The following is a 72089-nucleotide window of genomic DNA, read 5'->3' on the forward strand; positions in this document are numbered from 1 at the left end:
ACAAAATTCTTAAATAGAAAAATTTTCTCTTAATATTTATAAACAAAGAAAAACAACTTTAGCTTGTATTAAGTGAATTAAGAAGGATAAAATAGATAATCAAGACTATTGATTAGGGGTACTTTTTAAGGGAGAAGAATCCCTGTATAAAAATTCAAATATGATAAATCTCTAGAATTCTTGATGGGATTAACGACCAACCCTTAACAAGAATTATGAACGAAAGATTGTACTCAAAGACTTATGATAACCAAGAAAAATGATCAAAAAGAGGTTAAGAGAAAGGAAAGAGAGAAAATTAAAGTCAAATGGAAATTGGAAAAAACCTAAGAGTTAGAAGAGAATCAAGTTGAAAAGGATTGTCTCCAAGTTAAAACCTGGCTCAATTGCCTCTTTTGTTAAGAAATCACTTGAAAGAAATTGCTTGTGTTTGTAGCAATGCATACGAGTTTGACTCAATGCATTTAGGAAATTGATTGAATAATGGAAAAAGCCTACAATAAGTCTACAATAGGATAGAAAGAAAGCACACTAGACCTCCCCCAAGGCTAGTTGTAGGTCCCTTCCCAAGGGAGAAACAAATTGCCACCTAAGAGAGTTTTTGGACTGACCCCGATGGTGAGAGATCACTCCATAGGAAGTCCTTGGGCAAGAGGAGTTGATGATGCAAGGGGGGCTCTAGCCGATAAACTCTTAGACCCCTAAGACCAAATTTCTATATGACACGGGATGGGTTTCCTAAGGCCTTGATACTAGTTAGGGGAAAAAATCTTAAGTAAATAATGGGCTTTGTGACGTTCTTCCATATGGGTGGAAGGTGAAGACTTGTATAAGGAATTTTATTAAATAAAGAATCTATCTTTCAAAGAGTTATTTTTTATTGTTTTTATGTTGTGATTTTAAATAGCGTAAACGAACACTATGATTTAAAGGACTAAATAAGGAAGCTGATTTTTGTGTATAACTTAGGTAAGTAGATAACTAAAACTACCCAACCAAGGAAAGCATGAGGGCATGATCACTTACGCATCCGCCCTAAGGTAGGGTGGTCTCAATAAGCCAAGAGTTTCTCATAAATTTGTTGCATTAGAGTGTAGGAGACATTGACCCCTTAATTCAACTAGGACCCTTGACTCCATATCATTTTAGGGGAGCAGAGTAAGACTTTACCTTATGGATAGAGGGGTTGGCATTTTCATACTCCCCTACATTTCTCACTTTCCTTGAACCAAGTTCAATATGGGTCGGCTATAGCTCGAGTAAACTAGCACAAGCAGCTGCTCTAAAGACTCTAATGCTAGTTAATTCCAAATAGGACTTTAATTTACGTTAAAAAAATGAAAATTCAAGTTGATTCTTGTGGGAATAGCCAAGGCCTTACGTTGCAAAGTGGATTGAGAGAGTCTAGATTGCAAACCTCATGTTTTTTAAAAAGAGTATTGAGTGGCACTGCCTAGGAAAAATCATCTTAAAGGACCACTAAATCATACCACCAACAAGGGATGCCTCAAGTGGGCATGTCACAAGAGCATAAGAGGATATCATGAGGCCATCAAACTTTCCTTTTTTAAAGTGGGATACTACAAGAAGGATGAGTCTTGGTGAGTCCACGTTATCATAGGTTTCAAAGGAGAGAGAATAGATGGTCTAGAGTCTAGAGTTGGAATGCAAGCCAAATATCTAAGAGATAGCTTGACACAAAAGAAGGAAAGCTCTTGAATAAATAAGAGTCTGCCATCCAAAGTCCTTCCATTGTGCATAAGCCAATAGAAGTCTTGTTTGTTTGAATTGACGCAAGTTTGGTGTTGTCTCTTTTTTTCTTTGGGAATGCTTGCAAGATTGTAGCTCTTATGAAATATAGCAAAGGTAATATATTTCTATATTGTAGAAAACCTCAATGAATATATTTAATTATGACCTAAAAGCCCTTTGTCTTTTCATATGTAAGCTATAAGTTTTTGACAATATATCTTTGGTTATCATGATTATAAAAAACTTTTCCCAACAAATAGTAAGGTTTTATAAACATTATTGGAAAGACATTAAGAAACTATAAGTTTTCCACATGTAACAAACGAGAGATACTAGATACTAGGTGTTAGAAATTACAAGGAACATTTATGATATGACAAGGTACTAGATATTCACAAGCTACAACAAACTCATTTCAAAGCATCCTATCAAGTGACATGTGTGATTACACCTAAAAGAGAAATAGGTGAAAGCTACTTTCTCATACTTCAATATCAACACAACATACATCTTTCATGATAGCACCTATATATCACTCGCTTAGCTTTAAAATAAATTAGCATTATGTGTTGTGTATAGATGATAACATAAGGTCTCTTGTTGTTGCTTCTTTGTGCCTTTTCCTTCCTCTTCTCTTAGATCTTCCATCTACATTTTCTTCCTCATCTTCATGGTTGCAAGATGCCATCTTCAATCTTCCACCTCCGCTCCTCCAAGTTCTTTTTGTAGGTATGAGCCACCACTCCTTTTTCTTCTTGCTATAGGAGGGCATGCTTTACTATTGCAAGCTATCAAACATATTCTTCTGTTCTATTATTGCTTGGGCTTTGGAAAACAAAGAACTACTACTATAGGAACAACTACTAATAGGGCTAGACAAATAAGAACCTTCCTCATTCAAAATTCTTCAACAAGAAAACTAGAATTCCCAAGGCAAACTAGTTCTTTAGGCCATCCATCAAACCAGTACAACATTAGATTTCTTCCTTTGCACCGATGTGGTCTCTCTTTAGAGTAGGCAAAAGGTATTGCTTTCTCTTATTCACTACTCTTGCAAGTACCCTTGCACTCTAAAAACTCTTTGTGGATAATCTATTCTCATCTAAGAATGATATCCTCCTACTTCTTCTCCTTCATTTTGTAGTGGTTGTTACTATTGTTGCCTCACCCACAATTCTCTCAATCCTATTGCTTCAAGATTTGTGAAAAATTCGAATATATTCCATGAAACAAGGTCTTTTTTGCTTGAATTTTAGACTAGAGGTTCAAGCTAGCAATGGTAGGATCATCAAAGTGTTATTGCACTTAGTCTATGCAAAATACATAAGAATTGCATTATTGTAGGAAAATTTGCAACCAATGTAGTAATCCACCCTACTATATGAGGAAATGAACGTAGAAATTAAAGATAACATTATGAAACATGAGAAAAGACTGCATAATGTTCATTACGACATTAGAGAGACAAGAAATAGAGAATATTACTGATTCATAGAATAGAGCATGAAACACAGTGCAAACTGTCCAAGACTAGATTTCACCATCAAAATCTCATCATCTCACACAATGTTATTAGCAAAACATAGAATAATCATGTCTCTTCATGCCATGCCTATTCTAATTGTATAAAACTACAAATCTTATGACTTCTAAAGTCCACTTACACAAGAGACTACATGAACTAAGGTAAATGACTAAGGTAAAACATAATACTAATGTCATATGTAAATATGATATCAAAGCCCAGGTTAACATCCCACATGTAGGAAATGAAAGGTGTTGTGTTTGAAGTGTAATATGGTACAAAAATGCTCATTTAAGGTACTTTATGTACAAATCATGTTGTTAAAGAGGAAACTCATTTTAAGTGTTTGAAGGTAGGCCTATGTCATTTCTTGACATCAATTTCTATTGATATTGAGCACAAATTGGTTGTTATCATGGTCAATAAAATAAATATATTAATTATATATCATTTCTATTTCTTTTTACAATTGCTAAAAATTATTCATAGTAAGAAGTGTGAGACTTGTTTTCCTTGTGATGTAGAAAATAATTCTTTGCCAAGAACTACTAGCTCAAGTGGTATAGCAAAATGGTGTAATAAACCCAAGATAATGAATTCCATTCTTATAGGCAATGGTCCTACACCTTGTATGATGTATGGCATAAGAAGTCGATTATAGCTCCACTTGGCTAGTCACCAAGATGGGCGTTGTAATGGGACCACTTGTTGTAAAAATTTGTGGATTAAGGGTTTGGGCTCCCCTTGATTACAAGTATCGATGTAAGCTCTAATATTCAATTAATATAAAAATCATTTCACTTTTCATGACTTGTTCCTTTTGCAACTAGAGAATGTGAGATCCTTATATTCATCTTGTTGTCATAAGTATATGAAATAATTCTTACTAAGTGAATCCATTTTCTAAGACAAATGGATAAAGTTAAAAGTTATGATCAAGTAATATTTCTCAAAAACGAAGTGCATCAATGTTTGATAAGCAAAAGCTTTGCCAAAGTAGAAACATAATCAGCAATGGGGCAGATTGGGGCAGATTGAATAGAACTCAAAGCAATGTCATAAGAAACGAAATTATTGATTTCTTTAATCCAAACTAGCGTTCCGTGCTCGCTTCGCGGGCACGAAACACTAGGCCACTAAGTGAAGTTGCAACTTCTCTCAATAGTTCATTTCTAATCTTTCTCTATTCTCTTTTCCCTCATTGTTTCTAATTTTTTTATTTTCTCTCTCTCTCTCTCTCTCTCTCTCTGTCTCTCTCTCTTTCTTTGCCTTCTATTTTAGTTTTTTTTCTCCTCTCTTGGTTCTCTCTCTCTCTCGCTCTCTCCTTCATTTTTTTCTCCCCCCTCTCTCCTCTCTTTTCCTTCTCTCTCTCTCTCTCTCTCTCCTCTTTTTCCTTTTTTTTCTTCTTCTCTCTCTTCCTCTTCATTCTCTTTTTAAATTTTTTCTTCTCTCTCTTTCCTTTTATTCTCTCTCTCCTCTCTTTTCCTTCTCTCTTTCTCCTCTATTTTTTATTCTCTCTCTCTCTCTCTCTCCTTCTTCTTTTTCTTTCGCTTTCTTTGCCCCCCTTAGTCTTTCTTAAAGTATGTAAATTTTATCTTTTCCTTATATATAATTCTTTCTCTTAATGTTTATATTCTCTCTCTTCTTCTCCTCTCTCTCCTTTTATTCTCTCTCCGCCCCCTTTTCTTCTACTCCCCTTTCTCCTATTTTTTCTTTTTTTCTTCTCTCTTTTTCTTTTAAATTTTATCTTTTCTCTCTCTCTCTCTCTCTATTTCTCTCTCTCTAAAAAATATTTAAATTTAAAAGAGACTTCTCTTTTCTCTTTTTCCCCATATCTCTTCCTCTTTCTTCTTCTTCTTCTTCTTCTTCTTCTTCTTCTCTTTTTTCCTTTTTTTCTTCTTCTCTTTTTATTTTTTTTCTTTTCTCTTTATTTTAAATTTTACATTTCCTTTCTCTTTGTGTTATCTCCTCTCTCTATAATTCTCTCTCTTTGTTCCCCCCTCTCTCTCTCTCCCTCCCTCTCCTCTTCTTTCTTTTTTGCTATTTGTATATTTCTCTTGGTTTCTCTCTCTCTCTCTCTCTCTCTCTCTCTCTCTCTCTCCTTGTTTTTCTTGTCCTCTCTCTTTCTCTTTCAAGGTTTTTTTCTCTTGTTCTTTTTTATCTCTATATATATTTTCTTCTCTGTCTATCTTTCTCTTTTCTCTATTTCCTTTCTCTCCCCCTATTTTCTCTCTTTCAAATTATATATTTCCTCTCTATCTCTCTCTCTAAGTTAAAAATTATATTTAAAAAAGTTTAATTTAAAAAGACTATTTTCTTTTCTCTTTCCCCCTCTCTCCGTCTTTTTCTCTTTCTTTTCCTTTTTTTTAATCCTTTCCCTCCTCCTCTTTCTTTTATCTCCCTCTCAAAGCGTGTGAAAAACTGTCTAAAAACTTTAAATTAAAAAGCCTTTAAAATATTTAATTTAAAATAAATTAAAAAGTTTAATGAGAGAGAGAGAGAACCTAAGCCCTACACATGAGAGAGAAGGGGGGAGGGGGAGAAGAAATATGTTTAATTTAAAAAAGACTATTCTCTTTCCTCTCTTCACCCCTCCTCTCTCCATCTTCTTTTTATCCTTCTTCTTCTTTTTCTTCTTCTCTCTCTCTCTCTCTCTATTTGTGAAAAACTATATTTGAAAAACTTTAAATTAAAAAAGTTTTTAGAAATGTTTAATTAAAAGAAAATTTCAAAGTAAAGATTTTAATCTAATAGAGAGGTTTTTTTAGAAATGTTTAATTAAAAAAAGTTTAATCAGAGAGAGAGAGAGAGAGAGAGAGAGAGAGAGAGAGAGAGAGAGAGAGAGAGAGAGAGAGAGAGAGAGAGAGAACCTAGGCCTTACATATGAGAGAGAGGGGGGGAGGGGAGGGGGTCTTAATTTAAAAAATGAAGGTGAGGGGATTTTAATTTATGAGAGGGTGTGAGAGAGGGGTTTTGATTGAAAAAGGGAGGTTTGGAAAAGGGGGCAGGTTCGGGAAAACCTGTGGAGGTTGGGGGCTTTCTGAACCCACGTCGAAAATAATATAGCAGTAAGAAGTAAAATAAAAAGATTGACTAGAAGTCTTCCTTTATAAGGTGTCCAATGACTTTTTCATTCAAACTAAGGATGTTCCAATTGCACCTAGACTTTGACACTTTCTGGATTTCAAGAAAGAATCAAACATGTGATATGCAAAGTTGGCCTTGTCCTTATTGGAGCTTTTAAATATCATTGTCCCTCATTGTCCTACAAATGAGATGGGGAGAAAAAGTCTTGACTTTTTGACAGACCTCATGGTCTAAAGAGTGTTGCTTGATTGCAACTCGTGACTAGAAGAACAATGTGGCAAGTGCCCTCTTATTATTTTGACTTTTATTTGATTGGAAGTTATTTGGAGGTTTACCCTAGATATATCAATGTCTATATGCACATTAAGTCACCCTTGAAATATACAAGGAGAGCATAAATTAAATAGCATATAGATTGCCATTCACAATCCCCCCAAATTTGTACAAAAATTATCTCTTTTCTACTCAACGTTAAATCATGCTTACATATCCAATTGCATAGCCTTACTATTGTAAAGGCTTGAAAGCATATGCGGCGATTACTCGTACGTCTTTAATTTTGGCAAGAGATAGTCACCATATGCCTATCTATTGTTTAGCCAAAAGTATCAAGGCTAATAAAGTTTAGTCTTCAAATGCTTAGAATAATTCTAAGTTTGTCCCTTTATTAGGGCTATTCAAAGTTTTGGTTGGCATGTTATACTACATTTCCAATCATTTAATACATTGGCTATGATCATTCTTTACTTTGGGGTGTTAGTCACTCTAAAGACTCTATTTTGCTAATATAAACTATTATATATTCTTGATTACTTAACATTAAAGAAGGCTATCATAAGATGCAAAGGCAAATTTGCGGGGTTAGGAGGACCTCATATGTTTTTATTATAAAAAAAAGTGAGTTTTGCTTTAGTTTGATGGCCTTTCTCCCATGTTGCATCCATTATCCACTCCATAGAGATAAACATGAAAGAAGACTATCACATGATGTAAATATAAATTTGAGGGGTTAAAAGGTGCTCATTCGGAGGAGTCCATATGCTTTTTTAAAAGAAAGAAAGCCATATTTATTAAGAATTTGGTGGATCTTTCTTTTGTCCACTTGTTTTGGGTCAAACTTCGCACATTGGCGAAAATTGCTCCTCAACCTGCCTAGCTAGGAATGGAACTTGAGAGCCCATACAACACATGTGGTGATCCCACCAATGGGGTTGTCACTCTAGGGTGAGGGAGCTCACATTATTTAAAGGTTTGCTTGGGTGATTAGAAAACTCAAGAGCCTATGTGGCACAAGAAGAAGGAGAGGTTTGGTATTTAAGAAATAAATACATTTTTTAATAAGGGTGATATAATATTGAAAAGGAAAAATGTGAGTCTTTGAAAAGTTGTCTCTGATGGATTCTTTTCTAATTGAAGATATGACACAATATAGGGGTCTCTTTCTCTCTCTCTCTAGAAAGAGAGATAACTTTCTTTTCTAATTGAAGATATGAGATTATATAGGGGACTTGAGAAAAAAAAGATTGGAGACAGGAGAAAAATGATGAGAGAGAGGGGACACACGCACTTAGGAGATCGCACAAATAGAAACACATATATTAAAGACACATATGCATGCATATATCTACACACACACACATATAAGAGGGAAGAGAAAAATGACAAGCTTATGAGATCAAATAATTGGGCATATGCATGTAAATTACACACAAAAATACTTGGGCATATGAACACGAAAACACATATGCGGTTAGTTTGTTTGTGCTCCATGAAATGTGCATTAAGGCGTGAAGTTGTCTAACGGTTAATTGATAGCAATCCTTCCAACCTCAGCGCAAAGCACAATGCAAAACATTATGAGAATTTAAGTATGGAGTGCCTAGAGTTTCTTCACGAAGCGGATGACAAACAAAAGAAGGCGCGGGGTGGTTGGCAAAGCCCTCGATGACGACGATATGACGTTGATGTTGCTGCTGCATCTCTTGAAAAGAATCATAATATTGTCCTCGTTGTTGTAGCAGAAGCCTCGAAGGGTCAGAGAGCCTGGTCGCCTCTCATTGCCATCATTCCTCGTTCCCACCATTCAATCGGTCTCCGTTCACAGTTGTGTCGTCATTCGTCCATCAGCCCGCCTCTCTCATCATCATCACTCTCATCCAATCCCAGCATCCATTCATTAGCCTTCTTTCATCGCTTCCTCCGTTCTAATTCCATTCTTTCTCTCCTCCCAGCAGGGAAGACATGGAAGGGAATATGGCGTCCCTTTTGACAGGTCGGCAGCGCCTCGAGGCCACCCTCAACTCGCCTGCGCTCACCACCAAAGACAATGTCTACCGCATGGTCTGCGATCAGCTCTATGCTTGTTCAAGTACATCCCTCTACATGCCATCTCGACGCATATGACTTGCTTGATATCGGTTTTGATTCTATCTGCAGTTCGATATCTGATAGATTCTTCCATATGGGGGTTGATGATTCTATCTGCAGTCCGATCACTGATAGATTCTTCAATATACTGATTGATGATTCTATCTGCTGTTCGATATTTGATAGCTTTCCCAATCTACGGATCGATGATTCTTTCTGCAGTCCGATATGTGATAGTTTTTTTGTATGGATTTGATGATTCTATCTGCAGTTCAATATCCGATAGATTGTTCAATATGCAGATTGCTTGATATTGTTTCGGTCATTGATGAATCTATACGAATATTTACTTCTCATACTTGTAAAATTTTTCGATTGCTTCATGTTGGTTTGGTCATTGATAGAATTTTCAATATACGGATTGATGATTCTATGTCTGATAGAATTTTTCAATATATGGATTGCTTGATCATTGAGGACTAAGGATTTGCAGTTCTGACATGTGTATAAATTTTCCAGTCTATACATTGCTTCATATTGGTCCCATCACTTATGGCTCGATATCTGATAGATTTTTCAAAAGTCCGGATTGCTTCATATTGGTCTTCTTATTGATAACTACATATGGATTTGGAGTTCCAATATCTGAACTAGCTAAGGGAATGCAAGAGGTTCTTCTCCCCATGCAATCAAAGGGTGTCTCACTAAATCACAGACCTTATTTGTGAGAACTTATATATATTGATACATTTGTGAGTTTCATGATTAACTGCTTGCTTGCTAGGGGTAAAGGCTCCTTTGCCTAGCCACCTGTATATTACTACATTGACAGTACTCGCACCTACACACTCTCAACTTCGATTTGAATATATACAATACTCATCTCTTTGTTAGCAACTATAGCTACTTTGTTCGAGCTTCCTATCGGTTGCATTCTTCTTGGGCACTCTTTGAGCTTTCCCGAGTAAGTTGAAGTAGCCCGCATAACCCTTACCTTGCTGGCACAGCATCACATTGTGTGGAACATGCCCTTTTTTAAGTAGCAACTCACGTTTTTTATTTCTTACAGCATATCTTCTTCATTGGATAGCCATACAAGCACTTATACACTTGGTTTTAATACTTGACATTGATCCTTCCACTCTTGGCATTCCATTTGAGTGCTAAGCTTTAGTTTTGGACTTTTATAATAGTCCACAAATTGTCACAAAACAGGGCAACACTTTGATGTCTATACTCATTGCCATTGGCTGGATGATGTCCGGTTATGCCCGGTTGATGCTTATATATTCGAGGATGCTATGTCATTGCATGCTCCTTAGATTGTTTGTGTTTGATTGTCACTTGGGACTTTAGTTGGATATTCATTTGCATACTTTGGAGCTCTTGGATGCTTATTTGGATTGTGAGGGATTTGACAGATTGTTATATGATGTATTGGATGTTATATCTTTGAGCTTGGTTACTCAATTGACATTAATATTTTTGTCAGTGGGAGCTTCATGCTATCTCTGGATATTGTAGAGCTTGTGGTTTATGCAGTTGAGCTTCTTGAGTAGATGAGACTGGGATCTCTTACATATCTATGCTCTTAATAGATAATTATTTGCATTGGATGCTTTTGGGCTGATTTGATGTGTCTTCTCTTTGAGTATACACCGACCTTTGTTAGGTATTTGGGTGTTTGGCTCATGGTTCTTAGCTACTACAGTGTTTGTTACATGCCCGTTTTATACAGGATTTGACCTGGCAGTCATACTTGAATTTGGATTACTGTTAGCTCATTGTTTGCTCTCTTTTTCTCATTGCTGTGATTTATTACAGCAAGTTGTTTTATGCGAACTATGATGTATTTACTGATCTTAATTATGTTATTTTGATGTACTTCGGATACTATTTGGTGGACAGCTGGTCATTTTAGTAGTTTCTTTTATTTTCAGTTTGTTTTGGCTTGTTTATTGCTAATTACAGTAGGCTGTTTTCTGCATAGTTTGCCTTTATTTGACTCATTATGGTTGGTCATGTCAAAGATACGGCTTTGTTTAATATTGCCAAGTTGGATGGCACCAACTATGGCTACTGGAAGTCTCAAATATGACAGGTTTTTATGTAAAACTTGTAGATTAATCCACTAAGAAACAAATATATTAAACCCGAGAACATGGATGATGATAACTGGGCTGATTTAGATATACTATGTAAGTTTACTGTCATTTTATCACTTTGTGAAGAGGTCCACAATAATGTTGTTAAAGATGAATATCAGAGTGTATGGAATTTATGGGAAAAGATTAAGGAACTTTATGCAAAGCAGAGCCTTGCTTTGCAGATGTATTGGCTTAAACAGTTGATGGATCTCCGTATGAAGGAGGGCCCATTGTCTGCTCACTTTAGCTAGTTTCATTCTATCGTGAAAAATCTGCTTCAATAGGGTATTGAGTTTTAGGATAATTTGTATCCTTTGTTTTTGCTTGACACTTTATCTGAGTCTTGGGATGTATTTCACATTGCGATTTGTACCGACAAACTTGATGGGCTGAAATTGTAAGATGTAGAGAGTGCTTTTTTGATTGAAGAAGTTAAGAGAAAAAACAATTATACTTCCCATAGTTCACATGCTTTATCTGTTAGATGTGATAGAAATGGTAAGAAAAATAATGATTGTCATGGGAATGACTCTCAGAAGTCTTGGTCTAAGTCACGTGGACGCACAAGTCCCGTGAATGTAAGTCTGATCTTACATGCCATTATTGTGAGAAAGCATGACACATACGGCCACAGTGCCATAAGATGTGCGATTATAAGCGCAAAGAAAAGGGGAAATAAAAAGTGCAGGAGAAATCCAATGATTGCAACATTTTACCTGCAAAGTCCAGTATAAAGATTGAGGAGATAAATGTCATGCAGCCTGAGGAGTTCGATGGTGACTACATCTTAGCAGTCTCTTCATGTGATGCCTCTCAGTTGACTGAGGCTCAGTCTATGCATGCATAGTGTTGGCTCTTGGATTCGGGTGCGTCTTTTCATGTGACCTACGATGAGTGGTTTCATACCTATTGTAGTGTATTTGGTACTGTGCGCTTAGGTGATGATCGATCTCTTGCTATTGCTGGCATTAGTGATGTCACTCTATAGTTTATCTTTGGTAACACTTTTGTTCTACGGAATATACGTCATGTTCCCACCTTGACTAAAAGCCTTATGTTTGCTGGACAGCTTCTTGATGATGCAAGTTATCATATATGCTTTGGTGATTTTGCATGAAAGATAACTCGTGGTAGGCTTGTTCTTGCAAGAGGTGCCAAGTCGAGCAGTCTCTATCCTTTGGTTGTATTTGATACTATTAACCTTGTTTTGTTAGTGGATTCTATCCCACATGTATCTCTCTGGCATATGCTTATCTTGGGCATATGTCGCTTAAGGGAATGAAAATGCTTAGTATGTTGTTGCAGTATCTTTTGCCTTTTGACTACTCGCATTTTGAGTTGTGTGATTATTGTTTATATGGCAAGTAGACTAGGAATTCACATAAAAATTATGGTATTCTATGCATGGGTAAGCCTTTGGCTCTTGTGCATTCATATGTATGTGGATCCATGTCCTATTAATCATTAGGGAGTGGGAAGTTGTTTGTAAGGTTTGGGTTTATTCCATAAAGCAAAAATCTAATGTCTTGGTAATCTTTCAGCATTGTCTTGCTTTAGTAGAGAACCAGTTTGGGCAAAGGTTGAAATGCATAGGGACCGATAGCGGGGGTGAGTACGTCTCACGTGCCTTTGAACAGTTTTGTGACGAGTGGGGTATTAAGCACCAGTTAACTACCCCTTACACCTCTCCCCATAGTGGTATGGTTGAGTGTATAAATAGGACTATCGAGGAGAGGGTCCACGGTATGCTTAGCCAAGTAGGCTTACCACAACATTTTTGGGCTAAGGCAGTCTCTACTGTTGTGCATCTCATTAATGGTCACCTTGCAGTGGTATTGACTTTTAGGTTGTAGAGGAGGTATGGATAGGAAAGCTTTATTCATATGCTCATTTGCGTGGCTTTGGATGTGAGGTCTTCTGCTATGTGCCTAAGGACAAACACAATAAGCTAGATCCTAAAAGTGTGAAATGCAGTTTTCTTGGCTATGGAGATGCTGGTAAGATGGGATATCGTCTTTGGGATCCGCAGGTGCGAAAAGTGATCTGCAGGCATGATGTTGTGTTCCATGAAGACAAAATGCATATGCAGCTTGAGAAAGTTATTGAGATACGTAGGGTTATCTTTTAGGAGGAGCCCTTTGCTTTTGCACAGCCAACTAGATAGCTTGCATCAATAGCAACTGATTTTCATGGTCAGGATGTTAGATAGGATGTAAGACAGGATGTTGGACAGGCAGGACAACCTGCATTGAGGCGTTCTACTAGAGATAGACGACCTCCTGACTATTATGAGCTCTGTATAAATTGTCTTTGTAGCGTAGCGGTCGCACAAGATATGAGAGATCCTTTCATTCGCCACCCAGTCTCGCTTAGGAAGATGCTGGAAGAAACCAAAATATAAAACGTGTCTTTCCCTGCCAGCCGTCAATTTCTAGTAAGTTATACTAATTTAACTCACTTTTTTCCTAAGCTCCCTTGAACACCGTATGGGCGCCCAAGGCCCCCCCGGACGGTCATCTCTCCTGTTGTTTCCCCTAATATTGCATTCATTAATGTAACATTTCCTCCCCCTTAAGAATCGGTTTCGTCCTCGAAAACGATACTTGGAAGGTCTAATTGTAAATTGGGAAGCTTTTTTCTTAAAGTACTTACTCGCTCCCATATTGAGCTTTCTTCTAAACAGTCTTTTGATTTTACCAAACATTCTTGATAAATAATATGCCTTGTTCCTCTATCACCCAGCTTCTTTCTTAGCTTACTTACATGAAAAACTGGATGTGTTTTACTACCAGCAGGTAGTTAGAGCTTGTAAGTTTGTTTCCCCACCCTCTTAAGTATTGTGAAAGGACCACAATACCTGGGTGAAAGCTTTGGACATCGGCCCATTTTCATGGTTTTAGTTTGTCCAGGCACTTTAAGATAGAACAATTGTCCTTCTTCAAAGGAGATGTCTCTTCGGTGAGGATCTGCATAAGATCTAGCTCGGTCTTGAGCTTTCTTAATATTTTCTTGAGCAAATTTTAAAATACTATTCATATCCTCCAAAAAATCCTTTGCTGTCTGAACCTTTTCCTTATGCAGGCCTATTGCATGAGGAGCTTTGGGCTGAAACCCATACATGAGCATAAATGGACTATATCCAGTGGAAAAATGTTTGACACTATTATATGCAAACTCTGCTATCGGTAAATACTCTTTCCAATTAGTTTGTCTTCTACTTACATATGCTCTCAACCTATCTTCAAGGATTTGGTTAACCCTTTCAGTTTGCCCATCAGTTTGCGGGTGCTCTGCCATGCTCATACTAAGTTTAGTATTCAACTTCCTAAATACAGCACACTAAAATTGACTATTAAATTTTCTATCCCAATCAAAAACTATATTTGCCGGAAGGCCATACAATCGGTATATATTCTCTATGAACAATCTAGCCAATTTTGGTGTTTTAACATTAGTTGAAGTTGGAATAAACCTAGCCATTTTAGTTAACCTATCCACAATCACCCATAGAGAGTTGTGCCCCCTCTGCGTTCTGGGTAACGTGACAATAAAGTCCATGGCGATACTCTTCCATTTTCCCGAAGGAATCTCTAATGGGTGGAGAAGTCCTCCCATTTTCAATCTTTCAGCTTTATTAATCTGACACTTATTACATTTGACCACATAGTCAAGGACGTCCTTATTCATTCCAGGCCAATAGAACTGCCTTTTAATAAGACTATAAGTCTTATTAACTCCTGGATGTCCCACACTAGGGGTATCATGACACTCAGAGAATTTGGCGCCTTATGGTAAAATTCTTCCACTTGAATCCCATTTGAGCAACCCTTGATGCTCCATTTTTTTGTTGAGCATCCTCAGATGTTCCTTTCTCAGTGGAGGCTCTTACATTTGGATCACCATTTTCAATTGCTTCCCATATGTTGGAATATGCCGGATCAACCTGGCATTTCCCTTTTAAGGATTCAAGCAAATCGGAAGCACTGAGTAAAACTCAATTCATTTACGATGGGCATTCTGCGGAGCGCATCAGCCACTATATTGTACTTTCCTTTTCTATACCTTATCTCATAGTCGAACTCTTGGAGGAGTTCTGCCCATCTGGCTTTACGCCCTTGTAGATCCGGTTGGTTATTAAGCCACTTAATGCTTTTATGATCCGACAAGATCAAAAGTTTGGCACCGTACAGATAGTGCCTCCATTTCTTCATTGCATGTACTATTGCATACAGCTCCCTCTCATAAACGGAATAATTCCATTTTGCACGGTCTAATTTCTTGCTTTCAAAAGCAACTGGTCGACCCTCTTGTAGTAAGACCGCGCCTATTGCCCTGTCATTGGCATCAACTTCAACCACGAATGGTTTATTGGGATCCACAATTAATAGTACTGGAGCTGTAGCAATAGCTACCTTAAGTTTTTCAAAACTTTCATTTTGGTCCGTTCCCCAATTAAAGCTCTTCCCTTTCCCTTTAAGTTGGTCCGTCATTGGAACAACTATCTTGGCATAATCTTGAACGAATCTACGATAAAATCCAAATAAATCTAGAAAGATTTGCAACTCTTTCAGGTTCCTTGGAGATGGCCATTCAATAATTGTCCTTACTTTTTCTGGATCCGTTCTGGGCATAGGAAATTTATTCTTCATGGTTATCTTATTAAGTGCTCTATAATCAACACAAAGTCTCATAGAACCATCTTTTTTCTTTACCAGTAAAATTGGCAAAGCCCAAGGTAAGTTGCTGGGTTGTATAAACCCCTTATCCAGGTAATCCTTGATTTACCTTTCGACTTCTTGGTGTTGTGTTTCACTTAGCCTGTAAGATAGTTTAGAAACAGGGCGTGTATCTCTATCTATGTCAATTGGGTGATTTACATCACCCCTATCCGGTGGAAGGTCACTAGGTAAGTCAGATGGAAATACATCTTTAAATTCATGTAACAAACCACTTAATTCATTATTTACATTCAACTCACAAGCATAAAAAAATTGCTGCTTTATATTACAAGAAGTAAAAGTGTCGTGTATAGGGAGAGACCATAACATGTATACCTCACAAGCTTCCTTCTTCATCAACTTCTGTACTTCAAGGAAACACATCAAAGGGTTATCAGATACTTCATGTTCACCTTGGATCACAAAAATCTTACCATCCCTTTCAAATTCCAGTGTATTATGATGATAACTATGCTTTAAGGATGGTTTCAATCCCCATAGCCACTCCCTCCCTAGAGCGATATCGGCCCTTCCAATATTCATAATTTGGAAATCAAGCTTACCTTTATATCCTTGGATCTCGATTTCCAAATTGGATACCATTGTATTCCATATTTTGTTATCCTGACCTCGCATCATACGAACAATATATTGATGCTTACTCTTTTGTTGGGGAAGTTTCAACTTTTTGACAAGTGTATAACTTATGAAATTGTGGGTGGCAGAGCCATCAATCATGACTCTAACCCTCTTCCCACCTATCGATCCATGTACTCTAAGTAAATCATGTGGCCCAAAGGTAGGTTGCCACATGGAAGTTGACATATAACACCTGTGTTGTACGTCCTTGTGCAAGACCTCTAAAGATTTATACCTTTCCCAAGGTCTGTACTACATAGATTTGTTTCTCTTTTCCCTTGCCCTTGTTTTTTTCCTTTATCTTCCCCTTTCTTTCTTTGAGGGCAATTCCAAGTAGCATGGTTAGGGGATAGGCAATTGAAACACAACCTTTCTTTTTTGGCCTTATCAAAGTCATCTTGACTTAGCTTCGGTCGTACATATTGTTTCTTTTCAAAGGGTTGTTTCTTACCCTTAAGGAATGGCATTTTCCTTTTGGATTTATCTACAAATTTTAAGGTCTCAAATTCCTTAGTCTTGGGCTCCGTATCTGGACGCGTATTATCTTCATTGATTAATGCAAATTTAATTGCCTCTTCAAGCGTCTTAGGTAAACTTCTTTTTACTTCCTTTTTACAAGCCTTATCGAGTCCCCTAATAAATCCTCGTCTTTTGAAATTTATCTATTCCTTCCAATTTGAGAATTATCTCACGATACTCCTCGAGATATGTTAGCAAAGGTATTCCCTTTTGTCAGACAAAATCCCAATCTTCCCAATTTCTTTCCATTTCATTTTTAGGAAGGAATTCTTTCAAAAAGACCGATTCAAATTGAGCCCAAGTTTCAGGTATTTTATTTGTCTCCTTTAAGAACTCATTTATATGCCTTTGGCCCCAAGGTTAAACTCGCCTCCAGTGCTTGGAGATGTGGTGGAGTATTCTTTAATTTGTGTAAATCCTTCCATTTTTGGAGGAAGTTAAAGATAGTATCTTTGTTTCTATCTTTTTCCTCCCCATGAAACTAAGGGGGTTTCATATCTTTTAACACTGGGCTATCCCTTAGCTTTTGGTGGGTTTCCCTTGGGTCTCGCATAGTCATATTTACATCTTTCGATGAAGATGGAATATCTGATGCCTTTGCTTTACTTTTATCCCTTTCTAGTAATAAGGCTAATTGGGATTTTATTTCGGTGAGTGCTTGCGTTAGCAACTCCATTTGAACCCCCCGTGCTTGCCCACGAATAGTTAAATCATCAAATTGCTCTCGTGTTGCAAAAAATTCTTCCCAGTGTTCTTCTTGCATTTCAATTTCATGGGGATCCACCATAGGGTGGTTCCCGGAACTAGAGCCTTCCGTTATCCCTTCTCTCTCTTTCCCCTCCATCTATACACTAGAATTGGAAAGAAAATGTAAGAAATTTGCAGGCAAAGGTGGGGCACTTCCCTGTATTGGGTCCGCCTGATTCCAATATACAGCACACTGGAAATTCCTGAAATTCGATGTGGTATCCAAGGTTGAAAATTCACCTTCTTTCTAGTTGCAAGATCGCAAACGCTTGCGTTAGACAGCTGCTCCCAACCGGGTGGACGTTATACTCCCGTGATGTGGAGTCTCAGTCGCAATGAGAATATCCCCCTTTTCACTATGTTGAAAAAAAATAACCCTTTCGGGTTTGCAAATCATGGGAAAGTTTACAGGTGGCAGATATCACCAGCCACGTGTACTGAAATGCGGGCCAAGCTCGAACATAGCCCTTAGTATTATGACGCCATAGAGGAAATAGTTGGTTGGGCGAATATCGACAGCTGGGTGGATACCGATGGTTGGGTAGATGTTGACGGCTGTCGTTAACTGGGATGCGAGGCCGTGCCTGGATGCGGCCCTAAATAGTGATCGGGCCAGAACACGGCTCTTAGTAGTGGTGCCCTCCAGGAATCATTACGAGCCAAGTTCGAATGTTTCTCCAGGTCGCAAAATAGCTTTGATACCAGTGTAACGTAGCGGAAGCACAAGATACGAGAGATCCTTTCATTCGCCACCCAGCCTCGCTTAGGAAGATGCCGGAAGAAACCAAAATATAAAACGTATCTTTCCCTGCCAGGTAGTCTTCTGTATGCCATGATAGCCACCCGTCCAGATATTGCATTTGCAGTTGGTGTTGTGGCACATTATATGGCTACACCTGGCAAGAGGCATTGAGATGCCGTAAAGGGTATCATGAGGTACCTAAAGGGCATTGCTGATATGTGCATATGTTATGGTAGCTAGGATACAGGAGTCGTGGGATACACTGACTCTGACTATGTAAGACATGTAGATAGTAGGAAATCCACTTCTGGCTATGTGTTCACTTTTGCTGGAGGTGATGTTTCATGGATATCCAGGGTGCAAAAATGCACGGCCCTTTCTATTACAGAGGTCGACTATGTTGCAGCCAGTGAGGCTTGCAAGAAGGCCATTTGGTTGTTGACCTTGGTATTGCAGATGCTATCCCTATACTGTATTCAGATTCTATGAGTGCTATCCAATTATACAAAAATCGAAACACATTGAGGTGAGGTATCACTTCATTCGTGAGGTTATTGAGGATAGGTCTATTGACCTTATCAAGATCTCAATTGACCAGAATCCTGTAGACTTGCTTATGAAAAGCCTCTCTACAAAGCGTTTTGCCTTCCTTAAGAGGTTGATGGGCATTGGATGAGATGACATCTTTTCTCATCCTGTCGTATCTACTTATATGTTGTACAATCTTTTCTTTTTTTCTTTTCACTCCTCATTGAGGCAAATTTGCCTTTAAGTGGGAGGTTGTTGGGGGTAAATGTGCCTTTGCCTAGCTGCCCGTGTAATACTACACTGACAATAAATGCGCAGTGTGCAGGTGGCGGGCACCCATCACTATCACTTCATTCTTTATTCTTTCACTGATATTTGAATAAAGGGAAGGCCGGTCACACATTGTAACTGTTGGAGTTCTCACATTGTGTGTATCTCCCTCTCTTGCTCTTGCTCCTTCCACCATAGCTCTTGCTCTCACTTGTGCTTCCACTTTAGGGCTCACCTCCCTTCACTGCTCTTTCAGCGATGTGAACTGCTTATATGAAGCACTGAATTGCTGGAACTGGTATAGTTGTGACCATTCAAGGTCAAATTTTCCTTCAAAATACAAAGTGCTAGGAATTTGAACCTGTGACCATTATGCTGGACATGAAAAGTTTCATCAAGTCTTGTTTGTTTGTTGGAGGACTTGACAGAATACTATATTTCTATGATAAGGGGTGGGAACGTGACTATTGAATAATGTCTGACATGAGCTTTCTATTAGTATTGTTGAAGAATGAACCCCTGGATGTCTTTCATAAATGCAAAGAGTCAGGTCCATTTGCAAGAGTGTTTGATTACAGAAAACCAACTGCTCCTCATTTTCTGAAGCAGGAATCCAACGTGGTTCTTTTTAAGAGGCAGATTACAGGGCCTTCTGGTATTTGGCTTCATGAACGTTTGGAAAATCTGTCTAAAGCAACTTGTAGTACACCATTTGTTTAGAGCACCTTGGATTCAACTTGCGATTGTCATGGGGTACAAATCATTTAATGATGCACAGACACTCATTCCAGCACTATGTGCTTAGCAAGCAAAAAAGGTGGAAAATGTGAAGTCTCTGAGCTTTCCTTTTGGTATTGGTGGATAATGGACCTTCCCTTGTATCTGTTTTAAATGCAAAGAGTGATACTGTTTTTTGTTTCTGGGAGCAGCAATATGCAACCCATAATGCATCTCTACTCGAGATTGAGGTGTTAGCATCTGGGTTAGATGATCATCTTCCCTCCAAATGCCATCATCTATAAGAAAGTGCCATAAGATGCAGGGCAACTTTCTTGGTGCTGTCAAATTGGGCAGCTGTACAGTTGGGTTTCCCCTCTGCAGTCTAGTTTTTCTTGGTTCCATCATGTCATCCACGTGACAGATTCATCCGATCTTGAATCCTGGAAGTTATCCACTAGCAATAAAATTAAGAATTGAGTATAAGAATGCACACTTTGCAGGGAAGCACAAGGAATAGAATCTCCATTTGGTTTGGAGCCGCCTGACTGTTAACCAGGTTTGGCGCAGAGCATCTTATGGTGTGATCTAGCTGGTTCTGGTGCATGTGCAATAGAAGAAGACTTGATGAGACCATGACATTTTGAAAATTGGAAGGCCAGAAATGAATGCATGGCCTTTGTGGTGTGGAGCATTATAGGAATTAATGAGTGCAGAAGGATTCTGTTTTTGTCATAGATGTAATATGGACCATCCATTTCTCCTCATGGGAAGTTATGGCAGTTTGTGTCCTCTTTATAACATTTGTGATTTCACGTAAGGAATTTAATACTCGCAGATGCATGCTTTGATTTTTTGGACATACATATGACTGCTACCAGGATCAATCAGGTTATGTTGTTTGTATGTGAATACATAGCTAGGGCTGTTGGACAGGGATAACTGTGCGCTTTTATTTCCCACAATGTGATGTTTTGCAAGTCAGAACATTGTCCATGTTACAGCTATCGACTACTGACGTGAGGTGCTGAATTTGAAGGGGACCTTGCTTACTGCAGAGAAAAATTATGAAAAAGTCTACACGTGATAGGACAGTGCTTAAAAGTATTTTCAGATGTATGCACGAATATTAATGCAGGGCGTCTGTTTACCATAATGCTTAAACTGCACCATTGTCTTGATTTAGATTATGGCTGCTAGGTTTTGGCCCCAGATAGATATTACTTTTGCGTTCAACCATAGTTCTTACTCTCTACCATCCTCATGTTTCAATCGTAACTACATTTCCTCCATTCTTTTTTCACATTGTGTCTGGATTCTTGGTAGGCATAACGTCAATTTGTTTCCCATGACCTGTTTTTCAACTGTGCTTGATAGTGGCCTTTTACTGATACTATGAACTCCAAGGCTTTATGGGACATTTCGTGAATCAGATGTAGCTATGGCTTTGTCTTCAGGATTCTTTCTGTATATTTGTTTGCAACTGCGCTACTCATGAGAAAAGGCATACTTTTATTGTCATTATTTCAGATTGTCTTGGAACATGATGTTTCCTTGCATTGAGGATCTCCTTCTGTGTATATCTTAAAAAAAATGCACATGTCTGGGGATCAGCTCTCCCACCCAGGGTGGGGGTTTGTTGTTTCATGCTGGGTTGGGTCTTGCATTGCCAAGGTATATTGAAGTTTGATATGGTTGATATACCTTGAAAAACCCTCTAACAACATTGGTTTTTGGAACAACCAATCAGGTGACAATAAAAGTATTAGTTGTGCTAGTGATAAAACCACGGCACAATGGCGGTTTACGCAAGTGTGGAATTTACTTGAACTTCTTAGAAGTGTGTCTGGTGAGGAGAATCAAAAATGGGATATCAAAACAGATGAGGCAACTTCTGGTCAAGGGTGGAAGGTGCAGACTTTGCCTTCTTTTGTCGGATGGTTTTTATTTGGAGCTTGATTTATACCTGAATTTTGTACAGATATCTGCCTTTGCATTATTAAACATTCTCAATTATGCAATACAAATGCACAAATTAACACTGACATTTGCATATACTTAGACACTGCTGGGCTTCATCAATTTTTATTGTTTGATAAATTTTCAGAACAGGATGAGTGGATGATGCTTGACTGTGGTTTTGTTATGGGGCAAAATAGAGAATAAGTCATGAAAATCACAGTTAAATTCTTCTGCCAAAGGCTGGAAAACAAACACACATAATGTTCTAGTCCTTAATTGTAGCCTGACTAAACAATCTGCAATATGTCCATTTGAAAAGTCCTCTTGTTGCTATGAGATTAGAGTGAAGTCTACTTCCCTGTTTTATTATCTGCTATTGTTCATGGATTATGTATTTCAAGCTCTTCATGAAATGATTGATTTAAGTTAGCAATTTTGTTGCATAACAACTTTCCTTAAGGGTAAAATCCAAGTAAAATTTGATTGGAAGGAACTACTGCTGTGGAGACTTGAGGAGGTCATAGCATGCTTGGGAGGCCTTTGACAGCTGAGCATCCACTGGATTCTTTAGCAGATTAGAGATTCTGCTTCTGTTGAAGAGAGGATAACCCTTCAACAATTATGTGAGGTTGCAAAAACAAGACACAAGCTAGGACAGAGGTCCATTTTCTTGGGGTTGATTCTCTTTAGGGGTTGTGTTAGCTGATGACTATTGCTGGTACTCTTCATTAATACAGTTATCTATATGGTGCCATAGTAGAGTGAATTCATAGTTTCTAGATTCTGCCTTGATCACCATTTCTCTTTGTACTCAGTTATTGTCCTCTTCCTATGGGCTAGCATTGGAGTCTGCCACCTAGTGGAGGACTTTGGCTGCCTTGTTGGGGTAGTACTTCCAGCTTCATCTGCAGATGTAGTGACCAGTGCAGGCATTTCAAGGGGTGGTAGTTATAGAAATCCAAAGGATTCATGAGGCCATTGAGATCATGGTAGGTGATACTGCAAATTTATAGTAGGTTATTGTGATTAGGCAGGCAAACCAGAGCCTTTGGTGTCATGAACTTGGTCATTAGGCAGCAGATTGCAGTTAGTTGGGTTGGCCTAACAAGAGGCCACCTGACAAGTAGGGTGTATCCCTACATGAAGGATGATGGCTTTACTGGAGTCCAACACTGCCAAAGCAAGGCTAAAGTAATGAGCGAGAGTTAGCAGCACTGACCCACAAGCTGGGGCTGTATGGAGTTCCCCCACTTGCATAGTGACTCTCCTTAGAAACAACTAGATTTTCTTTATCATACAGCCCCTTAAATGTTTCCTCCATTGCTGCCCATCCTTTGCCAATGCCTCTTATGTATACCCCTATATTGCCTTAGGAGTCAACTATAAGGAAATGCTAGTGCGCGCGCGCACACACACACACACACACACACACACACAGTGGACGACACAATAAACACAATGTGATGAATGCTCATTGAAGAAGAGGGTGTATAGAAATGACAATGGTACAAGGGGCATCACGCCCCCATATCTGGAGGATTGGGGCAGAGGTGAGCTGAGAGGCGTCGGAGACACGAGAACAGCTCCAAGAGTGTATCATTTCTGCAACCTGTCTATGACTCACATAAAGCGGCAGTTCCTTCAATTAACACCTGGACTTTACATACACACACATAAACAAAGACCTCTCTCCCTGGCTCAACACCAGATTGGCCCCGAAGACCGGCGCCCCTCTCGGTATTTCTTTATCAATTAAAAGATAGAAATTTACAAAAATGGTAATGTTCCAAAATACATAACCTGTGAACAGTTGGTTTTCATCGCTTCTAAGTAAATCCCAGCTGCATAGGAACAATACAACATGTCCAAATCAACATCCCTTACTGTCCAGCATGTGCAGAATTCACTGTTCTTACTGTCTAGCATGTGCAGAATTCACTGTTCTTACTGTCCAGTGCACAGTTCTTACTGTTTAGCATGTGCAGAGTTCACTGTTCTTATTCAGCATGAGCAGAGTTCACTGTTCTTTCGATTCAACATGTGCAGAGTTCATTGGTCTTATTCAGCATGAGCAGAGAAAAACACAGAATTGTACCTTAGATGGAATCAATCCATCATGCAAAGCATTTCTTTTGAGAATAGAGAGAGAGGTGATCAGAGGGAGCAAGCTCTATCTCCGTGCTTGAGTCAGAGACGTAGAAGTACTCTCCATGGCTGGTTTTCTTGCAGCAATCTGCCCTCAGCTTCTCAAAACTTCATTCTCCCTTTGCCCCTTATGCCTATTACGTTTTTTTAAAATGCTCTCTCTCTCTCTCTCTCTCTCTCTCTTGGGAATTTGTGCCACATGGCATACACGTAACAATTTTCCCGTTTAAACCTTCCAGTCTAAAATTCTCCATGATCGGTGCAAAATTTGACCTTGGCACAGACTAGAGAATTAATCCTGCATATTTGCTCGTGAATGAGCAAGAACATTGTTCATTGATATATTGCTATGGTTTTAAGGAGATTAGTTTTCTGATGTACTTTTGAATATTTGGATGATGGTATGCTACCATGTCAGTGAGGAAGGATTGATGTTGTAGTACTAGGTTTTAACTACATGTAGTGATTCTCACAGTGTTTGGATAGTGATATATGCATTATTACTCAGTAGTGGTTCATTTTCTAGCTTCTCTCAATTTTGGTTATATTGAGCAGGTATTGCAAAAAGTCTACTAGTTTTATGGTATAGTTTGCTGATTTTTTTTTGCTGTTTTACACAAATGGCCTCATCATTTACAACTAACATAGAACTGTACAACATCAAGAAGTTTGATGGTACAAACTTTAGTTTGTGAAAGGAGAAGATCCAAGATTTCCTTATTCAGAAGAAGCAACTAAGGCCCATAAGAGGCAAAGGTGGAAAACTAGTAAACATGTCTAAAGATGATTGGTCAAAGTTTAATGCATTGGCTAAATCCACTATTAGGGTGCACTTGGTAGAATCTGTGTATTTTACAGTTGTGAATTAGATCACTACACATAACTTATGAAAGAAGCTATGTGACATTAGAAAGAAATTGCCTCTAGCAAGGTATATCTATATGAAAAGTTGTTTGAGTTGCAAATGAAGGAGGGCTCTACTATCGCCTCCCACCCTAATGAATTCGACATTGTATTCAGACAAATGCAGGCTCAAAAGTTAAAGTTCGAAGATAAGGTTAAGGCGATACGGGCGGCGTAGAGGACCAGATTGCTGAGGCGTCGCAACTGACAAAGCTGCCGACGGGCAGCACAGGAGACGCGACAGACAGGCAACGTTGGCGATTGACGGGCGTGACGTCTGGCGGGTGGCACAACAAACGGAACTGGCGGGACAAGCTGCTAGCGCTTTAGATGGACTGGTAGGGCAGCTGACGTGGCGTGCAGCACAGGGGTAGACTGTCAAGATTGTGGGAGAGAAGGAAGGAGTCTCACTTGTAGCTTTCTCGCTTGCACAATGGGGAAACACACAAAGGTGGAGGCTGAAAACAATTTTCCTCTTCTTAGTTGTGTAAGCCAAAAAGAACTCTAGTATAAAGAAATAGAAGAACCCTATATATGGGTCTCAAACCAAACTCAACTAACTAAGGTGGCATACTAAGTGAGCCACGAACTAGAGTAGATAAGGATAGCTGTCATCTAGCTATTATTCATGGGCGGTGTACCAATCGCATCTGCAGCTAACAAGTCGGTGACATAAATGCACAACGGTTACCTTGGCATATCACGAGTGGAGCTTGATATCTTAACACTCCCCCTCGAGCTCAATTCCAATTCCTACACACCAAGCAGGTCTCTGAACTTGCGCAGCTTCTCTGCGCCCAATGCCTTCGTGAATATGTCAGCTACCTGATCCTCTGTGCTGACATAAACTAGATTAATAAGACCTAGTAAAACCCTCTCCCGCACATAGTGATAATGCACCTCAATGTGCTTTGTTCTAGCATAATAGACTGGGTTATTTGCCAAGTGTATACTGCTCATGTTGTCACAATAAATGACAACTGGTCCATCTGTAGGCTGATGCATATCATAAAGTAGCTTATGCAACCAAGCTACCTCACATGCAACCATTGCTGCACCCCTGTACTCAGCCTCTGTGCTCGACAAGGCAACTGTAGGTTGTTTCTTGCTGTTCCAAGTGACTGCAGCACTCCCAAAAGAGAACACATATCTACTAGTAGATCGTCTATCAGAAATACTACCAGCCCAATCAGCATCAGTGTATCCATGCAACTGTATCTGAATCCCAGTCTCATAAAATAGTCCATACTGCAATGTGGACTTCACATACCTGAGTATGCGTCTAGCCGCATCCAAATGCGGTTTCCTTGGAGCCTGCATAAATTGACTTACCAATCCAACAGCATAGCTCAAATCTGGCCTGGTAATAGTTATATAAATTAAACTTCCTACTATGCGTCTGTACATAGTAGGGTCTTCGAGAAGCTCACCTGCATCTGCGCTTAGCTTCACATTCTGCTCCAAAGGAACTGAAATAGACTTATAGCCTGTCATTCCATATTTGGACAGCATGTCCAATCCATACTGCCTCTGCAAGAGCCGTATCCCACTTGGTGATCTAATCACCTCAATGCCCAAGAAATAACGTAGCTCTCCCAAATCCTTCATCTCAAACTTCTGCTTCAATAGCATTTTCACATGAAGAATATCTTCATCACTATCACCTGTCATAATCAAATCATCAACATAAATGACAAGTAGCATAATACCTTTCTCTGTTTTTCTCACATAAAGTGAGAAATCTGCCCTGGAAATGTGAAAGTCAACAGTGACAAGATACTGTCCTATCTTGTCAGACCATGCTCTAGGTGCTTGCTTCAAGCCATACAAGACTTTCTTCAACCTGCAAACAAACTCAGGATGAACAATATGCACATAACCTGGTGGCTGCTCCATATAGACCTCTTCTTGCAAATCACCATGTAAGAAGGCATTCTTTACATTCATCTAATGTAAAGACCATCCCTTTGATGCAGCCATAGCAATGACTACTCTTACGGTTGCCATCCTTGCAACCGGACTGAATGTTTCTTCATAATCAATGCCATATGTTTGTGCATACCCCTTGACTACTAATTTTGCCTTGTATCTATTCACAGAATTATCTGCATTGTGTTTCATCTTATAAACCCACTTACAACCAATTGCATTCTTATCTTTAGGCAAAGGTACCAATTCCCATGTAGCATTTGCTTCCAAGGCATCCATTTCTTCATCCATGGCTTTCTCTCATTTTTCTTTTCCCATGGCTTGCTCAAAAGAAGTGGGTTTTGGTTCCTGTATCACTTTGACCATATAGACATAGTGAATGGCTGTAAATCCATCATATTTCAACCTATCCACAAGATACCTAGCTCTGGTAGACCTGCGCAAAGTAGGTTCACTCCCAGGTGCTCTCAAAACATCCCTGGTCTTTCTTACTCCAGGTGTAACAATAGAAGGAATACCCAACTCATCATCAATGCTCTATTTTGAGCCACTGGATTCACCATCCACATAAGAGTGACCTGCATTCACATCAAACATGGGCTGATCTACCTTCTCTTTTCCTTTTCGTGAAACCTGCATACCACTATTTGCATTGTTTTGAGGAGATTCTCCTGATCTCAATCTGCCTGTCCATGGCGAAGAATGTGAACCACTGCTAGAGAACACTCCAGGTCCACTAATATTTTGTGACTGCTGCTGTGAATTCTGTGCAACATTACCATTTTGTGCATCTACATCATCAATCATATTTATTGGTTTATACTAGCTCCTCATCTCATCAAAAATATCTCTCCTCACTGTAAACTTACGAGTAGAAGGGTTATAGCATCTATATCCTTTCTGCTGCAGAGAGTAACCAATAAAGATGCACTTCTCAGCTTTTGGATCCAACATGAATCTCAACTCATCTGGCACATGAACATAGGCAATGCAACAAAAAATCTTCAAATAAAAAATATCTGGTTTCCTATCAGTATACCTCTCCTCTGGAGTCATCCCATGTATTGTTGCAGTGGGAGTCCTATTCATTATGTAGACTGCTGTAGCAACTGCTTCAGCCCAGTAAAAATCTGGCAAGTCTTTTTCATTGAGCATGGCATGAGATACCTCTCCAATATGCTTGTTTTTCCTTTCTGCAATTCCATTTTGTTGTGGGGTATGACTGCATGAATATTGCTGCTTTATGCCATGCTCTTCACATACCTTATGCATTTCTGCAACCTTGAATTTAGGCAAACCTGCAACAATATTTTGGGCTTGCATTGATTTAAGTCGCTGTACATTAACATAACCAATGCGTTTATGCCAGATATCAATATCTGCATCTACACCGGTCCTATGTGCAAACATTGCTGTACTTAATTCAGGCATGTCTGCATCCAACGTAAACATTCTGCCATTCTTCTTTCCTTTTGCTATCAAGCAACCTTTATTTTTTATATCCTCAACAAAGCATCCATGAGAATTAAATCTGACCTGCAAGCCCTGCTCAACCATTTGACCAACAGAAACCAGGTTCTTGGTGATATTCGAGACATGAAATACATCCGATAAGTATTTCTTTTTCCCATCCTGCATAGACAAAGGAATATTTCCAATCTGCACAATAGGATGTGCAGTATCATCACCAGTCTCCACAAATCCTGGTTTTTCCATTTTCCTTACATCTTGCATCCATTCTGCATGACTTGTCATGTGGTTTGATGCACCTGAGTCAACATACCACACATCGTTGCTTTCTTCTGCACTTGTTACAGAATTGGTCATGTGCTGCACCATAAACAAATGCTCATTTCTGTCATTACCCTGTCTACTAGAAGATGCATAATTCCCTTGTTGCAATTTTCCATTCATGATGTCATTCTGCTTTTTATAGCAGCTTTAGCCATATGATCCATTTTACCACAGTAGTAGCATTCAACATTGTTGTTTGCATTTTGGCTTCTTTGCCATCTACCACGACCTCTTTGGTTCCCCCTGCCTCTGGAATTACCACGTCCTCCTCCATAGGACTAGTTTTCTTGAGTTTGCTGCATATTCTGATTTCTACCACGGCCTGCTCTACCTCTGTCTCTACCTCTTCCAACATTTGAGTAGAAGACAGCTTCTTTTGAAGTTCCTCCTGAAGAAGATGCACCACCATTTCTCTGCTCCTCAGAAATTAGAAGAGCAATTAACTCCTCAAAATCAAAGAATCTTTCACGGACGGAAATCGATGTTCGGAACTGTGCATAATCCTTTCCTAGACCATTCAAGGTCACAAAAACTAAATCATCATCTTCCACTGGCGACCCAATGGAAGCAAGTGCATCTGCAATCTTCTTCACCTTCATGTGGTAGTCATTGATGCTTATACTTTCTCTTTGCACATTGTGCAACTCTTGCTTGAGCTACATTTTCTTGGCTTGCGTATTTGTGCTATACATTTTTGACAAAGTATCCCATGCCTCCTTTGGTGTACTTGTATCTTGAATATGCACAATCATAGAGTCTGAAATACTGATAGACAGCCAGTACATAACTTTTCTGGCTCTCTCATGCCATCCTTTAAATGCCTGCATTTGTTGATTGGGAACATCAGGAAGAACTGGTTCTTCTTCGTTTCCTACAACGAATTTCCAATATCCTTTTCCCATAAGGAAGTTCATCATTCTAAATTTTCATGCTTGGAAGTTGTTCTTGTCAAGCTTTTCAGTGACAATCTGTGAAAGAGAATCAGACGCCATTACAGAACACTGCAAAAAATTCTGTCACTGCAAAAAACACAGCTTCAGCCTCACAAGGGTAAATCTGCAAAACTGACGAAAGTGGTATTTGACCACACAGTCACTTCCTAGTGACGATTTTGCATCAACAGGCAACAAGGATGATTCTGTAACTCCCAATGTCTCTGCGCACAGGCATACGATGCAATTTCTACGTAAACTTTTCACCGTCTTGTAGAACAGTGGTCGCACACAAAAAAATAGGGTATTTTCCTGAGTGCGTGCGGAAAATTTCCGCCTCCAAAACAGGCCCCGAAATGGCCTCGAATAAAAAAAACAGGGCAACCGAGGGCTAAAGCCTTCTCCCGCAGCATACTGCCCTCTTGCTACACCGCGAAGGACGTCTCAATCTGAGACAATACACTCTTGCACTTTCCGGCTGTGCTGCAGAGACTTGCTCCCAAAACAAAAAAATGAAAGCAACACTGGTCCTCTTACCAGAACACCGCGAACTTGGTTTGCTTTCTTGAGCTCCTTACCATGAACAAGGCTCTGATACCATGTCAAGATTGTGGGAGAGAAGGAAGGAGTCTCACTTGTAGCTTTCTCGCTTGCACAATGGGGGAATACACACAAAGGTGGAGGCTGAAAACAGTTTTCCTCTTCTTAGTTGTGTAAGCCAAAAAGAACTCTAGTACAAAGAAATAGAATAACCCTATATATGGATCTCAAACCAAGCTCAACTAACTAAGGTGGCATACTAACTGAGCCACGAACTAGAGTAGATAAGGATAGCTGTCATCTAGCTATTATTCATGGGCGGTGTACCAACCGCATCTGCAGCTAACAAGTCGGCGACATAAATGCACAACAGTCACCTTGACATATCACGAGTGGAGCTCGATATCTCAACATGGACAAGAGGCAGTCTGGCGTGTGGCACAAGAAGCAACTTGAGCTGGCGAATCTGATGGGGTAGAGTGAACAAAGCCAGAAGCTCCCAAAGGCTAAGTGAAGCTGATGAGAACCTGAGCTCCAGCTGAACAGAGCCAGTGCTACTTTGATACCAAATGTGAGATAAAGGCAAGATCGAAGCTAAGCACAGAAATCAGTAGAGAGTATGAGAGTGAAGTACGACACCCAATGCAATAGACAGAAAATAGTGTAAACTGAAAGTACAAGGTACAACCCTTAAACCTTAGGGTTGTAGGGGGGTGTTCACACCCGAACACGGTAAGTGGCCGTAAGTGTGTGTCATAAGCACATACGAAATAATACCATAAGTCTGGGGGGAAAAAACCTCTCCTAACGAGAGTAAAAAGTGTCCCAGTTTTCTACCGATCACCGACACTCCTATGTGAGCGTAGGCGTAAGTGAGGCATGAGTGAAATACCCAATAGGCTGAAGCTATGGTGATTGTTGTACATTTGATAAACAAGTTGCCTATTACTACTTTGGATGGTGGCATCCTAAAGAGGCATGGTCGGGCAAGAAGCCCTCTTATGATCACTTGAGAGTGTTTGCTTGTGATGCTTATGTGCATGTGCTAGAGGAAGAGTGTAGTAAGTTAGAACTAAAATCCATTAAGTGCATCTTTTTGGGCTATGGATAGAGTGGCGAGGTGGGTTATCACCTTTGTGATCCAAAAAATAGAAAGATTATTCATAATAATGATACTATCGCCAATGAGAAGAAGCTGCATAAGTAGCCTCTTAAGGGATTGGAGACAAGAAAGGTTGTTTTCTAGGATGTAGTGACACCTTGTCTTTTGCCATGTAGGGCAAGTGCTAGTGCACCAAGTGTGCAAACAGAGGGTATAAGTGATGCTTTAGCTAGTGAGTGGGAAGTAGAGAGATTTATTGAGCAGCAGGTTGAGAGCCCTAGGGTGCCTTATGAAGAAAGAGTGAAGGTTGGAATTCCTCAGCCCATTGCGCTGCGTAGATCTACTTGTATCTTTTATCCCCCTAAGAGATTTCAACTTGGCATTGACTATGTGATGTTGATAGATTGTAGAGGTGACTGTGATGTTGATAGATTGTTGAGGGAGGTGGGGTTGACTATGTGATGTTGACAGATTGTTCGTAGCCTGTAGAGGGAGGTGGCAGCTGGGCTGGCAAGGAGAAGCAGCCTGTGGAGAGAAGATGATGAATGATGATAATGATGGAGAGATGGCAAATTTGATGATATGGGATGGAAGGGAATGGTCACTTGTCCTCTTATAGGAGATTTTTGGGCATTTGCCCACCACCAAATAAATTATCTTTCTTTAAATAATTCTTTTTTGGGACTGCTTTTATGGAGTCAAAGTAGGCTGAAATGCATGATAATCTTTCTATAATTAAGGCATTGAATTTTATTTGCTCAACACCCATCCCTTACATTAGTTTGTATTCCAGTTGGAGCCATAAACTGACCAAAACTAATTTTTGACTGATTGTTCATTTGTTAGGAATTATAGCTCAAGAAACATTACTCAAAATCAATGTACTTCCATTTTTTCAATCTTGGCTTATTTATAATTGAATGGACATCTTAATTACAAGAATTAGAGGCAATTGAGTAAAGTAACCTGTATGATGTGACCCTTTTATGAGCTTCATTATTCAGCATGTACTTCTTAAGCTTAGACATGGTACAGACCACATTAATTGTAATTATTTTCAACCATGTTAACATGTGCTTCTTCAGCTGAAACATGATACAGGTCAAATGCGTGTCATGTATCGGGAAGGGCCTGAGGGTTCTCCTTTTCATACTTTATTGGCTGAGGGTCTGATCTACAGTCCACTTATAAGTGGTATGTGATCCTCTTCGTGATTTGAGTTTAGTCAATTTATTTAAGCAATGTGACATAATTACCTATGCTTCTATATTTCATTTACAGATATTCTTAGGAGTTGTAGCAGACCAGCTATGCATTGGTAGTTAAATCATTTCCACACATGTCACACAGAACGATCTTGCACATGAATAAATCAAGTCAATTAGGATTGTCAACTTTTATTGTTATTCACATGCATCTATACACTTAATAACCTTTATTCTGAATCAAATTAATGTATTAGAGGTCATCCTCAAATGTGTCTAGCTGTGAACAATTCATATTGCCAAAGTTATAGCAAACAACTTTGAGAGACTTCTCAAATAAAGTCCTAAGTATCAAATGCTGGTGCTCCAAGAAGCAATAACTTTATCTTTTCATGCTGTCAAAAGGTTGTGTATTTGATCTAGGTGAAGAATTATACCTACTCGAACAGCTCAACTCTTTCTTTCTAAGAACTGACCATTGCATCCCTTCTCATTCTGGGCACCCTACTTGCCTATCAGCTATGCACATGCCTCCTGCTATCATGCACCTACCTTGTCTCACCGTTGCAATTGCACTTCCCACTGCCACCTTTCTTTATCGCCTACCTCTCATCATTGTTTGATTCCATCCCACCATCACCTGTTGTCATCACACCTACCTCTTTTGTTTGACCGAACCTATCCTCACCGTAGAGAGCTGCTTCCTCTTTGTAGCTTGTTGGCAATGCAAATATAGCTACATCTATTGGCTTTTGGTTGGCATGCCCTCATCCCTTGTTGCTTTCGTCTCCATTGCCTCATGCCTTCCTATTTCCCTTTCAACTCTTCCATCATTCTTGCAATGCATGGCAATAGTGCCCCTTGTAGCTACTTTCTTGTGTTTGTACAGATTGCACTCAAGTATGCATGCTGGAAACCTTATTTAGTATTTGAGCAGCTTGCATTCCCCCAAGCCTTTTACCTTACACCTGACCCTAGCAAGGATCAGCTATCTAAAGTTTGTACCAAATTAGTAATGGTACTTTGGGGCAGATGGCAAGATAATCCACTGTTCCAAAAGTACATGGCTACAGCAGAACATCCACATCCAAGGATAGGACTTTACATCCTCAACAGCAGGCAATCCATTGAAGGGATTGTAGAGCTCCATCATGAAAGTTGTCCATTCGACCCAATGCTCCAAGTAGAACACGAGAATGAAACAGGTTACAGTTTGCTTGACAATATAGTCAAGCCAAGTCGACGAAAGGCATTCCAAAGAGCCAATCAACACGAGTTCACATGCATCATATTATGGAATAATAATAGTCTCGCATAAAGAATAACAACATTAAGGCTCCTCATACATCGTATATGATGACCAATTTGGCTGATTGGCGAGCTGGAGCACCTAGACAGTACGCGATGACTTGATGGGTTGCATCAAACCGCCGCGCATGTAAAGTGAGGGCCATTTCCCTCGCAGCAATCACCTTCGGGACTCTGTTGCCCAGGTCTATCCTTGTCAAGCACAAGAAAGAAGGTAGGCTTCAAATGTATTCGTACATGCCTCGCCCACTTGAACTTTTAGACCTAACAACCAAGCAAAAAAATATGTAGAAGCGTTTGACTTGTGCTTGAGAAAGTACACCCATATATATCTAGAGTGATCATCCACTATCGAACAAAAGTATAGCGTGTTATTGTAAAGAAAACTGCTCGTTCCAATCGGCAAAGTTGCTAAACGGATAACAAGTTTACCCCAAGTAGGGAACATAGTATACATAATCCAACATAGCAAGATATGGGCCCTAGCCAATGGAAAAATTGACCCAGAATCTTAATCAAGGAGTTATTCCCAACACGGACTATCCTGGTTGCAAGGGCTCGAGAGATGACAATGTTTGAGATGGGAGTCATATGATGAGTAGCTCCACTTTCCACAATCCAATGAGTAGTTGAAGTATTCTGTTGTCATGAGTGGGCCTCTACAATAACTTCATTGGGAGGCAACTCCCACATGTGGACAAGACTCGCATCTTTAAATGTCTCTAAGGAGACGATGTGGGCCTCTGTAGACTAGTCAGACATGCCCTCTAGCATTGAGAACAATATAGACTATGATGGCTAGCTGGTAGCAATGTGGGTCTAGCCTTGCCATTGCTCCTATTGAGGATTGCCACCAACTTTTCCCTTGTTGAAGGCTGGCTGACTGAGGGGCAAGGGTCTGACTTGTAGCTTTTGGTGCTTTGTCTTTTTCCTAAGAACAATACTTGTCATCAAAGTGGCTAGCCTTTTGACAATGTTGATGATACCTATTCTTCTTAGATGCATTTTCCACCCAGGTTTAAGAGAGAACTGAGAGTTTCCTTGGGTCTCATTAGCGTGGTTTGGATTTTGATTTTGATTTGAGTTTTGATTTTGCTTGCCCTTCCCTTGTTGCCCCTTTTGAGAAGTAACGAGAGTCTCCTTTATGGAGGTCATAGTGTGAAATTAATCAAATAGCCAAGCATAACATAGTAGCTGACACTCAAATTCATAGAATGTAGGCATAGTAGGTTGTGAGATCACTTGGTGCACAAAATGGAAGTATTTCCGCGGGGGACTTATTAAGGAACAATGTGAACTAATCATTAGAGGACTTAGAAGTCCCCATGGTAGAGAATATGGCCAGAAGTCACCGATACTCAACCAACTTGACTTTCAAGTCATCCCAATCAATGTTTTTTAAAATTTTGAAGCTCATGGTCAAGATTTATGCAACAGGTCCTATCCTGAGCCACATAGTGATTAGTCAAGTGTGTCCAACACTCAGATACTAAGTCAAAATGTTGAAGCTAAGAATGAAACTCAGGCAATAAGCCTTGCATCAGTGTGACAACTAGCCTTCCATGAGCAAACAACCTCGTATGGAATAAGTGTGGGATTAGGTTGGGGTTCCAACCCCTATATGATATTCCATAGGTTTTGTGAGTCAAGGACACACCTCATCAAATTAGACCAAGTAGTGTAGTTAGACCCGTTAAAATGAGTCTTGTCAATGAAGGCATGCTTGGTTGATGAGGAAGAAGAACCATGAGGTGTTTGATAGGTGGAGTAAGAAGGATAATGGGGATAAGGAGGTGGTTGAGGGGGATAAGTAGGACGAAGAAGAGGAGGTGGGTAGGCAGAAATAAGTTGGAAGTGTCCAATGGGTGTTGATTGATGCGGAGGTACTTAAACATGAATGTTTCTGTAAGGTGCCAGTGGAGGTGAAGGCACTGGGATACGTGAGCCTTGTCCAATTGGTTGGGACACAGCTAAATGACCAAAAGACTCACTATGTAATGCCATGGAGACAAACTATTGTACCGATTGATCCATAGTTAGTAATTGCTGGGTGGCATTACCAAGCCATGATAATCCCGAAAGTGTGGATAGAAGGATGAGCCTCCATCATGAGTACACCACCCGGTTGTGCCTAAGACCAAGTCCTAAAGGCTGTGCCTAAGGGTGAAGGTCCTCAGTGTGATGTGAGAAGTCATGTGAGATACACTTAATGGATATGTAAAGGAAGGTGCAATAGAAGTAGAGGGAGGGATAGATGGGAGATTGAATGGATTGGTAGATGCAGTTGTTGGAAATATTTTTGGTTACTTTTGTTCATTAAATGCATTAAATTAAAATGATGAAAGAGACGATTCACCTACTTCAAAATGACCTTGAGATGTAAAAACTGAAGGGAAAGAAGGGGAAGAACTTATAGGTGCAACAACAACTAGTGGTAAGAACTCTTGGTTTAAAAGAAATGGTTAAAATTCATTAATTAAGTTGAGTTGTGGGGATGTTTAATGAAAGCTAATGATAATTTCGCTCAATAGCAGGAAGTGATCGCTCGTAGAACCTCTTTAGAGATACATCAGAGAAGAGCAAAATACACACAGGCATTGTTGTAATCCCATGTTAGCACAGCTTCCTCATGGTTGAAAGGGTCCCAATCATTAGGAAGAGCAATGGGAGGTTGAGGCCACTCAATAGCTCCAAAAACCATGTACCATAATTGCTTCCGCACAAACGATGCTTTCATGATAACACTCCGTGTGAGATAGTCAAGGCCATGAAGTTTATCATCAGTAGAACAGCTAGGAGGTTCCATTGGGGGAGGATAGGAGGAAGGATAAAGATCAGAAGAGAAATAGAGAGAGTACAGCCAAAGACAGCACAGCCGGCACTGTTCTAAGTTCACATGCAGTGTAAAGAGGAGCTGATCAGAAAACAAGTGCAAAATTCTGGAAAATCAGGTTGGTTACAGCCAGCAGACAGTGTTAGGGGTCAGAAAAGACTGTCGCCCAGCCTGTAGGTGCATTAAATGTTGAAAAAAAATGCAGAGTATAAAAACGCAGGCTTTGTGAGCATTAAATGCAGCCATACATCATTAAAATAGTGCAGAAAATCAAAACACAGACTGCAGCACAAAAACACAAAGTTGAAGGCTGAAAATGGGCAGAATATACTCAGAAACTGGTCACCCAGGTTGAGGAAAACAGATGAAGTTGGATCAGCAGTAAAACAGTGTGAGGCTAGACTGCCCATAGCAGAAAACAGCACCCATGGCTGAACATGGATGTCTAATACCATGTCAAAAGTGGATGCAACAATGGAAGCATAGAAGGCTATTGTAACAGATTGCACAACACAAGAGAAAAGAGAAAAGAGAAAACAGAGGAACATTACAAAAGGAGAACTCAAAGATATGCTTGGGAAATGGAATCCATATATCAAACACAAGACAGTCGCGTACAACAATGAGGCACTGACTATGTCGGCACTTGCACTAGCTCCCTCTCTCCAATAGAACTTGCACTAGAAGTTTGCAAGTGAATGATGATGATTGAGGAGGAGGGAGCCTGAATAAATAGGCATAAAGTAATGCCAATAATGCATCGAGTCGTCCAGCTGAATATAATAATAATAATCAGGTTGGTACATAAAATGATCAAAACCTCATAAATGACACACAAGAAAAATACCTAAAATACTCTACTGTGCCGAGCCTACAAATGCACATATACAAACTCACTCATGAGCTAACTAATTTGCTAACATATACTCCCTATACTTTCCTTCTTTACCAACACCCATGGGTGGTTGGAATAGCTTGTTTGTTTTGTGGTGTCTTGGATCTGAGCATTTGAAACTAGCCTTTCTTCTTGGATAGGGTGGTAAATAACTTTATTTAACACTAACTACATCAAGTATAAATTTCACATAAATTGAAAATACAAATGCTACTACTTAATCTTGGACATTGAACAGCCCATTGGCCCCAAAACTTAGTGGCCCTAGCAGTATTTCTTTAACTTGTAGTGCAAATGAATGGAGTGCAACTAAGATTCTTTGGTCTCCTCCATTAATCCAAGTGCCTCTTGCTGTCATAAACGACCAACAAGCCTTTAAATCAAAATTTCCCTTGATTTGCTAGGGGATTGACCTTCACCTATGCTCCTTGGAAAATAAAATACCCCCAAATTTAGTGCTAGTTGACTAGCCTCTTGAATCCTCTTGAAATACACCGATTTCAACTCTCAAAATTTTATTTTGAAGCCTTCAAATTTGGGCACACTTCTTGAGGTGGTTGCCTAAAACCAACCTTCCTTCTTGGAATGGGTGGTGATAACCTGATTTAAGAGTTAATTACAGCAATAAATAAATGCACATAAAATGAAATACACACTTTACCATAACATTCTTGGACAATAGACACCTTGTTGGCTCCAAAATTGGCACCCCTTGCGGTATTTCTTTAGCTTTCATTCAATTGGAAGAAATACAACTCGAGATTCTTCAATCTCCTCCTGCTAACCAATTGCTTCTTGCTGTCATAATGACCAGCATGCCTTTTGGGTCATTTGCCCCTTGATTCACCCAAGACTTATTCTCCAATTTGACCCTTGGCTGGCCAAATGCTGTCCCAAATCAATTTGGGATGGGCTGGCTCCTGAAATCCCTTGATAATCTTCAATTATCAGCTATTGATTTCAGTCCCTTGAGCCTTCAATCTCTGGCACCGATCCCAAGGTGACTGCTAAACCCTAATTTCTGCTATAAATTAGGGTTTACTGCAGAAATTACAGATCAGCCCACCAAAAATGGATGAGATCTCTTCCGAATGGCTAAGAATTACTGAGAATGGCTGAGCATAGGCTAAAAAAGATGAGAGAATGTTGTAGAGAGAGAAAATTCTGAGATTTGTCACAAAGAACTGATCAAAATCAGCTGCTGCCCTGCTGTACCAGTCCCAAACAGATGCATCAACAACAATAGGAGCATCAAAGACCGTGATCTTCAGGAGAAAGTGCATCAGCAGCAATTGCCAGCTTCCCAAGGTCAAGAATATGCAATCTCCATCACCAAAATGGTCTCCAATGGTTGGGAAATGGCCCCAAAAGTTGGCAGCAACAGTTCAACACCTCTTTCCAACAGCTCCAAAATGAAAAAACGAGATTTTTCTCTCCCTTCAGCCCTATTTAGTCTTTCCCCCACTTGCATTAGAAACTTTTGCCAAGTGGTAGCTTTCTTAATCCATTTTCAGCAATTTTCAACCATTTAATTAATTTTCAGAATTAATTAATTCTGAAAATTAATTTAGCCTTTAATCCATGCCCAAAAAATTGACCTTGCCTATCCAAAAATTAATTGGCTAGGCCATTTGCAACCCAAAGTGGTCCCATGCATTAATTGATCCTTGGACAAGCATTAATCCATTAATTAATGCCTAGTCCCTAGTGTCACCAGTGATACTTAATGACCAATTAATGGTCCTAGGGGCAAACTGACACCAAAATTTACCTAGAATCTAACAAGTATAACTTGTTACAACTTTTGCCTTTGTCACCCATCTTTTACATAGGGTCCTTCGGCCTTTAACTGTGAAAAAGTAGCTTGCACCTCACATGTGCAACACGCGCATCTTTTAATTGCACATTTGATTAATCCTTTAATCAAATGTCAATTAAACATAAGCAAAGCATCAAATTTTCACGTCCTCTTGACATTGTCAAACCCTATTCTTTGCTATCAATTATTGTAGAGATTCATCAAAAACTCCACCTCCAATGACTAGATTGCTATAAAACTTGGTGCAAAGCTGGGAAATGGCTGGAGAAAGAGAAAGAATGTTGTAGAGAGAAAACTCAAAGATTTGTCTCGTGAGAATTCGGTGAAATTGAGCCGTTGACCTAGTTTTCCAAACCCAAATGGATTCACTAACAACAACAGGAGCATTAGAGATAGTAATCTTCACAAGAAAGTGTATCAATTGCAATCACTAGCTTCCCTTGGTTAGGAATATGCACCCGCCTTCAGCAAAATGGTCTCCAGATTTCCTTCTTTCTTTAGTCCCAATTCGGCTTTCCTAAACTTGCATGGGCAAGTTTTGCCAAGTGGTAGCCTTCTAAACTGAATTTTCAACATTATCTAGTCCATGAAATTAATTTTTAGATTATTTTTGTGTCTAGAAAAATAATCTAACTAGTCAACAATTCAATTGGCCAAGCCAATTTATCACCAAAGTGATCCTGAGCACTCATTAGCTTGTAATTGGCATTAATAAATTAATTAATACCAATTCCCTAGTATCACCACTGATACTAATGGCTAATTAAATGTTGTAAGCCAAGTTTTGACACTCAATATCACATAGTATTTGTTAGACATAACTTATTACAACTTTTGCCTTGAGTACCAACTAACATCTTGGAATCTTGGGTCCCACATGTGAAATAATTGACGTGCACCTCACATGTGCAAGTCGCATTTGCACATTTGATTAACTTTTAATCTAATGCTAAACAAAGCAATGAAATTTCATGACCTTGTGGCATCATCTCTTTCATTTTCCCTCAAGGGGCATAGATGCTTGATAGGACGAAAACACTTTCTAAAGAAAAGAAAAGAAAAGAAAAACTTCAAAATAGTTCTATTCGCCTTTGTCAAGCTTTGGTAGGCCATGAGGTAGTTGACAAGCACCCTTTGTCCAATGCCTTGGCCTCTAGAGGGTGACCCTTCGGGCTCCCTTGGTAAGATAATGATCACCTCTGTAGTTTTGGTAGGTCATTGGGCAACCTTAAGCTTTGCAACAAGGTGTTTGAAATGCATAAACACATCAGCTTTTGCTCTTAGCCCATACACCCATATATACCAAGAGTAGTCATCAATAAAGGTAACAAAATAAAGATGATCCCCAAGTGCACAAGTTCTCATGGGACCGCAAACATTGGAGTGAATAAGTTGCACTTTTTAGATAGTACGCATTGTACCATCCTTCTTGAAAGCAAACCTATGCATTTTTCCCAAGATACATCCTTCGCATACATGAGGAGATGGGATCTCCACTAGAGGCAATGCATCTACCGTTTGACATCTTTAAAGGGTAATCAGACTACCAAAACTCATATGCCTATAGTGGGCATGACATAGATCTGCATTCTGCATTATGGGCAAAAGAGTAGTTATTGCCAGAGTATCATGAGACTGTCTAACGAAAAGAGACCCTTATATAGGGTGCTGGATAGCTTGAGTGCATAATCCATCTCTCTGTCTTTGACAATGCATTTGTCATTCTCAAAGATGACCTGAAAGCCATACTTATTAAAAGCAAATATAGACAATAAATTTTTTGTAATGCCAAGCACAAATGAGACATCTAGAAGCATGACATTGGAACCAGCTACAGGAGAAATTGTGACTGAACCAATGTTGCATACATCATAATTGTTGTTCACACATGTAACATGCTTCCGAGCAGGGGTTGAATGCAAAGAGGTAAAGAGACACTTCTTGGAAGTGAATGTGCTTTGATGCCCCGCTATCAAAATACCATGTGTGCTACGTTTCAGCAACATAAAATGTTGAATCAGCCATCAAAGAATCAAATAAGAAATGCAGAGTTCTCTACAAAGTTGGCTGAAGCATCACCATTAGTAGATTTGCTGGCTGATGTCTCTTGGACAGCCAAACCATAATTCTTCTTCTCTTTGGCCAATCGCTTCCTACATTCGTCAATATAGTAAGTGAGCTTCTTGCAATAATGACATTTTTCCTTTTTCTTGGGGACTTATCTATGTCTTGGGCAACCTTATTTGATGGCTATCTAGCATCAACCTTTTGCTGATTTTTCACATTTTGCCTAGCAACCATAGGAACTCACCATCCGAGGGGGGATATTGAAATGCATGTAAATAATGGTCTGTTATTCTTTTTTTTTTTTTGCAAATAAAGTGTGGCTAATTATATTACTTCAGAAAAAAACCCTGAATACAAAGAAGTGCTCATGCTCAACAGACCAAGCTGGAGCTGGTGAAAGTCACAAATACATCATATATACAAGCCTCTCAAGGCGGTTTGGGGGGGGATAGGGGTAAGAAGCCACGGAGGGAGGGTGTATCGCCATCTGGGGCTGCTTGCCTGCATCACGAAGAACAGGTCCTGGCTGCCCCAAGTGGGCATGAAATGACCTCGGAGCTTTCGACGAGCCCTGGGGTCGCCCTGCACTTGATCCCATCGGCCCCGAAGGGAGTGGATGATGGAGGTCCAGAGCTCTGCTAAGGTCGCCTGTACTGAAAGTCTCTCTCCGCCGAAAGCCACTTGACACCGCGCCTTCCAAATTTACCAACCAGTAAGGCTCCCTATGATTTCCTATACCTCAAAGTGGTCTGTCGTGGGCTCCAGTACCTAGCGGATGGGTAGAGCCTCTAAACCGACCACTGCGCACGACCCTGCCTCGATAATGAATATCGTATCTTGCATCCCAGCCTCATATAGAAGGTAACGGCCTTGGCTGACCGCCTGCCAGTAGAAAGCACCCCCAGAGATACATCTAAGACTGGGTGCTATGCGGCGCAAGATGCGGCATACTCCTCTCCATATGAGCTATGCCGCCTCACATGACCAAAGGCAGTGCTTTGGGGTTTCCATCAACTACTGTGTGTAGCACTTACAAACTCCCTCCTGCATCTGGGCAAGCCAGCTCCCCACCGCCAAGCTTCCATGTGCCACCAGCCATAAAAAATACGAAATCCTCCTCGGCCTCCAGCTGTCCTATAGGCGGCGCCAGAAGTTCCCCCGTAATGGCTCCGTGATGCTGTGCTCCGCCCAATGCCTGCTGCGTGACAGCGCCCAGTCCATGTCCTCCTGTATCAATACGTGTCTGCCAATCCTGGCAGTGTACTCCAGGAACCTCGGTGGCTTCTTGGCGACCGCAGTGGCCAGTCAAAGCCACTCTCCCGGATCCCACTCCAGCTCATCAAGTGGCCTTCCTTCCTAGATCTAGAGGCGCCACTCCTTGAGCTCTTGCCAAAAGACCAAAGGGTCCAGCTGCCATGTCTTCCCATGAAGGCCAACCACCCGGACCCTCTTCCATGAAAGGACAGCTATCCCCTTGTCCTGCTGCCCTCTGTCAAGAGCCAGACACCCCCCCCCCTCCTGCACTGTGAAAAAGGTCCCAGGTGGACACCTGTAGGGAGATGCTTGCTGGTGAAAACCTAGTGGCCCAGACCTCCCCGGGCTCTATCGGCTCTCGGATCGGGGGAGCAAGCCACTCCTGAGTATCGCTGCATCTATCTCTCTTCTCCTCAGCTTCACTCCTCGCTGGCAGCCTGATGCTTGCTTCAGTACCTCCTCATCCGCCATCCTGTACACCTTCCACCATGTCCTGATGATACGAGCCGGGCCAGCCTCCCAACCAGCCCATTGGATGTGGGGGCGCTCGCCAATCTATGCCCCTTCCCGGTCCCTGACCTGGGGATTCCAAATTACCAGTTAACGATCTATCTCCTCCTAGCAACCTGGGGGGCTCTGGATAAGGGCCTTACGGAGGCCCTGCCACACACGGAGCAAGCTGTGTAGGAAGGGTGATCTAGACTAACTTGAAGATCCATCTCAGGGACGGCCTCCACTCATCGCCAAGCCTCAGTCTACAGTCTTGAAGACCTTCCTGCAATAGGACCTTCTAGGTCTGCCCTCCCGGTGTGAGGCTGCGGACAACTAGCTTGCCCAGGAGGGCCATACTCTGATACTCTAGGTCTATGATCCCAAGCCCTCCCTTTGACCAATGTCGTATGATGGTCACCCATGCTACCTTGGCCCTGGAATCCCTGGAGCCGTCTGACCCGGACCAAAGGAAATTCCGCACTAGGTGGCGAAGCTGCATTACGCAAGAGGGGGAGAAGCACCAACATGAGGCGATGTACCAGGCCGTCGCTAGGAGGACCTTGTTAACTACCAGGGCTCGGCTGGCTAGTGAGAGGCGAGCCGTGCTCCAGTAGGTCAGCTTCCTCCGAATAGAATCGAGGACTGGAAGAAACTGCTGGACGGGAAGCAAAATAAGAAAGGAAACTAACTATGGCTATGTGTAAAACATAGAGCTCTGTCTAGTAACAATGAGCTCCAAATGGTACAATCTCATGTGGGTATGGAGGGCCTAGCTCTAGCCCGAGCAATAATCCCCTGTATCCGCCTATGGAGGTGTCGTCGATGTCTGTGTTGAGGCCTAGGACGTTTGGATTAGCTAAGCTGAACGGCTCAATCAATGAATACTCCTTGTCTGTGTGTGGAGTGTGGTTGTAACTAGATTGAAGTCTTATGGGTCTCCTTTGCAAAAAGGTCTGTGAGTTGCCTCTGTGAAGAACCTTGATGTCCTGGAGCAACTGTACTCTTGAGATGCATGTCACGAAGCCGTCTTATCTTGAGAAGAAAGAGGCCAAGGCATCACTGATGAGTAAAATCCATGACTCTGGATAGTGGTCCAAATCTGTTCTAAAGAGACAGTGGAAACGACTACGGACCTCATAATACATTGGGTAGCGGCAGATATAATGCTCCTCTGTCTCTGGCTCTAATTGGCATATCTAGCATATGCGCTCCTCTGGTGGGATGGATCTATATCTGCCAGTCTCAATCTCTACCTGATGTGAGGATGTGCGCAACTGGCCAATAGTACATCTGATCCCATGGGAAAGGTGGGTGTCCATGTATCTCGGGCGAACAATAAATCCATCATCTGTAGTATGGAGGAAATGCTCGCGGTAGAAAGCCATCTTTGTCCCTAGCTCCTACCCTGGCATCAACCATGTCTGCTTAATATCCAACTAGGTAAGATCCATCCTGATGATCTTGCAAATCTCTGACCTGCTCAGATCAAGAGATGGTGCATCGAGGGAGTACTGGAAGGAGGGTAACTTATCCATGCTAAAGCCATGCAGCTCAAACCAAGCCAACATCTGTGCACACCAACATGAAGTATCACCCTCTCTGGCAAGTTGCCTGGAGGACTCAAGGGCCAACCGTGCATATCTGTATGTGACCGATCAGGTGAGAGCCTCTACCACAATCGGTGTAGCTACTAGCTCGGCTCTAATGATCTTATGTGGCACTGAGGCCTTACATCTGATCATCCTGGATATCATGGACACTAGGGGTTTCTCCATCGACCTCCATCCGTCATAAGTGCGCCCTGATCTGCTATAGTGGTCAAGACTAGGCCCCCATATCTCCAAACCACCTGTGAGCACATCCTCTCCAAACCACCTAGTGCTGTGTATCCGCGAGTTAGTCTAGTGTCATTTGCCTCTTGCATAGAAAAGGTGGGCCGTGTGAATAAGACTCCCAGGTATATATAAGAATCCACATACTCCAGCTCCTTAGATCCATATGTGAATTTAGGTGCTGATCTCTTGACCCACTGTGGTGTAGTATTAAATACCATCACCTTGGTTTTACCGAGGTTCACTGAAAGCCCTCTATCCCAAGTATAGGAGTGTAATGCATCCAAGTGTCTCTATAGACCCTCTGGAGAGTCAGCTATCAATACAATGTCATCTACATACAATAGAAGAGGTATCCAAGTGCCAGCTAGTGGAGCTCCTCTATCTCCTTCCTGTGAAATATAATCAGCAATCCCATCAATGTACAGGCCAAATAATGTCGGAGAGAGGGGGCATCCTTGCTTCACCCCAATGGTGGAGTAAATAGGTGCCGAAAGGCCCTCGAGTGTCTAGACTTTGCCCACAACTCTCTCATACAGTACCAAAATACCCCAACTGAGCTCTTTCGGTACTCCCATGGCATGCAATCTGTGTATTAGCCTGTCTCTCGGTACTGTGTCAAAGGCTTCGTGGAAGTCCACAAAGCAGCAGTCCCTGTGCTCTAAGACCCCACATCTCTGCCCACCTGCTTAACTCATGCTCAAGGATGGAAGCATATAACTTAGCCAATGTATGCCCAACCATGATAGTCCAATAGTTACTAGGTAGAGTAGGGTCTCCTGACTTGAGGATAGACACAATAGTGTTCGTGCTCCAACTTTCTAGTAGGCCTTCACACATGGCTCTGTTAAACATGTAAGCTAGGAATCTTGCCATCAAATCTCTAGCATGGATCAAGTGCTCAGCTACTAATCCATCATGATCTTGTGCCTTTCCTCTGCTAAGTCTATCAATGGCCTCTCGGACCCTACTTTCTATAAAGAAAGTAGTCTCACAGCACTCATCATCATACCAGTTGTTCTGAGGTGTCACCCCGGTGGAGGCTCTCTATGTGGGTCGTGAGTGTGGAAAGGCTACACCTGCAGTGATGTGTAGGGCCTCACTGAACTGCCGAGTCAGCTCCTGTAATGGAACGTCGGGGTTAGCATCATGTAACAATCTAAGGATCTCCGCCTCATAGATATCCTCTGCCTCTCTGGAAAAGAGGTATCTCGAGTGTCGGTGAGTTGCATGATGGGTCTGCGTGTCAGTGAATTGGAGGTCGATGGTGAATGATAGGTAGGCATGATCCACTGCAACTCCGAGAAGGCATGGGAATACTAAGAGGTCCTAGATGTGAGATATCAACATCGATGGGGCAAGAACATAGTCTACTATGTTGGCACCATGTCGGTGAGGATAACATGTGAAGATGCCGAATAGGGGGTATCTAGCCACGCCATTGAGAATGGCCAACCTGTGTGCTGTGCCCATCTCCACAAGGTATCTCCAATATTCGGTGACTTTCCCCATATCCTGAGATGTCCTCTCTAGCTGTAGCTCTGACACATCCTACTCCTGCAGCATCTCCTCAGATGTATCAAAGAAAGACACTTGATGGGAGGCTCTCCTAGCATTGAAGTCTCCTAGTAAGATAACCTCTCCCTCCTTCAAAAACTCCCAAATATTCTCATCCAAAGCCACATATGGTGATTGTCCCTTGGGTGGGGCGTATTGGGACATCATAGGGGGGAAATAGCATAGGGCAACATACAAAGTGCGTTCCTCACCACACACTCTCACCCACATGTATCTGGCCTGCTCATCTCTGCAAACAACCTGGATCATCTGCTGTAGCTCCTCCCTGAATAAAACAGCCACTCCTCCCAACCCGCGATTACTATGGTCTGTGTGTGTCTCCTTCCTGCAAGCTGACTCCCACCTGTAGCTTGTCACCCGTGGAAGTGTAGTATGTGGTCCATGATTTGTCTCGAGTAGAACACTGTATCTCTCCCTTTGAATGTCTCCTCAAAAGCTCCCACATCCAATCAGAGGGCTCCATTACAGTTCCAAACTACCACTGCAAGGCTGGTCCCATAGGTCTCACACCGTCATTTGTGGTGCCTCTCCATGACTACCACTCTCCCTCCTCTGTAGAAGGTGAGTTTGCCCTCCTCCCTAGCTGCCTTAATTTTTGGCATGCACTCTCTCATGTGGGCTAGTTGGGTTGGTGTGAGATCATCACCCAAAAACACACTGATCCCCTTCAATGTACGGCATTGAGCTAGGAAGTCTCTCCTAGCCTCCATGGTGGGGAAGCGGAGAATGAGTGCACCCTCTTTTGAGCTCTCCCCTTCTATGCTTTTCTTGCCCACTCTCCAAGCGGAGACATGCGTATCTTTCTTAATATTCATTAACGTGTATAGCACCTTGGTGTCCTCATCCACTTTTTCATGCATCTTCAGCCCCGTCACCCAAACATGGACTGCTATCATTTTCCTTTTTTGTTCCTCCTCCAATGTGTCATTGATTATGGTTATCGTAGGTGCGTCTGCTAGGTGTTTTCCCTTCTTTTTGGAATTTGAATCCATTGCTCTACCTCCTCTACTTGCTGTTGGGTTTTCTTGAGCATCTCTGCCCAAGAAACAGCCTCCTTCATAGTCTCCTCCTCCTTTTTTTGGAGTTGTTGTACTTCCTATTTGATGCGGGTGAGCTCCTTGGTCATGCTAGGTTGAATTTCTCCTTCCTCTAGCTTGGGGCTGAGCTGATTGTCAGTCAGTAGCTGCCTAAGTGATTGAATCTCCCCATCTTGGGCTTCTATCTTCAATTCTAGCTTTTTAATCTTATCGTTCAGCTGCATGTTCACTATGCTCAGTCCATTGTCATACTCCTTGACTTTGTTGATGGCATTGGTAATCATCTGCTCTATCTGGACCTTCTCCATTTTGGGGGCGAACTCCGTCTTGTTGTGTTGGTCTTGGGCAGCTTGACGGGAGCTGGTGAGATGGTGGGGGGTCGGTGCAAGCTAGATGGGAGTTGGTGGGCGAGTCAATGCGAGTTGGTGGGCCAATCGATGCACGGGAGCTAGAGGCAGAGGCGTCAAGGAGCTGGTGGTCCTAGGTGTCAAGGAGTTGGTGGGCGTAGGTGTTGGGGAGCTGGTGGGCCAGTTGTTGTGTAGGAGGTGTCAAGGAGCTGGTATTGGGCCGGTCGACATGTGGGAGTTGGAGGCCAGGCGTCGGGGAGCTGGTGGACTGATCGACATACGGGAGCCGTTGAGGACTAGTACCAGGCCGATCAACGTGCGGGAGCTGGAGGCAGAGGCGTGGACGGTCGACGTGGGAGCTGGTGGGCCAATCGACGAGAGAGAGAGAGAGAGAGAGAGAGTTTGGCCTGATATGCGCAAGTTTGATCATAGGTCCAATGGGCCATACAGGTGGAAGTGCACACTCTTTGTTGTAACCCATTGCATAGATCCACCATAAACTATGGCCACTCATCAGTGGCCAGCTTTAATGCACTATCCTAGATATCGTTTAGTTACAAAGGAAAAGAGTTTCAATAACTTATTAAATATGCAAATTTCATAAAAACGATTTGCTATTGAGTTATGTTATACAGTGCGGAATTTGGGTTTGTTATTGGTCATAGTCTTTATTTGCCCTTGTAACATATATACTGCAAAGTTATTTCAATATATGATAGTAGGAGGATCCTTTCCAAGTTTGGATTCCCTTGTCTATTTTAAGTAGTGGGTTTTGTTTATACTGAACTTTCCCCCTTGAGAGTGGCCAGCCTGGAAATTTCAACTCCCTTATGGTTATATTCTTTCATTGTGCTACATCTTTGGCTTTACTTATCATTCATGTATCTCTATAGGTTTTTCTTTTGTTAGAAGTAAAGCTCTGGTATGTTCTACAAAATGACTGTTTTTGAATTTTCAAAACTGAGTTTCTTCTCGTACAGAATCTGATGGGTTTTTTTGCATTGATATTTAATGAAATCTTAATGAACTTACCTATTTGTATGTAATGATCTGTGTGGACTTTTGCCAGCCTTTTGTCTTGCTTGGGAGGCTCCATCATACAAATATTGGTGGGTAGACCAGATTTTCAAACTTCCCTCAATTGATTTTATAACTTGGGGTACAATAGCCAGATTTTTATATTTTTGTATATCTATGCTCAGGTGGCCGCAAATGAATGTTCCAACATTTAAAATCATGGAGTCACGATGGATTAAACGGGGTCATTCAGGAGAGGATCTATCATTTATCAGGTTGGTGTTTGGAGTAAGGCGTTCATGTGTTCTTTACTGTTATGTCCACTAATCGTGAAGGATGTATTGAAAGGGTGAAAGCACCTTGGCCATTGGCAGCAAGGGAGGTTTTAATGTATGCATTTGAGCTGGAGTACTTTGATGAAGATCTCATTATTGTTCTTCTTCATTCAGTAAGCTTTCTGACTTCTGTACTGTGTTAGTTTCCAAACATGCATTATTCTGAGCACCTTTGCTAACGTCATGTATTTATAGGCACCAGATGTGCCTGCTGTAGAGGAAATCATGGATGGTCTTAATCCCCTTGATATTCCTGATGCATCACCAGATGGGGTTCAAATAGAGCTTGCTGGTGGTTTTGCATTGCAGAGGATAACAGCAGATCAAAGCTATTTCAGGTATTGTTCAGAACATAAACATCAGTTATTACTATTCATTCTTCTCTTTCTATCATCAGAAAGAATAAGCTGCAAGTATTCATTTTTCTGGTAGTAGCCATGTCGCTTTATCACTATTTTCATATTGCTTATGAGTTTTCCATGATGCCTAAAAGAAATATGTTGCATCTGGTTTTACATAGTTTGATCCAGAAATGTTAAATGATAACTGGGCTACTTGAGGATTCTCTACGTGCTTCAGTTTCTAAAATTGTTGAAATGACTGCTTCTTGTACTATCCAAAATCTCAGCAGATGATCTTGTCACTTACAACTTTATGATTCTGAAGGCATCACTTGTTCCAGCCCTACGCAAGATCTGGACAAGGGAAGTGAGAGATCTTGTTTCAAAGCAAGTAAGAAGATTTATATGAGTTTGAAGTCCTGGTGCTTCCGCTTGAAACAGCCAAAAATAGAATACAATGGTGTAGGAAGTGCATGACTCCTGATCCAGAGTGGGTTTCCTAGCAAACAAATCAAAGAAACCAATTGGTGAGATGAGTGTTGCAAGGTGTCTAATGTATGGTGTTACTTTCTTAAAATGTTTCTGAGAGCATGGGGACTTATTCCAACTGTATGGGGTACTAGCCATTCCTCGCAATGGCTGAGGTCCTAGTGCTCTCACAATCTATCTGAATCCTCAGGCAAGAGGCATCCTGGATCCAGGAAGGATCCTCAGAATGCTGCATAGCCATTCAAGCTGGCTAAATAATTGCTATGGGAGTCCTATTGGAAAGGGCAAAGAGTTACAAAAGCATTGAACAGCACTAGGGAAAAGTTGTCCTATCCCATCCCGAATGCAGTGGGACTTCAGTGCACAGCCTAATGGTCATGCATCCAAGCACTAACTTCTAAGCAGCCATTTCTTCTGGGACCAAGTTTGAGCTTTTCTTCATGATTTTACTTTGACAGCCAGTTATGGCTGCATGCATTGTGTTGGCCCAACTGGTGTTGTTGTGCAACTGGTTGCAGGCTAATGTAATGGCCTCATCAATGTTTAAAGATCCGATTTTCAATACCAGACAACCTAATTGACAGCTATTGTGATTGAGTACCTGAAGTTTTTAATCCGGTAGTTTTCTCCAAGCCAGTGAGCTCTACAGCCAGTAATGAGGGCCTCATTCTTGCTTGGACTTCAATGAAAACAAAGCTCTAAATCTCTCAAAAACCCAACACCACTAAATTTCATGCATCTTCCCACCAGCAAAAGAGCATTACTGCAATCAAATTCAAGGTTTCCATTGGGTGCTTCATGTAGCTTGGAATCGACACTTTGTAGAGTGAAGACTAAAGTGGCTTTTGCTTAAAAGTTACTGATGTTCCAGCATGGTTGACTTAGCCATCAAAAGCATTGCAATGCTTAAACATCACAACAGACCACAATACTGATTAAAGGTTAGCCTGATTAATCTATTCCATTCAAAACTATCACAATTTTTGTTTGTGATTACGCTACACTTAGCTGACTTGTAGCTGCTTTGAGTATAGACTGTTCTTGGGTAATTAAATATTGGTGTAGAAATTAAATATTTGGAGTAAGATACTGCCTTACATTTAGAAAATAGTTCTAGATGCACTGACTTGGCAAGCCAATAGGGTTAGCCTGGTGATTTCCAGGCGTAGGAGGTCATGGGGAAGGGCCAGGCTGTCACATTTCATCAGAAAGCTTATCAGAGAAGTGAAAGATAGGAAGCAGAAAGCTAGACATAGTATGCTAGCTTATAACTGTACAAGGTGTACATCACTTTGCTTGACCCCGTTAACTTGAAGAACTTGATTGCCCTAGCTCAGATCAAGGTAGCTTTTGTGTTTAAAGTAACTGGGGCACAAAAGGTGCCCAATCGTGTCTGTTGCTCATTTCCCACATACAAAATTAAGCGATTGTTTCTGTGAAGGACTGTTGCAAACATGGACATCAAGCTTGACTTTGTTCCTCCATCACTGATCAACTTCATTTCAAGGCAACTTATAGGGCTTGGATTTAAGCTATATCAAAAGGTGAGTGTGGATTATAATTTTGAGGAGCTAACATTTCACAGAGAACATCTGTAATTGTTTATGCCGTCATCTCATGTCAGTATTGTTTCCCCAGACTCTTACTTCATTGAGTAAAAATGAAGCAAGCAGTGAGCATTTCAAAAAGTTGTTGGAGACAGAACCAATGTATTCTCGTATAAAGGCAGGGCTACAGTTGAGGGATGCCAATAAGATGGAAAAGAAGCACACAGTGCAAGGAACAAATGAGCTTGATCATCCTGGACCTCCAAAGAGGAAAGCTGCTGATTGGGAAAGTCTAAAGGCAAGCAAGTCCAGTCGAGTGGAAAGTGACAGAGAGATTATGGAAGAGACTTCTAGAAAGGATGGTAAACAGTTTGTTGCAAATGCAAAGCAAACGTCTGTAATGGAAGATTGCTGCCATAACTGTGAGTTGATGGAATCAGTAGTAGGAGATGAGCCAGGTGAATACAGATCGTCTCATGACACCATTGGCCTTGATCCAGAGGTCCAACGGGCTCTTCAGACTTTGGACAAGGTGATCTCCTTTCTCCATGCTCGCAAAGCATGCTCCCTCACATCCAGTCCATTAGTAGTCTCCCAAAGTCAAGATGAAAGCTCTCTTCATAGATGCAACACATCTTCTGTCACAGGTGACTTGCATCAACATGAGTTATCAGACTTTGTAAAGGAGCAGGATACTCACTATCCTGACCTGGTGCCTCCAAGGCCAGAAAAAATCACTCCCATCACACATGTTTTACATGGTAATGAAAAAATCACCCCGGTAAGCAACACCAACTCGTTCATTGTGAAGGCTAAAGGACCTAAAGTAAAGCATAGTTTCCTTTGCTTTAAATTTTCTTTCTTTTGTTGTGGCTGATGAAAAGAATGTCATTGGCTTTCCATGGGGATTTTAATTTTGCTTGTGTTTGACATGCTTAATTTGTATGCGTGATCAACTCAAAAGTCAGCAGAAGCCTACTGGGGATCAATTTAAAAAATAATTGTTTTAAAGCTTACATCTCGACATGCTATTTGCAGGGTATTTACAAGTAGATGCTAAATAAGCAAAACATCCCTGTTCCCTTGTCAGTGCACTGATGTAGCATCTTTTTTTTTAAATGAAAGGTAATTGTATTAATTACAAAAAAAGCACAAGATTACAAGATATAGGATGGCTCTAGGCCATCGTGCGTAAAATCAGAAACATCACAGTGAAGGTACAAAGGAAGCAGAGTGACTAAAGGGGAGCAAAAGAAACTATAGTGTGCCAAGGAAATAGATGTTGTCTAGGGAGAATATCTGTTAACTCAATCAAGTCTAGTTGCCAATGAAGAACCCCTTTCAACTAGGCTATATGACTGCACACCCGATGATGCCTCAAAGATGAATGCATTCCTCATGGTCCAAATATGCCAACCCCAGAAGCACAAGAAAGGAAATAGCACTTCCATATTCGCCTATAGGGGGTCCACAAACTTGGGATGTCCAAAGGTCCAATCCTTTGGAAGCATCAAAAGCCCAACCACTTGTAACCAAATGGCCGATGGTAGTGACCAAACCTTCCTCTCGATCGGGAAAGTAAGAAACCAATGGCGGGGGTTTCGACCAATGTCTGACAAAAAAAGCAACAACCATTGGAAATCCTTCATTTGGAGAGTACTGAGACAAGGGGAAGTGCACCAATTAATATTCATCAAATTAAAATCGTGGATCGGAAAGGCGTTTTGTTAAGCCAGCTTGTCTCATCACCACAAGTTTCCACCATGATTGCCTTTTTAGAAACCCTAGGTGATATTTTCTTTTCGGACAAGCTAGTCCTTATCACGAATAAGTAAATGATATTTGATTGGCAAAAGCACAACCCAAAAGGTGTGAAGAGTGTGGAGGCAATGCTAGGGTTTGCATTAAGGAAACACAGTGTACGACAATGATAGAAGCATGAGACATAGACACAAAAAGCAAAATTGAAACCCTAAATGCAGAACTCAATACTCAAACACATACAAAAGAAGGAATAGAAAGAACACAACTCAAAAGTGAATGAATGTTGTAAATAAATGTAAGAGTATATAGTGTGTCCAAGGGTAGGGCAGTGTGTTGGAGAGTGACATTTATCAAAGATGGATCCCAAGTTTTGTGACCACCAATCGAAGTGACGGAGTGAGAGAAATACCAAATGTCAATCAACAGTGTGAGGAGATTGAGGCAATTGTGAAGAATGATGCTTGATGACGTGGGTGAAGCAACAAAACGTAACAATAGAATGCCATAGTAAAACGTAGTAGTAGAATGCCTCAGTAAAATGCAACAATAGAATGAGGTGATGGCAACAATCGTGAAGATTGAACGGCCATGTGGTGGAAGGCTGATGGCTTAGATGTGCACACAAGGGTGAGGAACTTGCACAGAAGAGATGGAGACTGAATGGGGTAGCCTATCTATTTTTAGATAAGGATGGACCCTCCTAAATTAGGGTTTCATTGAACTCTCTCGAATCGCTCTCCGTTTTAGGGTTTTCATTAAATTATTCTTGTTTTAGGGTTGTTTAAGTGGCTAATCAGCATGGAATGCATTTCTTAGCTCAACATCCCCTCTTAGGCCCAAAAACAGGGTAAGAAAGAAAGGCCAACTCATTTTTCCAAGGCATCCCATCCCAAAGTTGCTAAGGCATCAAAAAAAGGGTGCATGGTGACTGCCCAATGGCCTACTAAGACTACTAAGACTACAAAGGCAATGGTTATACCAAGGGAGTCCAAGTAGTCACCCTCCTAGAGAAGATCGAACATCGGACAAAGGGTGCTTATCGACTGCCCAATGGCCTACCAAGCCCTACAAAGGCGGATAGACCTACAATGAACTTTGATTTATTTTTTTAAATTCTGGTTTAAGTAAGAGATGGTTTGTGGTCGATTGAGGAGAAGATAGGAGAATAAGAAGGGATGGTTAGGTCTAACCCATCACAAAATAGACACAGGTAAATTTACAATGAATCTTCTTAGGTTTACTCATAAAACTTGCAAGCAAACCAATTGAAAAGCACAAATCACTTTGAATATTTAGAAGCCAAATCAATGACCCAATCAATTGGCTATCATAGGAAGCATCTGTCACAATTGTGAATTTGTATGAGTTGTAGCCTTCCAATTTGGATCCATTATAGGAATAGAAATGGCTCGATGCTCTTGCATCTCAAAGGTGGTCAAAAGCTCTTGCACACAATACTACTAGAAGAGAAAGTCTCCCCTCTTAGTTTGCCGTATCTCATGACCTAGGAAGAAATGAAGAAGCCCCATATCTATCATCTCAAACTTCTCATGTAATGCTTCCTTAGTCTACTTGACTATGAAAGCATGGTCACCTGTTAGAATGATATCATTGACATAAAGCATGAGCATTGTGTGCCCTCTAGCTGATGTGTAGATTTACTAATTTGGATCAGATATAGATCTTCAGCACACCAAGTTATCTCCAAGGAATGAGTATATCTTCTCATTACAAGCAATTGGGAGCTTGTTATAAGGCCATTAAGGACTTTCGTTAACCTATATACCTTACCATCTAAGGTAGAAAAGCTAAGAGGACTCTAAGTCATCATTCATGAATGCAAACTTGATATCCAAATGGTAAATCGACTATCTCCTATGGCTAGCAAGAGCAAGTACTATGAATCATGGCCATATGAGCGATGGGGGCAAAAGTATCATAGAAGTTAGTACTTGCCCACTCTATAAAGCCTTTGGTAACCAACCATGCCTTGTGTATGTCTGAGTGTGCCATCACTGAGATACATGGTCTTAAAGACCCACTTGACTCCAATCACCACCTAATAAGCGGGCCAAGGCACTACCAAGTGCCATTTTGCTCAATGGGCTCCAACTATTGCTCCATGGTCATCTACCAATGATTAGACTATAATGCCTTCTTTACCAATGTTGGCTCCCTATTCGACATGGCACGGATCATCAAACCATAGAATGCTCTTAGGTCACCACCCACTGACTATCCTATGGCTACCATTCCTCGAGAAGCCCCTCAATCCCTATGTCACGAAGTGTTTCGTGAACCCAATGAGGACGTCTATATGCCCCTCATTGCTCTACCTTTGTTGAACTCTTTGGAACACCATTGGAAGTCTCTCCACATAGTCAGAAACACCAAAACCTTGTAGACTCAAAAATACACTACTAGGTATACTATTACCATTGCACCACATGTTTTCCTAAGTAGGTACATTGATCCTTTGTCCTCCCAAATCTTGAAACAAATCAACCTTTGTTAATGCATCATGATGAATAAATGAAATGTGACGAGGAATCTAGGCTTAGAACGTTTAAGAACACATAATACATACACTTGTAGGGAACATAACTTGATGGCTAATTCCTCTTTTCTAAAAACCATCACATGTGCAATGAGGAAACTTTATAGTTGATATGGAGTAATTAGCACCTAGAACTCTACTACCTTCTATGCTAACATAAAACGCATGCCACTCATTGCACAACACAATGGCTTTTCGATTTAATCCAATGTGCCACCCTTCTCAATATTTTTTCTAAAATTAGTTTGTCAACTTTGATCTTCATTTCAATTGCTCACTAGCTTGGTATCTTGGCTAATATTCACCTAGTAAAAACACACTATGGATAAAAGGATATGTATACCTATTCTTAAGGTCCCAGCACAACCTCCATACCTTTGCAGGTAACACTTTGTACCTACTTGGCATAATCGAGATACTTCTCCATTCTTTTATTATTTGACAAATATTTTGTAGTCACTCAATTGTGTCATATTCCATAATATTTATCCCAAGTGACATTCAAAATGGCACTAATTTCCTAGTTGCCAAAATGTGAGTGCTAAGGATATCAATTTATTGAGGGGATATTGCATATCTTATCATGGTAGGGAGAGGGATATTTACTAGGAAGTTAATATCTCTTTGGAATAAGTCCCCTCTCTCTCTCTCTTCATTTTGTCTTAACCATCCTCTTTGTTTCCTCTTTCTCTTTGTTTCCTCTTATTTTTCTCACTTTGTTTCCTCTTTCTCTTTCTCTTCGTGTGGGATAGATCCTCCTCCTCTCTCTTTCTATCTCTTATTCTTCTCTCTCCCATTTTGTCTTAACCATCCTCTCTCTCTCTCTCTCTCTCTCTCTCTCTCTCTCTCTCTCTCGCATTCACCAACAATGAGGATGTGTGAGGATTAAAGTAGCATGATTGGTGTCAATTTTACATGTGAAAATTTTCATTGGACCTATACACATGCATGTGCATGTGTGAGTGAGTATCCACACATACACACGTGTGCGTATTTTTTGTTACTTGACCTTGTGAGCTAAAGAGACACATATACACATATTATTTACTACTTGAGCCTATTCTTAAGTTCCTTTCTAGCTTAAGCTCCTATCTTTGAAATTTACTACTTGAGCCTATTCTTGAGTTCCTTTCTAGCTTAAACTCCTATCTTTGAAATTTTTGATACATACACACATGTATAGTTTTGAAATCATATCCTTTTCATTTTCAATGAGCTAATGCAACAACTTTTCTGTTATGCCACTAGAAATATGATTATAATAGATATCCTTGAGCTTAAGCTTACTCTTTGACTAAACATTAGGGTTGAGAAAGTATGAAACTAGACTCATGAAACCCTTATACTCTAGCTATCTAAAACCATTATTCTTATGAACTTAGATTTAATTAACATGCACCCTTTACATTGGGATAGATGGCCCACTCAATTAATAAGCTTAATATTTTGGTTTTTAGCACCTTCCCACCTAAAGTGCACATGCACGTGCTATATACACACGCGCGCGCACGTTGCTATTAGAAGTGAACTTCTAGCCATTACTTGCTCTTACTAGACACACCTTCACACATAGGCCTTGTAGTAGTATACATTAGCATTGAGTATATAATATGCCCTTCCTTATCTTTGTATGACTCATGAGAATGGATCTCACCTTTCTTTTACACATAGAAATAATAAGGGTGATTTCATGTGTAGATTCGTCTACTCTATGACTCATGAGAATGGGTCTCACCTTTCTTTTACACATAGAAATATTAAGGGTAACTTCATGTGTAAATTCGTCTACTCTATGACTCATGAGAATGGATCTCACCTTTCTTTTACACAGAAATAATAAGGGTAGCTTCATGTGTAAATTCAGCTACTCTATGATGCTCCTTGTTTCTAGAGAACTAGATAGACTTGATCCAAAAATTTCATGAATTTCAACCTTTATATAATATGCCCCTACTAGATAGGCTCGATCCCAAATTTTCATGAATTTCAACCTTTATGTAATATGCCCCCTAAATTGAACTTAAATGAACTTTTAAAGAAGTCTAATACCTAGTCAGATATGTATACTTTAAATATGGGTTAACCTTTATTAATGGTATCATTCTTGTCATTTATCCTAGGTGTCTTTCCACCACCCTCCTTCTCTCCCCCTCCACTAATAGACACTCATAAACAAAAATGCACAACAAAAAGGTCATTGTCTCACGTGTCATTTCTAAATCAAGTTTCTCATCTACCTTGCATTGGGTGCAATGGCCAACCTATTTGGAAGGATGTAGTAGTAAATCAAAGAAGCATATAAACATACCCAACATTAGCCTCTATCTTGGTTACGGTTTCATGTTAGAAGATATTTAAGCTTTGCTTTTTTATTTGAAGAGTTTGGGTCTCTAGTACATGATATCCTATTATATATTGAGCCTAGCCATTTCATTTCATTTCATTGTGGTAGATATTAAATTAATTTTAAGCCTATGGTGCAATGGAAAATCCCATAGTTTTGGGATTCTAGAGTTCACGAGGGTGCATGTAATCCCTAATATTCTGCCTATTTATTGTATTTGACCTAGGGATTACTTCCTGGCACGATGGGGAAGCTCAACATTCTATACTACATTACTATTTGGAGAGGGCATTCTTTAGATCAATTAGGTGTACAGATGTTGGAGCCGATTCTATGAGAGGTGGCCATCCTCTCTCTCTCTCTCTCTCTCTCTCTCTCTCTCTCTCTCTCTCTCAAAATTCCCTATGCTATGGTACCATAATTCTATTAGGGTTTTCGACTTTCTTTGTTGTTGGGACTACATTTTGAAGATAGTCATTAATATGCACGTTGTGAAACGTACGCAGAGAGGCTGCATCTGTGCAGCCTCCATGGCCGACAGTTGCTATGCCTGAGTCTGTGAGTTTGTCTTGATGCGAACACGCATGTGGTCATGTGCTCGATGACAAAATGGTGCAAAAGCCATGCTCTAGTTTAGGGCGAGAAATGGCACAAGAATACCTCCGTAGGAAGGCCATGCCGACGCGGTCCCCATGGCCGACGTTCGCGATGCCTGTGTCTCTGATTTCATCTTTGTGTGATGATGAAAAACTGGGGCAAACGCCATGCTTTTAGGTTTTAGGGTGAGGTGGTGTAAAAATACCTCTGTAAGGAGGCCGCACTAACAGGCACACATGAGCAACTTATCACCTCATACGAACAAATAACCATATTATCAGGAATTTTAGAGATTCATAAGTTGGGGCTAGTGAGGCCACGCGGTTGCAACCTCGCCATTAAATGGATAACTATGTTAATCATTAATCATAAGCATTATGTGTTTCAAAACTAGGGCATAATGAGAGTATGAATGAACATAAGATAATAAAAAATATATGGCCCAATGAGGCCGTGCCGACGCAGCCTCACTATGGCCTTTTTTTTCTTAATGCAATGGCTCTTGTCGAGCTCATCGCAAGGGTCAACATTCATCTAGAAGACTCAAGATCTTGAGCTCGAACTCATGCAACTATGACCATCTTGGCTTTTGTTGCACTGAATTTGTTATGAAGTTTATTTATTTTTATTATGGATTTTGTCTATATATAACCCATGACTTATTATGTGAACGCATGCATACAATATTGATCGCATTATGTCTGGTTGACAAATGCAAAAAGGATACTAATGTCTGTTGTGTTGTGGTGAGCAGATAATTAGACAAATTTAAGTAGAATTTTTATTTTGAAGTTTGAAGTAGAATTTTTATTTTGAAGTTTGCATTTTTATGAATGGAATTTATACACTCTACAATGTAGAAAAATATTATTGGGAGCATTATATTTTGTATGTGCATATTAGCATAAGGATTTTGCATGCACACATGCAATAGATTTATTTTGATGCATGTATTAGAGAAGACAAAATCTTGCTTTTGTAAAGTTATTTGAATAAAGTATATTTTGATTTATTTGCACAAATACAAGTCGTGCAAGATGAGGAAAAGTAAGAAACACCAAAAGGATACTTTCAATGTATTTTGGACACAAAAGCTTATTCTAATATTATAAATACATGCATGGGTGAAGTGCTAGATTGTACCCAAGCTCGTGTCGTACAAGTCTTGGAAAGGTCTTCTCTCATGTTATTTGTTTCTTTTTTATTTTATTCACAATTGTTGGTTACTCTGTGGTGAAGAAAAGGAAGAGAATTTATCCTTTCAGCACAAGGAATGGAATTTTTTAATGGTGACAATTTAACATTATAATTTTATTATTTTTTAACAAGATTGTAGTGATTATCTATGTGATAATGCATCAATATTTGTATTCCAAGTTAAAGTTTCAAATGTCAGTCTTCCCTCTTGTTTCTTACAGCATGCGTATATATTTTCATCATATGTGTTTGTTTATAGTTTTTATCAAAGTATTTATAGTTAACAGTTATGAACCTTATTATTTAATTATATTTATCATACACATAAGATTTTGAATTATATTACTTTAATATGCTAATGATGAGTAGAAACAAAGCACCATGATGAGTATTTTAAAAATTACAATTACGAGTGTAAATAGAAACATATCATGATGAGTCGACACAAGCGTGTGTTCCATTTTCTATCAATGTTTTGCACATAAGCTTTCAAATGATGCGTGCAAACAAAAAGAGCATACGAGAAGAGATAAATAACAAGAAGGTTGAAAAAAATATGTTGAGACTCTTAAATAGAGATTAAGCCTTTGAAAGGTATGTTGAGACTCCAAATAGAGATCGAGCCTTGCAAGGATTCCATTGGACTTGAACTTTAGGTCTCAACACACCACTTTGTGCCCACAACATGCAAGCTAACTCAACTTGAGATGCATCATTGTGAAGTGATCAATTCAATCTAGAAGGCAATCCATGTAACAACTTCTCAACCAATTTCCTAATTCCACCTATTTTAGTAATCGCAATTGAGCCCCACTACATCTTGCCCCTTTGCTACATAATAGGGGAGGGCTTGACATACACCTAGAGCCTCATACGAGTGCATAATACGTCCACACACACCCCTAATGAGCCTGCCTAAGGCTAGTATTGTATAAACTTTAGAGATTTTTCATCTCACTTTCTTCTTAGAAATCTGCCTCCTTGCAACTTGAAGCTTAGGCTACCTTGCCTATATATGCCTAGAGAATTTCTCTCCACATTTGCATTTAAGAACCTTACATCTTCAAAAGGGAACATAAACTACAAATGGAGGATGAAAAATGATTGCTTATGAAAAGAAGTGACATTAACTCTCCAACAATGCAAATATCAATCTCATGCACTTAACTACATCATTCATCTTTCACATTGCCATGGATATAAAGATTATTGTCATCCGTATTAGGAGAGAGCAAGTTTCAAGAGGCCATGTAGCCACAACCTCCTTTGGCCTTATTTTCTTGGTCTTCACTACTTAGATTCCCAATTGTGGATGTACCATACAAATCCATAGCTTGAGGACCTTCTAACTCTAATATAGATTATCTATTCATGGGGGAACACATGATTCATATTAGGTAAGTCATTCACTCTTTCAAGATGGGTACCTCACTTATTGTGATAATACAATATGAGTGTCATAGTAGTACTTGCATCACCTAATACGTTTAATATGCACTTATGGGTTGTTGATGAGAAATACATGGTAGATCCACCTAGAATTGCACCAAGGGTGTGATCAATGGATGAGGGACTAAGTCTACTACCCAAAAAGGTAAAGATGATGTAGTTTAAGGGGTTTTTATTGAAAATTGGATATCTGTTGGCTCAAGAAGTTTCATACAAATGAGCTACCTCAAGTATTTGTAGTTGATATCATTTATCTACAAAAATGGTAAGTTGGTTAAATGAATATTGAAATCAACAAAAGAAAATTTCAATGCAATATTTGGAAGGGTAGAACTATAATGCACTTATTATTGGCCAAAAAATTGTGTTGTGCAAAGAATCACACACCGTTAAAGGCTTGAGATCTTTAGGAGTGAATTACTCTATGTTTAGTTTAAAGTTATGTTAATGCACATGTGAAGGGCTAAAGAAGCTAGAAGGCAAACACTTAGCCCATACCCAAATATATCCAACATAGTTATGAATGTTTTGGATCTTAATCTTTTGACCCATGAGTTCACCCATCAATATGCACTAAGGCTAACTTTTTTCAAGCCTTGGGAGGTCAAAGGAGGGACTTGCCCACTTAGCGAGACACATCATAATGTAGCATTGCTCATACTTAATGATACTAAAAGGGGTTTCTTTATCATACCCTTCCTCATTTGTACATCTTTTTCTTGGATGCACAAATTTTGAGGATAAAATGTTTCAACATGTGCTTAGTCATCATGAGATATAGTCCATCTATTTTAATATCATAATGGGTTTTTAAATCTAGACCCCTACTTGTTTCTATGTTTTCCACTTTGATGCTTCTGGAATGCAATTGCTATTGGAGAATGTTTTGGTGAACTTAAAACATGGAATTTTGAAAATGGGCCTTTTATTCCAAGTTGGAAAATATTGAAAAGTTTATCAAGAAAAAGGGATTAGTTTATTACCTTATAGCATGGTAGTAAATGATAATTTTAATATCCATTAGATACATGTGATATGGATGGTTTTTAATAGGTGCACCCCATAGTTTTGATTTAGACCTTTTTCACGATCAAATAGTGTAATGTTGGCCATGTAATTCTATATTGATCAATGCCACATTATCCTTATTGCTCTACCATAAATAAATTGTAGTTTCAATTAAGAACATAAGTTTAAATCCATATGTTTATTTTTTACCAAAAAAAAAAATCATGCTCTTGGTTGTTATTTGGGTGCATCTAAGGGAGAGAGAGATATTGTGATGCTATACTAAGGGGGATGATTTACCACCTGTTCCTTGAGTTTTAGCTTTTCTTAAAAATACTTTCTTGATGTTAACCTCAAAAAAAGAAAAATGCAGAAAAAGTGAAAAGGCGCAAGTCGGGAGTTGAAAGAGGTGTCCCAAAACAAAATCGGACACAACAGAAGAAGAAGAAAGGGAAATAGTCAAAAGTGCAAGGGTGGCCTCAAAAGCTAAGTCAAAGGCAAAAGTGCATTTTAAAATGCAAGGCATCCCTCAAACTTTTGTAAAAGAGCGCCAAGCTCCCTCCTATGCAAATTGTAAAGGTAGACGGGCGGTAGGAATGAAGCTAGGAATATATAAGGACAATAGGAAAGAGTGCCTATGCTATGTAAAAAGGGGGATAAGGAGATAACCGCCCAAAAGGAATTAGGGTTTTGTATATAAACTCAAAAAGTGAATGAGAAGCTCATTTTTTGGTGTGTGGCAAACTAGACTCGTCTTCTTCTCTTCTCTTCTTGCTTGCTTGTGTGTGCTTGAGAGAGAAGTGTGAGAGTGTGAGGGAGTCAGTGTGTGAGGGTGAGGGATCGTGGAGGTGAAGCTCTCCATCATCTCCTCTCTTCTTCTCTTCTCTTCTCTTGTCTCGCACGCGGGTATGGAGGATGGAGCTTGGAGGTGGAGGCTTCAGGATGCTTGAGCTCGCATCTCGAATCGTGGAGCTACCCGTATGATTAAAGTGAGAAGGCAACTCATTCGATCATTGAGGTTAACTCACTACACCTCGGTAGGATCGAAGGTGTGTGGGCTAGGTAAGAGATAGCCATAGGTGTTCTCTTAAAACACTTGAAACAATAAGCAGTCCATGGGTCTTGGCAGTTGAGCGTGAGCACACACAACTCTACACTTGAGAGAGAGAGAGAGAGAGAGAGAGAGAGAGAGAGAGAGAGAGAGAGGAAAAGAGAGAAGGATAGAAATTGAGATAGGAGAAGAGAGTGAGAGTTTGAGAGATAGGGAGAGATAGACAGGGAGGCACAGAGAGGAAACAAAGACAACATAGAGAGAGAGAGAGAGAGAGAGAGAGAGAGAGAGAGAGAGAGAGAGAGAGAGAGAGAGAGAGAACAAAATAAAAAGATAAAGATGTGTGTGTGTGCAGGGAGAGGGAAAGATATAGATGGATGGATGGATGGATGGATGGATGTATGGATGGATGGACAGATAGAGAGGTAAAAGGAAATCATGTTACATATTCTACTTGATTAATATAACCATTATAGTTGTCATGGAAGAGAGTGTTATGATACAAGTTAATATAGTGCTATTTATTACAGTTATGAAAATTTTTGAGGTCAACTTGGTGTGTGAATTGGTTTGTGGATGTCTGTTTTTTTCTTACTCTTATAGAAATTGAGTAATGAAGATAAAACTTAACTACCATAAAATGTACTCATTTTGTGCTTTTTTATTGTGCTTGCAAAAATAGGTTGTCTACCTCGGGTAAGTTACTCATGAGTATATGTGTACATCACGTGGGTTCAAAATAATGTATTTTTAAAATGCCATTTTTATACATTGTTTACATACAGAAGGATGTAATGTAAAGGGATTATTTATAGATTGAATAGAAAATGGTTATGTTTTATTTAGGAAAATTTACAAATAAAGATATTTATAAATAAGCCTTGAATGCACGTGATGTAGAGGATATACATATTGTAACTTGGTTAATGAGTCATGCTTTGATGTGGACTTCTTAGAGTCACAAGGAAGACATCTTGTTTTCATGGATGATGAGTGCAAATCAATGTGAGATGGATAAAGACATTGAAGCTTGTCACTTTCTTTCATGGGTCATGAAGAATATTTGAGCAAAACAAGCTTCTTGATATCTTCCTATAGAGCTTTCTAAGAATAACATTTGCAAGAAAAAAATTTATTCCCATTATTTTAGAATTTCCGTAAGCAAAAATTTCTTTCATAGTCTATGTATGTAGAAGACACTTGCTTTCTATTCTTCTTTGACCTATTCTATCTCATGTGCTTTGCCACATTGTCAAACATGCAGTGATTGAAGAAAATCTTCTCACACAACTTGAAGATACGAAAGAAAAGGAGTGTTGGAAAATTGAATGACTTTGTTAAAGTGTGGAACTCAATAAGATATAATTTCCAAACCGATAACACTTAAGTCACTAGTAGCCACCACCGAACACATAAAATGTAGAGCAAAAAAAAACCCACCAAGCAATAGACTTCTTTACCTTAATTTTCACAAGAAAATTACTCCTCAATTCTTAAAGCTCTTCCACAAAAGAGAAAAAAAAAACTTCTCTTATTCTATCCTTAGGTATGACCCTCCTCTCTTCTCTCATAAGAGGCAAATAAAGGTTTTATACATGAGAAGGGCCCTACTTCTTAATTCCCAATGCTTATATAATTTTTTCTTTATCTTGCTTGTCTTGAGTTTTAGAAATCTTTTCAGCTTGTTGTTAACATTTAGGCTTTATTGATTTTTTCTTTCAAATTTTATTTGATTATTATTTGCAAGCAAGCTGGCATCACTTGATTCACCAATTACCTCGACACGTCCCTAGATGACCTATCAATCATTCATAGGATCTAGTCCTCTTGATAGGAAAGGTGAACACTTCAAATTGTCAGCTTTGCTCCTAAAAAGTAATTATCCAAGCCACAAGCATATAAGACAATAGTCGATGCTTTTATTCAAACTTAAGGAGAATGACCAGGCCTCATATGCATGTTTGTTCTACCAATCTCCTTGCTACAACTAGCTTAGGCTAAATGCTCTAAGCTTCCCACAATTCGCAATAACTTTGATAGAAATTCTCCCAATTTGCCATTTCAAATGAAGTGCAAAAGCCACATCCTCCCAAAAAACACTTCAAGTTTGGCATCTGGATCTACCTGCTCTTTTTTCAGTATATAAAGCTTGCTAAATTTTGAATAGTGCTAAGTTATTGAGACAATATGAGCCATCACCAGATCATGGCCTATCACTCTAAGGGCATCATAAATTACTCCTATTTATGCCATTGTCCTTAGCTTCTTTGCCATTTGAAGGACCTGGACTTGGAACAATGTAAGGTCATGGGTTCCGCATTCAGCTATCAAAACTTCATAGATCTCCATAAATTTGCCTTGCTTTATTTCTGTTAGACTTTGAAATAAGACACAAGTTTGATTTTTTTTATTGCATAAGACAACCTCCATTTCCACCAATAGTTGATTTGACTATAGCTCTTGCACAATTTCCTTGCTTAAAGATAACGATCTCTTGTAAAACAATACTTGAACCAACTTTATGCGCATCATCGCATACGTATATATCAAAAAATTTCATCTAACTCCACATGACTGTATAAATTTATCAAAGTAGCTCCCAAACCTCCCATCAGTCTTCAACAAGTGATATTTTCTCAAATATGCATGTTGTTTCAATGCAATGTGTCCTATTCAAAAAACATGCTTTAAATATAAACTGCATGCTCAATTGTGGGAGTTTTTGCTCAACCGCCAAGACCCACGGACCGCTTATTGTTTCAAGCATTCCAAGCGAGCTCTAATGGCTATCTCTCACCTAGCCGACGCGCCGTCGATCCTACGAGTGTAGTGAGCTTACCTTGATGCTTGATTGAGTACCCTCCTCTCCCTTGCACTCCCATAGCTCCACGCTTCTTGATGCTAGCTCAAGCATCCTCAAGCCTCCTCCATCTCCAAGCTCTATCCTCCATAGCCGCGCGCGCAAGAGAAGAGAAGAGAAGAAGAGAAGAGGAGATGGTGAAGAGCTTCATGCTCTTGATCCCTCACTCTCATACACACTCACTCCCTCACACTCTCACACTCCCTCTCTCAAGAGCACACACAAGCAAGAAGGAGAGAAGAAGAGAGGAAGAAGAAGACTCTTTTTGCCACACACCAAAGAATGAGCTTCTCATTCACTTTTCAACTTTATATACAAAGCCCTAAATCCTTCTTGGGCGGTCATCCCCTTTTCCCTCTTTTACATGGCCGGCCGTAGCCTAGGCCCTTTTTCCCATTTTCCACCATTCTAATTTATCATATTCCCAGTTAATGTGTACACTTTGCATAGGAGCGAGCCTAGCACTCTTTTACAAAGATTCGGGGGCGCTTCCGCATTTTAATTTTTTTGTTGCCTCGGGCCGACACCGAAGCTTTCTGAGGGTCGTGCCCGAACATTTGAATTTTTCAGGGACTGGCTACCGGTCAAGGCGCCTTTTTCTGCTTTTATCCTGCGCCTTTTTTGCTATTTCCATTTTTTCCATTTTCCGCTCCTCTGTGCTGTGGGAACATGGTAGCATTACCCCCCTCCTAGCCAAGTGCTAGTCCCATGGCATTGCGGTGGGACGTAGTGGCTAGTTAGGTCGGCTGCTAGGCGGAACAGGTAGGTGGATGGTTGGGGGAATGATAGGTGATGGAGGTTGGGGACGATGACCAGGAAAGATTCCGGCATGCTTTAGGCTCCATGAAGATACTCGGCATCTTTCACCCTGTTGTGGCGCCCCTTATGTAGCCGGTCGTCTTTTGAGTATCAGAAACGCTTGAAGCAATAAGCAATCCCTTAGGAGGATGGTATTGGAGGGATTTATTCTGGAGAAAACCCCCAAACGCTATTTGTCTTGAAAACCCGTGGCTTTGATTGAAGATCCTTGTCTTTGAGTTGAAGGTCTTCAGTTTTGAGTTGAAGGTCTTCAGGCTTGTGGAATCAATAAGCGATCCATGGATCTTGAGGCGTTGGGCATGGATCTTTGGACGATGAGGTTCTAAGATCTATGCCAATGGCAGTTCTACCTTGACTTGGTTCGATCATGGTGGCCATCAGCACACATACAGATGGCTGGTTGCCGGCACATGAAAAGAAGTTTGGGTCATTAAAGGGTGCCGTGGGTGATCCTCTTCCGCGGGTAGCCATTTCTTAAGAGTCGAACATAACCTGCAAGAAAAGTTGTGCACTTCCTAAGGGGTGTGTCTGCTCGCCGTGTAGTGTGTGGTGCTCGTGGCAATGGAACTGGGAGATGGGTCTAACCTTGGGTAAGCCCGTGGTAACGTCCCACACTTGAGGACCCAGTTCGTGCTTCGTTGGAGGTGCGGTGCGAGTCTTGGGGTGACAGGTCTGAAAGTCTTGCCCTTGATGTGCCCTAAGCGTGAAGTGGGGGAGGGAGCTAGGGAGAACCCTAGGTGCAGTGACTGTGGTGCTTTTTTTTTTTTTTTGAAATGATACATAGGCATAATTGTCTTGATCGGAATGAGGAGGAGAAGGGGGTCGGAGAGACTTGCTCAAAAACTGGTAACTTTGCATGTAATCTTTCAGATTCATGCGGACATGAAGGGAGGTGGTGGAGAGGAAGGGGTGGTTGCATCTAGTGAATTGGTTATCGTTCATGTCTTCTAGGAGGGCTAGGCAAAAAGAGGGAAGGAGACTAGCCCTCATCATGAGACGAGCCATGGCGCAGTTGTCTATAGCGTTAGGGTCAAAGAATAGAGGAGGCAGGCCGTGCTCCTGTGGAGTCGGGTCCTGCTTAAGAAGTAGCCTAAGTAACCTAAGATAATTACAAGTGGTTATAAAAGCGGGGTCAGGACATGAGGAGAAGTCCGCAAGGAAGCGCATCATAGACTCGTCTAGGCTTTCTACGGTAAAAATAAGGGCGTGCTCAAAGGATACTATAGTGGAGTTATAAATAATGGGAAAGTCATACCGCCCGTGGAGGGTGGCATCAAAATCTACCCCTACCCTTCGAGGATACGCCATGTAGGTAGGGTCATTCCGCTCGAATGGTAGGGTATTACAAAGCGCCATCCAGGCGAGCATGCTTATGTCGCATACTCGCCTCCTCCACAGGGGTTGGCTCTTGTAGTTTTGTACAGTGTGGGGGATTTCAAAAACCTTATCTTGCCAGTAGTCGGCCGCTTCTGTGCCCCAAGAGGTTGGGGTCTTTTCCCGCTCTTCCAGCCGTTTTTTTCCCAGCCACCGACCACGATTACCTCGTCCATCACTTTGAGCGGCAGGACCCTCCGCAAACTGTTGGGTAGGAGGAAACTGAAGGGGAATGGATCCTTTCCTAGTTCCTGTACCTCCCACACCACCAGTTTTGCATGGAATCCTGCGGGAAGATCATCAGGGCACGGAGGGAGAGGTGCGGACGGTAGCACGGCTAGCTTGGCTCTCAGTTTTTGTCTGGCCTCCTCCACCAGCTTTTTGTGTCTTTCTTTAGAGACGGCTTTTCTTTCTGCAACAGCTAGGTCCCCTTGTGGTGGCTCTTGGGCCTGCGGCGAGGGGGGTTGTGGAACTACGTCTTCCCTGAATCGATTCACATCGATTTCCAACTCTGCTTCTTCCCCCTGTCGTTCTGCGTGTGCCGCTTCTTCCTCGAATCCGAGGGCGTCTATCTCCTGGGGGGTTAGGCCGGCCAGCATTAGATATTTTCGTTGTTCATCCAAACTCAGCCTAACCTCCGCAGGTAATTGTGGCATCTGCAGTCCAGCGTGTAGGGCTCTTCTTGCCATGCCGAGCTTTCTTTGCATTGCCTCCAGTGGCTCTCCTTGCGCTACATGCGTGGCGTCCAGGATGGTGTCGAGGAAGGCCTTCTGTTGAGTTGAAGGCCACTTGGGCTGCCTCCGCATTGCTCTCCGCGATGATTTTCTTCTTTTCTGTCAGAGCAATGCGCCGCGCCAGTGTCTTCACCCTCTTTTCGTTGTACGCAGCCCACTCCTCTACCCTTTTGTTCATTACTTCCAAGCCCTCTCCATATCTTAAGGTTAGCATCATGAGTTTCTGCTCATAATCTTCTAGTTCCCTAACTAGCCTCTCTTATTCTCCTCTTTCAGAGGTCAACTGATCTGTCAGGCACTTGAGTTTCTCCTGCTGCTCCTCCATGCCTCGTTTTCTTTCTTCGTCCCTGACATTCAGCTCTGCCACGAGTGCATCAATCTGAGCAGATTTCGCAGCAAGCTCCTGGTACTGCCCTATTAGGAGCTTGTGCTCTCTTTGCATGTTTACTAACTCCTGAGTCTCGTTTTTGAGCAACTGCCTCCAGTGTTCCTCCCTCTCATCCTTAGCCTTCAGTTCTTGTCTAAAATCTGCAATCTCCCGCTGCTGCAAGGCTATCATTCTTGTCTTATCCAGCTGGAAGGCGGCCACTGATTCATTCTCGATTGCCAACTCGGCCACGGCTATCTTGCGTTCCTCCCTCGCTTTCTCCAATTGGAAAAGCAGCTCGGCGACGTATTCATCGTAATTAGCCGATGGCGTCATCGTTGTGTGAATGGGCGAGGTCAACTTTTTGCTTTTTGGACTCTTGCCTGGACTTCGCATCCGTGGCTGGCCTCTTCTGTCCTGTGGCCGTAGTCTCCGTGCTCTGCCCCTGGCCCATCTCCTTGTTGATGAAATACTGCATCCACACCACGAAGTTTGACACATCTGCACTAGTTGGGATGCTGGGGGTGATGGTGGTGAGTTCCGCGGAAGGCATTAGGAGGGTAGGGATCGGATGGAGCGGAGCCTTGCCCTTGCCGTTAGAGACTGGAGGTGGCACAAACTTTGGCACCTGTGTGCTAGACCCTGGCCCCTCTTCTCTGCGCGGGCTCAGGTTCCTTAGTTCATCTACTCGGCACTATTGTTCAATGGACGGGCGGGTGGCCTCCGCCAGGTCCTCTTCCTCCTTTCTTCGTAGCTCCTCCTCTTCCTCATCCGCTTTTCTCTTTCTTTCCTCCTCCCTTTTTTTCTACTCCTCCTTCTTTTTCCCTTTCTATTCTTTTTCCCTCCCTTTCTCCTCTTCTGCTTCTTGTTTTGACGCCTCCTTTGCTTTCTGTAACTCCTCTTTTTCCCTCTCCTCCTCCTGTCTCTTTGTTCTCTCTCTCCTTTGCTTCTTTCAGGGATTCCTTCTTCACCCTTTCCAAGTCTTCTCTTTCCTTCTTCCTGCCTTCGTCATTCTTCTTCTTCCTCTGCGTCGCCTTCTTCTTTGTTGTCCTAATTGTCTTTTTGCTAGTCTGTCCCTCCCCTTCTTCTTCTGTTTCCGTTCTGTTGGTGGACCTGTCCTTGTCCTGGCGAGGAGACGACCTCTCCGGCATTTCTCATTCTCCCTCCTTCGCCTCTTGTGCTTCCTTTACTGCCTCCTGGATGAGTGCAATCAAGACTCCTCCGTACCCGATGAAGAAGGCCTTAGAGGAGGCTTTCTTCCTTTCCGTAACCTTAGAAGCCGGAGATTCTCCTCTTGTTGGTGCACTTCTTAGAGCTAGCGCTTTGGGTCAATCGTTTTTCGCACGTACCCATTCCAATCTACTTCGTCTAGGGTGTGGGCTGCTACATTCTCCAGCACTGGCACGCTAATTCGATGCATTAAGCAATTGTAACGCTGCCTGGAGAAGAGCACATGCACCAACTTGGCCTGCAACCTGGCTTCTGTGTCAGGGATGTGCTTATGCCATCATTCGTGAGCACCTCTTCCTTCTGCATTTTCAGCAAGGCATAAACATCCCTTTTTTGTCTCATTTCTGTCCTTAGTATCAATCCCAAAGCCTTCTCCACCAAGGTTGGATCCAATCGGACTTGCACCTGCTTTGCACCCTCTCCTCGGCCCACTATTACAATGCCACCTTCTTGGTCCGGGTTGTATGTTCTAAGAAATTCTATGCATTTTAGGTGATCCAGCTCCTGCAAGAATTTTTCAATATACTTTGTAAGGTTGCATTGTTCCACTACCCTCCTGGCTGCTTCCTCCTTGGCCACCACGACTTCGATGTTGTAGATGGTTCGGAACTTGAGCTGGCCGAAGGCGCAGTTCTCTAGATGGATGCGATACTGCTCCCTTTCCTCGTCTATGAAAGGGAGTCGATGGGCGTGGTCTTGCTGCAACATTTTCTGCTCCTGCCATAATTCGCAACTTTCGTTAGCATTTTCCACATCACTTTGCTGTTTATGTGAGAATAAAAACTCTTGAATGAATTTTTTAGGAAGCCATTTTTTCATACTATGTGCTTATGCTTTTCACTACCTTTACTTTACTGTACCCCCTTTTGATTCATTTCCTATCTGATTCCTTTCTCCTTCACCACATACCCACATATCCCCTCCCCTTCCGGCTTAGAAAAGAATCCTTCCTAGGATTGGGGGTTAAAAGGTGAGGGGCTTTGGGCCTGTTGGGGTAGGAGTTACGTGTGAAGAAGCCATGTGTAGAATTTTGGATTGTATTCCAGTTGAGCATGGCAATCAAGAGCAGATGGTTAGATGGAGACTTGGGAGATGTAGGTCAAGACATCGTGAAAGAGATCTCCAGTATTAAGGCGGCTGGCAACATGTAATTCCTCTTCCGTGAGGAATTGGTCAATGTAGGGGTGAGCGAGCACATGGTCGTCTAAATGTTGGTTGCGGGTGATGGCCAAAACCCTAAACGAGATAGGTGCCACATAAGGAGGGTCATATTCGAT

The 72089-nt window shown here is 40.8% G+C and overlaps 1 protein-coding gene across 3 annotated transcripts; it reads left to right on the forward strand.

The window, feature by feature from the left end:
- Positions 1-8223: 8223 nt before the first annotated feature.
- Positions 8224-52492, forward strand: LOC148013292 (uncharacterized). 3 transcript variants are annotated; one of them, XM_087667607.1, is made up of 10 exons: positions 8224-8732; positions 21509-21669; positions 32151-32259; positions 48802-48841; positions 48935-49024; positions 49098-49197; positions 49280-49422; positions 51356-51458; positions 51553-51993; positions 52109-52314. In XM_087667607.1, the coding sequence occupies exons 1-10, from the start codon at positions 8606-8608 to the stop codon at positions 52142-52144; spliced, it is 1350 nt and encodes a 449-aa protein (XP_087523733.1). In that variant the 5' UTR covers positions 8224-8605; the 3' UTR covers positions 52145-52314. The 3 variants fall into 3 exon arrangements, with proteins under 3 accessions (XP_087523733.1, XP_087523732.1, XP_087523734.1); XM_087667606.1 differs by having other exon boundaries at positions 51553-52482; XM_087667608.1 differs by lacking the exons at positions 8224-8732; positions 21509-21669 and having other exon boundaries at positions 32163-32259; positions 49124-49197; positions 51553-52492.
- The last annotated feature ends 19597 nt before the right edge of the window (positions 52493-72089 follow it).

Source organism: Lygodium microphyllum, chromosome 26 (genome assembly GCF_053477565.2).
Source record: "Lygodium microphyllum isolate KBCC chromosome 26, Lygodium_microphyllum_v1.1.10, whole genome shotgun sequence".
Taxonomy (NCBI): domain Eukaryota; kingdom Viridiplantae; phylum Streptophyta; class Polypodiopsida; order Schizaeales; family Lygodiaceae; genus Lygodium; species Lygodium microphyllum.

Coding starts and splice junctions, on each gene's coding strand:
- LOC148013292 (XM_087667606.1), top strand. CDS start 8,606: ATGGAAGGGAATATGGCGTCCCTTTTGACAGGTCGGCAGCGCCTCGAG. Junction 21,670..32,150: donor CTTCTGGTCAAGGGTGGAAG/GTGCAGACTTTG, acceptor GTGCTTCTTCAG/CTGAAACATGATACAGGTCA. Junction 51,459..51,552: donor GATTTAAGCTATATCAAAAG/GTGAGTGTGGAT, acceptor TTGTTTCCCCAG/ACTCTTACTTCATTGAGTAA.